This window comes from Pinus tabuliformis, chromosome 7 (assembly GCF_031772625.1).
Source record: "Pinus tabuliformis cultivar Carrire ecotype Pingquan chromosome 7, CPIR1, whole genome shotgun sequence".
Lineage (NCBI taxonomy): Eukaryota > Viridiplantae > Streptophyta > Pinopsida > Pinales > Pinaceae > Pinus > Pinus tabuliformis.
The window spans coordinates 1,735,166,200-1,735,238,288 of NC_142293.1; positions in this window are offsets into that span (position 1 = coordinate 1,735,166,200).

A 72,089-nucleotide genomic window follows, 5' to 3' on the forward strand; every position below is an offset into this window, starting at 1 on the left:
CAAATGCTCTTAACTTCTAGGTAGAAAGAAAATAAAAACAATCAATCTTAACCTCTCACACAGGAAAAGATATGAAATAAATAAATCTTAATCTATGAAAGCAATAAATCTAAAAAAAATCAATAAATCTCACACATTGTAGGTGGCCAATCCAAAAGCATGAGAGATGGCAAGTTAAGAGGCTCCAAATGCAAGCATAACCAAATCAAGGTGAACATCACTCATGAGCATGGTACCAAATCCAAAATCTATATTCAAAACATGAGCATTTCCCCAACTTTACGCATGCCTATCAAAGGAGAAGGATCTTCTATTTATACAAAAACATAAGAAGCTACCTCATTAATGGAGGTCCATTATTCTCTCCCTAGATCCCTAGAAAATCTCATAGAGTTACAACTCAAATAGGTAATGATGAGACACATATCCTCTTTGACCTTTATCCAAATCTTCTTCCATATCTTGAAGATAATTCGAATTTGAGCATTGGAGGCCACATAAGGGTGCCTTGGAAGCTTCCAAATGACCTACACATGTCATGAAACTCAAGCCACTTTTAAGTATTAGCAAGTATATGTCATTTTTCTAAGTTTTAACCATTTAATTCACTTATAATACTAGAAATCATTAACTTTTGGAAAACACAAATGGAACCCATATAATTATGAAAATGGAGGCTAATGAAAGATTATATGGCTATGGAGTTGTGACATGTGAGTGAAATGGTGGCAATAAAGGTGAAAGTGGATGATATTTTGAATACATTTTGGAGGCTCTACAAAGGTCTTGATTTCTGCTTCATCATAACAACATAGATTGATACATGTGAATAAACGCGTTGAAGTCGAACATGCACGAAATCGTCTAATTACGAGTCAATAATGGAGACCATTAACAGACGCAAGGACGACCATCGATAATGGTGATGGTCTCCAAGATGCACAATACAATATAGCGAGTGTGAATAATGTTTTTTTCGTTGAACACTCATAGAATCATTTAACTAGGAGCCAATAATGAAAACCCCTGACCAAACACAAGGTGATCTACCACTGATGTCTACAAGTACCAAGGCACTAAAGTGTTTCTGGGTCTTCTTCCTTGATAGAGTGTTGAAGTCGATACGAAGAGCCCTGTCAAAAGGTAGGCAATAAGGTGTCCTACATCAATCGACATGAAACAAGACAAGAATGATTATTTTTTGAGGAATATTTTGAGCATTAGGTGAAACTGAAAGAGGGCATGATAAAAGAATATGCTTAATGGTTTGATGGAGGAAATAAAAGATAAAGGTTTTCCCTTAAACAATAGAAGGCACGACAACAGTCTTAACCATGCAGCGCTAGACTCATGAACACCAAAGTGTGTTAGGATACAAAGATGCAAGAACATTGGGGTATATAGGCTAAACTCATAGGATGGTAAGGTTCATATTGAGAGGCCATCACAAGGAAGGTTTATTTGAGGGACTGCCATGTTCAAGGTAGCGACTGTTTCCAAAAAACTCTTTTCAAAATACTGAACACAAAGGGATTGTATTGTCCACTTTCCCCATATGATTAGTTTAGTGAGTCTAGAAAAATAAACTCATTGATCTTTTCATGTTTTAAGAGTCTAAAAATGATCGTAAAAGAGTGACTCTATGCCCTATCTGATTAGTTTAATGAGTCCAGACAGGAAAAATCATTGGGATTTTCATGTTTCAAGAGTTTGAAAAGATCGTAAAGAGCGACTCCATTCCTCATCTTTTTAGTTTAATGAGTCCAGATGGGACAACTCGGTGGTCTTTTCATATTTGGAGAGTTTGAAAATATCGTAAAGAACAACTCTAGGGTGGTCCCTTTATCATAGTTGTTAACCGGGTGCGACAAAGGTTTAATAGTATACTCAAAAAGGTTCCTTTTCCGTAAGTTAATCTACTGAGTCCGGATAAAGAGAAACTTATGATTAATAGATGTTTGCCTCATTTTGTTATGAGTATGAGGAGACTGAGTGAACTCGATATTCATCATGAAATTTTAATGAGTCATGCGACAACAAACTCAATAGACCTTCATCAAATTTTAACGAGTCAAATGAAGAAAACTGGAGGTATATTTTTTAGTTTAATGAGCGAGGAAAAAGTGGTAAAATAACTACTCATTCCTTCTTCATAGTTTTAACGAGCTCGAAGAAGGGAAAAACTTGGGCATTTTTAAATTTAAGAGCAAGAAAGAGTCCCAAAATGAAAAGCGCTCATGTCGTCATCGTAGGTTTTTAACGAGCCCGATGAAAAAAACTCGGGGTTTTTTCGATTTAATGAGTGATAAAAGTTCCTAAAAAGAATGCTCGGAGCTTCTTCATAAGTTTTCAATGAGCCTGAAGAAGGAACTCAGGGTTTTTTCGATTTAATGAGCGAGAAAAGTTCCTAAAAAGAATGCTTGGAGCTTCTTCATAAATTTTTAACGAGCCTGAAGAAGGAACTCGGGGTTTTTTTCGGTTTTATGAGCGAGAAAAAGTCCCCAAAAAGAATGCTCAGACTATCTTTTTCAGTTTAAAGAGCTAGAAAAAGAGAGAAAAAGAGTTGCTCAGATCTTCTCCATAAGATTTTAACGAGCCTTAAGAAGTAACTCGGGTTTTCTTTCATTTTAAGAGTGAGAAAAAGGTCCCAAAAAATATCATGTTCATATCTTATTTGTAGTAGTTTAACAAGCCCAAAGAAGGAGACTTGAGGTTTTTCGGATTAACGAGCAAGAAAAATACCATAAAAAGAATGCTCGACCTTCTTCATGGTAGTTTAACGAGCCTGAAGAAGGAGACTCGAGGATTTTTCAGATTAACGAGCAAGAAAAATACCATATAAATAATGCTTGATACTTCTTGATCTCATGCTTGACAATAGAAGGGTCTATGCCATGCATTTCCTCATAAGACCAAGGAAATACATCGTGGAATTCCTTAAAAAGGCAAGTGAAGCTTGCAATTTCCTCAAGAGTGCAATCATCTCCAACTTGGATGTTTTCCACAATGCCCGTCTTAACAAAAATATCGATGAGCAATGTCTTTGAAAGATTGCCCATGTTCCCTTCCGAATCGAAAGTTTGGATAGTTGTATAAGGTGAGGGAATGATTTCAGGTGCATCAAATGATAGGATTTGAAGAGGCATCGTGTCCGAATTAGATACTGAAACACGAAGGTGAGAGCCCTCCCAAGGTCGCTCTTCTAAACACATGATCTCTCTAATAGCTTCGTCTGAGGGTAGGACTTGATTGAGGAGATAGAAAGAAAGAGTAGTTATGGGAGGGGAGGTGGTACCGTTGGTCATGACTAAAGTGACTAGAGATTCGGATGCAGATTGAATGGCTTGGTAGGCCAATTTGGTTGGTGACAGTGGCATTTTTTCTTCGTAAGTGTCAATGTCTAAAGGGGTTGAGAGGATCCAAGGGTCGATTGGTTCGTGAGGAATGGATGAAACCATAGAGACCGTCTGTGGAACTGTGGGTGGCGAAAGAGGGAAACAACCCATTAGGGAAGAGCCCTTCAATAGACCAGTACTGATACTGACGTAAGACTTAGGTACACCACCCACTAAGGGTACAAAGCTGCTGGGTAACAGGGAATAATCAGGGTTGCAAAAGAACAACTAGTTCACTGTGACTATATTTCCATCAAATGGGAATAGGATGATGTGAAAGACAATAGACACAAAGGTAGTCATGGCGTAAGTCCAACTGTGACCCAACAATAGATTATAACTGAGATTTCTATCTACAACTTCGATGACCACCATTACTGTTATCCCACTCAAAGTGATGGGGTAGCTAGCTAGGTAACCTTTTAGGATGAAAGTGTGGCCGTTGAAAGCTTTAAGGGAATTCAATAGTGGGGATAGGATTAGAGAACCGAAAGCGAGCCAACATGAAGTTGACATGACACAGGTTGAAGCACCTTCGTCAATGACAATTCTATGTACTCTTCGCCCTTTCGAAAATATTTTCACCTGAAATGAAAGTTGGTGTGAAAGGGGAGGTTTACATTTGTCCATGTCGAAAATTGAAAGCATGGAATCCTGAGGGTCGACCACACCAATTGCCAATAGCAAAAATTTCCTTTGTGTTGGACAGGTTTGTAATACTTCGATCGCCGACATAGCTGATGTTGCTTGCACCAAATATTCTACAATATTGTAGTTATGGGAAGCACGTGCAGATGTATTATGTATTGTGCGACGAAGTTCCCTTTTTGGGGGTGAATCACAAGTTTAGCAACCAACCTTTTGATATGAATATCATTAGGCGGTGGTGGGTTTTGACTTGAGGAGGCTTCCTCTGCATTAGCGACTGCAGCTCCATAAGTTTTAGCTCTGGTTTGAAGATCTACCGTTTCAAAGGTGTAAATGGTATATGGTCCTTCACTAGTTGAAGGATGATGCGAACCACCCTTGCCCCCTTGCGGGGGTTGGGGTTGGTTTGCAATAAGGTGTTGTTGCTCCTGAGCAGGGAAAGGATTGTTTAGGACCGCAAGGGAACTACTAGTGTCCTTTTTAGCAATGAAATATGTGCATCGCTGGAGACGTAGACAATGATATGTCATGTGTGCTTCCACATAGATTTTGTAAGGGAATTTGGTGGGTTTGTCCTTTCCATCGTTAGAGGGCGCAACAACCTTCTGATTTGGGTTGTACTGCTTTGTTGACTGCTCTTTAAAAGGAGCGGTCTTTTTCTTATTCTTCTTGTTCTTGCCACTGGGTTTTTGTGTAGATTGCACAAAGTTTATCGTAGTGGTAGGAAGAGCAGTCGGTTTGGTAGAGGGGTCAACTTACAACTGGGGAATGTAACTGCTGCATTGTTTTACAATAGCCCCAGAGGTACCGCCGATAATACCATTAGCGTGCGCTAAGGGTTGCTAAATAGTGGGAGAATTAGAGTTGCGAGGGGCATTGGGAATGACGTCGTATAAAGTGCCAGACTACGAATATATCAAATCTAAGTGCTGGGTATGAAAAATGGATTGGTCTCCTGTGACCGCACCACTTAAGGCAACATATTTAGAGATTTGGGGGAGTAGAGACTTGCAGAACCAATCCGCTAATAGATAGTTTGGGAGGGGAGCTTTGACTAGTCTCCGCCTACGTCTCCATTCATGGATATGATCAGAGATGTGGGTGGTGGTGTCCTGATGTAATGAAGTGATGATGTAATGAAGTGAGGAGTTCCGTCCCAGTTTCATAATGGATGGGTAGCTGGAAGTGCTTTAAGAATTCCATCGCTAAAGCGCCAAAGGTATTGACTGACACACGTGGTAACTCGATGTACCACTTGGCTGCATTGCCAGTAAGGGTGCGGGGAAAGAGCCATAGCCATATACTATCATCCATCATGGAGTTAGAAACACACCATAAATGATAGGTGGTGATGTGCATACTTGGATCCTCCCCTTGTTTCCCTTCGAACTTTGGGATGTCTGTCATGATTTTACGCGAGATTGGCAGCCAAATTAAGTTGTGATAGATGGGGTCATTTGTGAGTTTGTACAAGTCAGGGATATCAAGCATTGCTAAGAAAGGCAAGGTGTTTGATGCCCCCAAATCGGACCAAGGCGATGACATATGACTTGAGGATCCTTCCGGTCCTCCCATCATGTTGTTCCCAATATTATACATAGGATGCATGGAATAGTAATTTCCTTGGGATATAGTCATGTACTGTGGGTTTCCATATGGATTGTTAGACTGGGGGTTGTAAGTGACCCCAGGATAAGGAATGCCCCCTTGACTCATTTGAGGTTGAGAGTGGGGTGCCCATATGGATTGATTGGGGCCTTGGTGAGGGATCTCGCTCGCCACGTAATTAACTATAGGTCCTTGAATGACATAAGGAGGGTTCATGTCAATCAATGACTGCCCCTGTTGTCTTGTAAACGGAGGGGGAACTGTAACGTTACCGGTCGGTATGTGCATATTGGGAATAGTGCCCCCAGGTATCTGAACCTAGGGGTTGGAACTAAACAATGGATGCCAACCATAGGGGCTGTTGACGAGACCCTTTCTAACCGTGCTATATTGAGCGTTATAAGGAGCACTATACGTAGCACTTATCGAAGGTCCAGGAGCTAACACAAAAGGGGAGGAACCTGGTATATATTGGGTTCCACTCGTGCTGGGTGTCATAATAGGGTTTGAACCTAGGACATGTGGGATAGCAGGGTTTTCCATCAGAGGTGTGGTACTGACTGTCGACTGGGGAGGTGGTAGTGGACCAAAAGTGTCCACAAAAGCCCATGGTCTGTTAGTCGTCGATGGGATGGGTGGTGCAGGTCCAACATAAGATATAGGAGGTACAAATACAACTGGAATCAAGAGTGGTCCCAATGGATTTGTGATCAGAGGATTGTATGGAGGAATAAAACCTTGAGTAAAGTAATCTTTAGGTAAGCTGGAATCATGGGATGTCTAAACTGATTCAGTGTTAGATCTCGGAGACGGATTTCCTGAAGACGGGTAATCCGGTTCACTGGGGCTCGACAGGTCCTCCACAATGAGTGGGGGAAGACCTAACAACCGTCTATATTGATGACAAGGGCTGGATGTAGCCACGATGGCCGATAAATTTTGTCAATAAATTTTACAGTGATATTAAAGTCTCGGGGATAATAATCTGGCACTTAAAAAATAAAAAAATACACTAAGGAAATCAATCAACAAGCAGAGGGAAATGACCCTGTCTGGTAACCACTAATCACTGGAGATGAAACCCAGTATCACAATAGATAAAAAAGAGAGTTGGCTAAATGTATAGTTACGACTACTCTTGAGCCTTGCTGAAACCTTAGATTAAGGGGCCAAGTACTCTCATGAAGATGACCACCCTCCCAAAAACCGAAGACAGAGTAGATTCGTTTGTGTCAGGTACCAGGGTAGCTCGACCTAGTCACCTTGTGTTTGTCCCTAAAAGTATGGCCACTAAGGATACCTCAAATCACAGACACTACCAGGGGGGACAGAGTCATAGACAGTACGCTGTCTCGGCAGGATACCTGAGTCCCCGACTTAGCTTCGATATCCCTGAAGGGATCCCCGATACACATAACACCCAAAGGAGATTTAAACAAAGGTGGGCTAACTTTGTTTATAGTTTGGTTTTCTCTCATATTTAGCTCCACTTTTACTGGAGTGGTCCCGGATAATATGAGTGCAGAAGGATTTCTCTCGTTAAAGACACTAGTTTCGGCGTATGATCTTGGGTAGTTAACTCACACTGCTTAACCCAAGATCATAGCCTAAAATAATGTGTATTTACTCTAAAAAGAGTTGCTGATTGATTTTATTGGGTAGATTTTAAATGTAATTCGTTAGACTCTTCGGTAGGGGTGTTGAAATATGAAGACTCTCACTCAAATCATGCAAAAAAAATGCTTGTAAATTTCACTTTCGATGAAGAAGTGTAGGCTTTAACCTCGTACAGAAATTACCTGCATATGAATTCTAAAACACAGAAAATAAACAATGCGAGAGCATAACACATAAAACACATATACACAAAGATTTTCCCTGGATCCCAAAACCGGGACTACCAGCTTGATTTTTCATTATGTTCCTTTCAATGTTACAATACATATTTATACATGCCGAAGCATCCAATACCATGGACCGAAAACCATCGCGTCCAAAACCATCTGCGAAAATCATGCACAATACCATAACAAAGAATAACACAACCCAAAATTCTCCCACTTGTTGTTTTCTTTGCATAGGGGGCCACAAGAGGGCTTTGTCATTTATCCAGCCTTGCCCATTATTTCTCTACACCAAGAGAACTTCTTAGAGCTCAAATATTTTTTCAATGCATCTGTAGTATTCTTCAAAGTGTCCACCTTTACCAGCAACACCTTTTTGTCTTCTATCATATCCCTCACAAAGTGATACTTAACATCAATGTGCTTTGTCTTTGAATGGTATGCAGGGTTCTTTGCCAAGAAAATTGCACTTTGGCTGTCACAATCTATCCTTATAGCTCCCTGTACTAACCCCATACTTGAACACAATCTCTACAACCAAACTGCTTCCTTTCTTGCATGAGTGGCTTCCATGTATTCTGCGTCTGTAGTTGATAGTGCCACTATAGACTATTTCTTACTCATCCAACTGACTGCACCTCAAAATATGTTAAACACATACCCACTTGTAGATCTTCTCTATTCCAGATCTACAGCCCAGTTCACATCAACAAAGCCATGGATATCCAAAACTTTGTTCAAACCTGGTCTTCCTTGGTAGCACAAACCATAATCACTAGTGCCACACAAATACCTGAAAACCCGCTTCACTATTATCCAATGCTCCTTCCCTGGTTTTGACATAAACCTGATCAATACTCCCACTGCATGTGCAATGCCTGGTCCAATTCATACCATCGCATACATCAGGCTACCGATTGCACTTGCATATAGAACACGAGACATATCATCTTCCTCTTCTTGTGTCTTGGGACACTGCTCAACAGATAACTTTACACCTACAGGAATAGGAACCTTCACCAGTTTACTATCCTGCATATTAAACCTCTGCAATATTGTCTCGACATACTTACTCTGGTTTAACCAAAGCTTCCTCTTTGCCTGATATCTTTTAATTTCCATGCCCAAAATATATTTTGCAGCACCAAGATCTTTCATGTCTAATTTGGAGGATAATTGGGTCTTCAAATCCTGGATAATTTCTTTGTCATTTCCAACTAGCAACATATCATCCACATACAAAACCAGATAAATAACACGGTCACCAATTAATTTAAAATACACACAATGATATGCTTTGCTTTTGCTGAAACCAATTCCCCATATAAATGTATCCAATTTCTGATACCACATCCTTGGTGACTGTTTTAACCCATACAGAGACTTATTTAACTTGCATACTAGTTCTTTCTTACCCTTCACCGCAAAGCCTTCAAGTTGCTTCATGTAGATTTCCTCTTCTAGATCCCTGTGAAGAAATCCTGTCTTCACATCCATATGTTCTACCTCAAAATCAAAAGTGGCAGCAACAGATAAAAGTAATCTAATAGAAGCTACCTTGGCAACAAGAGAAAAAATATCACCAAAATCAATTCCCAGCACCTAGGAATAACCTTTTGCTACCAATCGAGCTTTGTATTTCTCCACCTTTCCTTCTGCATTTGTCTTCTTCTTGAACACCCATTTGTTGCCAATGGGTTTCCTTCCAGCCGGCAACTCCACCAGATCTCAAGCCTCATTTTTGTGCAAAGATGCCATTTCATCAACCATGGCCCCTTTCCAGAGTTTTCCATCCTCTGAATCTACTACTTCCTTCACAGTTCTGGGATCATCATCAGTAATAGATAAGGCAAAATTTGAACAGAAAGCAGATAGACTATACCTTTCTGGTAGCCTTCTTTCTCAAACTAATCTTCTCACACCCGAAGTTTGTGGCTCTTCATCTTCTGATTCCTCCTTTGCTGTAGAGTCTGATTCTTCCCCCCTTTAGCTCAAACTCTATCTTCTCAGATTCCATTGGTTGGACTTCATGTTTGATAACATCTTTCACCTCTCTGAACACCACATATTGGTTGTACACAACCTTCCTTGTTACTGGGTTCCAAAGCTTATAACCCTTTAAACCATCCTTATACCCAATAAAGATGCACTTTTTAGATTTACTATCCAACTTGGTTCATTTCTCCTTTGGAACATGTACATATGCATCACATCCAAATACTCTCAGATGTGAAAGAGAGGGTTTCTTACTAGTCCATGCCTCTTGTGGAGTCTTATCCTCCAATGCTGATGAATGTGATCTATTGACCAGGTAACATGGTGTCTCCACCGCCTCTGCCTAGAATTCCTGTCTTAACCAGGCACCACTGAGCATGCTTCTTGCCCTTTCCATCAACATCTTGTTCATTCTTTATGCAACTCCATTTTTCTGAGGTGTATATGGAGTAGTCTTCTTCCGTGCTATACCACACTTCTTACAGAATTCTTCAAATTCCTTACTGCAAAACTCTCCACCGTTATCTGTCCTCAGCACCTTTATCTTCTTCTCTATCTGGTTTTCCACTAGAGCCTTAAATTCTTTAAACCTGTCAAAGACTTCAGATTTCTTCTTAAGGAAATATATCCATGTATTCCTTGAGAAGTCATATATAATGATACATAGTACACAGACTTACCCAGTGATAGAACCTTCATAGGTCCAAACACATCACTGTGCATAAGCTCTAATATCTGTTTCTCCCTCTTACCACCAGAGGGGAAACTCACCCGATTCTGCTTCCCATATACATAATTTTCATAGAAATCAAAATTCAGAGAGCTATTACTCATACCTTCTACCATACCTTTACCATGAAGTATTCGAAGGCCCTTCTCTCCAACATGTCCAAGCCTTTGATGCCACAACATGGTGTTCTCTCCAGAGACCACTAGATTTTCTTCTCCACTTTCAAGAACCACAAAACTATTGCACCCATCAACAACAGTGTTACCTTTTAGCTTGTATAGAGTTCCAATCCGAACTCCCTACATCAATACCAGTGCTCCTCGAACCATCTTGCAGGTATCCTTCTCAAACACTTTTTTTACACCTGCATCATCCAGCTTGCTTATAGAAATCAGATTTCTTGCCAATGCACGAATATGTAGAACACCCAGAAGTGCTCTAACCCTTTCACCTTGCAACTTCAACTTTACTTTTCCGCGAACAACGATTCTAGCCTTCCTATCATCCCCTAAGAAGACATCACCACCATCGTATTTCTCATACTCGTAGAACCACTCTCTATGGGGAGTGAAGTGAAAGGATGCACCTGAGTTAATCAACCATGCCTCATGATCTACTTGTGTACTTGAAGAATCCAATGTAGAAATTTTGAATAATATGACACTTATTCACAAAGATTATCCCGATTATACACTATTGCGGAATACATGCATAATACGTAACCTCCTCTACGTTGATCATCAATTTAGCAGAATTAAAAATAATGAAACATCAATCGCATGCGCACATTAACACAGTATGTAACCCAGGGAAAGCATACAGTTGAAAACCCCACACTATCTGTATATTATATTGATTGAGAACATGTAACAATACATAGTACAATACTCCTCACAAGTACTTAGTACTATCTCCACTTGTTCACACAAACTAGCTCAGATCTGATGCCTCAAATCTCCTCCACTGTTTGCCTGCCTCTACTGCGCAATCCTGCAAGAATAATAATGATGAATGGCTGAAGCAAACTCATATTTCCTTGGCTGAACCACGCAATCCTCATTGGCATTACTCAATCCCACTGGTTGTGCAAGATCTCATGCACAACTATAGTCACAACTGATAGCAATCTCAACCTCTAACACATGTCTCCATTGAACTGTCCATGCACTGAGTTAACTGATGTATTCTTCAGTTGCTTTATGAGTTAATAATTAGTGAATTAGTTTAACAATTAATTCACATCACTCATCACTAGTGTATTTGCAGTTAGACTAAATACAACTAGTTTAACCAAGTCAAACTGAACAAAACTCCATCAACTCCACAATCAACTCCACAGAAACTCAACCACATGAGTTCTAACTGAAGTCCTGCATGCAATAGCTCAACTGACCCACAAGAAAAGCATATTTCCTTCTGACAGCTGCATGTGCCACATCTGTAGCTCAAACTGAAGTGCTCCAAGAGTATAAGATAATGTTTATAGTCCAAATATTATTATGAGCTAATAATATTCGACTGTTCTATTTTTAGCCTGACAGTCTAAAAATAGAAACCACCCATATGTCTAAAAATAGAAGTCCATCTATTTTTACCAACATGACCAATCATCCACAAATAGCATCCTGCAACTCATAGACCATGATCCATATGTCTAAAAATAGACATAGTCTAAAAATAGACTTTGTGCCAAAAATAACCTGCGGGCCCACTTAGTGAAGGTGACTTCTTTCCACTAAGCTCCATCATCTTGTTGCATTCTCAACACTCCCTCTCAAAAAGATATGGATTATCAGCAACCCCTATCCTGGCTCTGTGGTATTCGAATTTGCTCCTGGTGAGTGCCTTCGTCAAGATATCAACATCTTGATCCTCCGTTGGAATGAATGAAAGTAACATGATTCTCCGCTGCACACAATCTCTGATATGATGGTACCTGATGTTAATGTGCTTAGATCTATAATGAAATACTAGATTAGCCAAGAGTTTAATGCAACTATGGTTATCACAATAAATCACAGTAGGCTCCAAGTAAGAACCGAACAACCCGACCAGGATCTTCCTCATCCATATAGCCTCGCATGCAGCCAAACTTGCTGCCATATACTCGGCCTCTGCTGAACTGAGTGCCATGGATATCTGCTTCCTGCTGTACCAAGAAACTGTTGCCGACCCGATACTGAAGATCCCTCCAGATGTGCTCTTTCTGTCGGTTGGGCTCCCTGCCTAATCTGCATCCGTGAAGCCACATAGCTTCACCTCATTCTCCTGTCTGTACCACAATCCATATCCCAATGTGCCTCTAAGATAATGCAATACATGCTTGCCTGCCTTCCAGAAGAGCTTGGTTGGCTTAACCATAGCTTGTGAAAGCTGGTTAATAGCATAGCATATATCGGGTCGTGTATTGACCAGAAACATAAGCGACCCCACCAACTGTCGATAAACAGTGGCATCCACTACTTCTGCTGAAGTAGCATCCTCCTTCCTCCAACCTCCAGGAAGAGGAGTATCAACAGGCTTGCAGCCATGCATGTTGAACTTCTCTAGTATCTCCCAAGCATACTTACCCTAAGAAACAAATAGTCCATCACTGCACTGCCAAATTTCCAATCCCAGGAAATAATGAAGGAGGCCCAAGTCCTTCATCTCAAACTCCTTAGTAAGATCATCCTTGCATGAAAGTATCAATAGCTCATCACCTGTTAGAATCAAATCATCTACATAAAGTACAATGATAAACAACTTACCCTCCACCACAATCTGGTATAGGTTAGGATCCGCCTCACTCTTGGAGAATCCAAGTCCAGTGAAATAACTGTCTATCCGTGTGTACCAAGCACGTGGTACTTGTTTCAACCCATACAACGCTCTCTTGAGCTTGCACACATGCGACTCGCTGCTGAATATCTCGAAACCTTCAGGTTGTTCTATGTACACCTCCTCCTCAATGACTCCGTTGAGGAACGCAGTCTTCACATCCATCTGATGAATGTGCCACCCCATCTGTGCTGAGAGAGCAAGAATCGTCTGTATGGAAGAATACCTTGCGACAGGTGCAAAGGTCTCCTCATAATCGATCCCCTCTATCTGTGAAAAGCCTTGGGCAAAAAATCTTCCCTTGTACTTCTCCACACTCCCGTCAGATGCCTGCTTAACTTTGTAGATCCATCTCGAACCCACCACTGATTTCCCTTCCGGTCTTGGGACAATCTCCCATGCACTGTTTTTGACAATCAAATCATACTCTTCCACCATGGCATCTACCCATGCGGGATCCTCCATAGCTTCCTCGAAAGAGGATGGCTCAGTCACAACACATTTTCTTACAAGAGCCATGTATCCAGTGTACTGATCGAGTGACTGTCTCTATCTACATTGAGCTGTAGGTGGTCCTACAACCTTCTCTGCATCTTGAGCCAGTCGCTCAGCTTCTGTCAAGCGCTTTCGCCCTCTGATGGTTGGCGCTGCATGAGTGGTCTCTTCCACTCCATGAATTTTGTCCTGTGGCTGATCCACGTCCTGAAGCTCATCCTTAGGAACTAATAGCTCCTCATCTGCATGCAAGTGTGGCTCCCTCTCAAGCAAACACTTCATGGCTTTCTCCTCCTGAAATTTTATATCCGATCGCACAACAGTCTTGCCACTGTCTGGAAAATACACACGATAGTTGTGGGGCGTATCAGTGTACCCCACAAATATCCCAACCTCTGCGGTTGGCTCCAGCTTCTTCTTTACATCCTTCGTCACATGCATGTAAATGTTAGAACCAAAAATCCTCAAATGAGAAATATCATGCCTCTTACTAGAATAAGCCTCCTCGGGTGTACTCATGCCAAGTATCCTGTGAGGACAACGGTTCTGCACATATACTGCTGTATTGCATGCTTCCGCCCACAAGTGAAGGGGTAGGCTCTGATCATGCAACATCGCTCATGCAGCACCCACGATCGTTCTATTCTTCCGCTCAACAATCCCGTTCTGCTGTGGGTTATGGGGAGCTATGAGCTCTCTTCGAATCCCTTCTACGCTGCAGAAACCCTTGAACTCGCCAGAGATGTATTCACCACCATTGTCGCTCCTAAGAGCCTTCACCTTCTTCCCTGACTCCTTCTCAACCAGTGCTTTGAACTCACAGAACTTTGAGTATGTCTCACTCTCCTTCTGCATGAAGAAGATCTAGCACTTTCGAGAGAAATCATCAACAAAGATCACATAATACTTGTGCTTTGCTGTCGAAGCTACTGAGAAAGGTCCACACACGTCTATGTGAATTCTCTCAAGGATCATCGTGGCGTGACTATCCTTCTCGTGAAAGGTGGCTTTCACAAACTTTCCCAAAGTACACCCCTTTCACTGATCTGACTACACAAGAGTGCCTTTAGGAAGCCCAATAGTGATCTGCTGCAGTATCTTCAAGGCTCCATGGTGAAGGTGACCCAATCTCCTGTGCCACAGCTCACCATCATCCCGGCTCACCAATCCTTCTGCCTTGCATGCCATTGCTGCGCAGCCATCTACATGCAACTGATAAAGGTTCCTGACTCGAACCCCTATCTTCCGGGTTTCTCCAGTTGTCTTACTGCGCAGGAAAGCCTTTCCTCGCTGAAAACAACATCATATCCCTTATCTTCTAACATCACCACAGAGATAAGATTATTCTTCAATCCTGGAACATGCATCACTTCCTTCAATACGAAGGGTTTATCAGACTCTCTCTCAAAGGAAATGGTACCAATACTGGTCGCACTGTATCTGCCATCATCGCCCATCTCGATGTGCACTCCAAGATCTTTCTCCTCCAGATCAGAAAACAAATCTCGATCTCCTGTCATGTGAAAAGATGCACCACTGTCCAAGAACCATACCGATCCCATCACACTTGATACCAAGCATGCGATCAACAAAAAATCAAGCTCAAACTGCGAGGCTAAGGCCTCTCCTGCTGTAGATCCAGCAGCTTGCTTATTTTTCTTCTTCTGCGGACAATTTGTGGCATAGTTTCCATGCTGGTGACAGTGAAAGCACTTCACCTTGGAAATGTCCTGCTTCTTGCCTTTTGCACCAGACTGAGAAGCTTTCTTGTTCTTCCCCTTCTTTGCTTTGGAAGCCATAGTGCAATTTTCTTCATCAGTTGCCTTTGATGAAGATCTGTCCCTGGTATTCTGCCTAATCTCCTCCTGCACAAGATCTGACCAAAGTCTCTCCCATCCTGGCAATTTCTCCCGACCATTGATAGAGTCCTGATAGGAATGCCAACTTTTGGAAGACCAAGGAGAGCCAAGTTCACCAAGTCCTCATCATCGACAGTCACCCCCACACTTCCTAGCTCATCCCTGCACTGAGTGAACTTTGTGAGATACTTGGGCATACTGTCTCCCTTATCACATTTAATGTTTATGAGTTTATCCTTGAGCGCCAGCTTCCTCTGATCGCTCTTGCTTTGGAATAGATCTGTCAATGCTTTCCACATCAAGTATAGAGAAGCCTTTCCATGCAGGCTAGACACAATGTGATCCTTCATGCCCTCCAACAGAATCCTTTGACACTTTACTGTCTTCTTTTGCCAAGCATCAACTTGCGCAGTATCAGTAGTGTTATAGACATTTTTGTGCCTTACAGCTATAAGCATGAAATGTCCATAATCTAAGGGATCCAAAGTCCCTAAACATGTTGTTCCTACCCCTAGAGGAACAAGGCTAACAAACCACAGCAACATTTTTGTGCCTTACAGATATAAGCATGAAATGTCCATAATCTAAGGGATCCAAAGTCCCTAAACATGTTGTTCCTACCCCTAGAGGAACAAGGCTAACAAACCACATCAATTCACAGAAGTTCTCCACCAGAAACTGCTCAAAAACAAGTCAATTCATGATCAATTCAGTGGCTCCACTAGCTGCTTGTGCTGAAATGCAAAGTCAACACTGGCTACCTGCACTGCAACGCAGGTAGAAGCACTACCAGGGTGCACTGAGCGAGAGTTGACAAATGGCAAGTTCATTCCAAGAGGTGTCAAGACCCAGGAAGCTTCCAGAATCTTCCTCAATGACACTTGCCTCAGTGAATTCGACTAGTGATGAGTAAGAGGTTCCCAATCTCCAAGTGGAAGCAAGAACCTCCAAGTGGAATCAAGAACTGACAGAGGGAGAGGACACTAGTCAGATCTCAAGCTGACTCATCCTCTCTCCAAACATCTATATATGGATCTCTCCTCCATGAGATCTGGGAGGCTGGAATTTTGTTATTGCAAAGAATTGCTGTTGGTTTGAGATTGGAATCATTGGGTGCTTAATGCTTTGAGGGAAGGTGAAGATAGGAATTTCATTTGCTGGGAAGGAGATACTGGATTGGAGCCCTCTGGGTTGTATCTCTTCCTGAACCTTGTTATTCATCAATAAAGCTATCTTGGTTTCTCCTATATACTGATGTACCTTTGATGTATGATTGCATTAGTATGTTTAGTTTATTTCTAATCCTGAACTAGTTATGAATATGAATCTATGTCTTTGTGTAGTGTTCTCTTCTTGTGATCTTGCAGAAACCTCTTGAAGCTGGGCGAGTGAGAAGGCAAGTAGCTGGGAACTCCCAAAGAGAAGAGAAACCGGATCGAGGGACAAACGGAAGACACCGGTTAGTCCATCTATCTCTCTTCATTCTTAATTCATAAAGGAAGAATACTAGAATAGCTGCTTCTGTTTGTTGCTAAGGCACTTGTCACACCTTAGGTGGATAGGATCATCCTGCATAGGCATTTTTCCCCACAACAAATTGGCGACTCCACTGGGGAGATCTGTTTAGTCATTTTATTTGTGTCTCTATCATTGTTTGTTTCATAGACTCAACAGCAACAATCGAACTGCATCTGCTATTCTCAGATGCAAAGTAGACAGCTGCTGCTTTGATCCAATCACTGGATTTGTCTATGATCTGAACAATGGACTCACAAATGATTTGATGATCCTTTGTGATAGATCTTAGCCCTTCCTCAAAGCATCCCTTTGATTGTACCTTGCTTGTTGCTTTGATTTGGCCTGAAACTGTAGATTAAATAGCAAACTGTGACCCAGAACCCAGTGAGAAACTCTCGTTTCTCCTTCAGCGCAGACCCTGTGAAGAGGTTTTGCATTTCAACGCAGGTCCCGTGAAGGCTACCTGCGCTGAATGTCAAAACCCCTGTGTTGAGGGTGCGCTAATCCAGTTAGGCCTTGAGCATCTGGGGTTCTCTGCTCTGTTTTGCCTTGTTTTGATCTCTGATTTTTGCAGCCTGCAACCAGCATAGGTACCTGTCTGATAACTCCTTTTCTCTGCTTAAATTCCGCCTCCTTTTGTACAAAAAGACTGTGAGTGTTTTTATGTGTTTGTGGCGTCATTTACAGTTTTCCTTTGCAAGAGTGAAATAGTCATCCTGTAGCCCTTGATTCAGATCTGTTGATTGTGATCTTAGGAGAGAGTTCATTGGCTGTTTACAGTTGATTATACATTCACTTTTGCTTTTGGTTTGAGTTTGTCTCTTTTAAGTGTCGAAACAAGTGTTCATTTCGAAAATCGTTAAGTGTTGTAATCTCTTCTACCCTTTCTGATTTCGGAAAAAGTAAACTTGTTTGTATTTGTCATTTAAAAGCAAATTCAATGTTGTACAAAAAGCTTTCTTTGTAGGCATCAATACTAAGAAAGCGGAAAACAAACACCTGCATTGTGCATTTGCATCTTGATAGTTTGCATGTTTGATTTAGGAAAAGTGCATTAGAGTGTGCTGATTGCTCTTTGAGAAAAGATGGTGTCTTTCTTTTCCCTTTGTAGTTAGGATTTTCATAAGTTGAAAAGATAAAAAGCTTGCTTATCATCTTTAGATTGCATTTAGGAATTGTGTCATACATCTCGTGGTGAACCTCAAAAGGCAAACTTCTAAAAAGATCAACCTAAAATAAATTGAATGAACTTAATAACGCTTTGCAACATAACGCACAACATAGAGGTCTAGGCTAGAGACGTGTTCCGGCGTCGTAAAGCTTGGTGACTGTCGATCTCGTTGATGGTGGGTGATTCCTCCTGAGGGACGATAGCGCCAGTACGGATTGTGCTCCCACGTACCGTCGCGTATATATTGGGAGACCCCTATAGGCATAAAACCTTTATCCTTAGGAAGCCGTGTCGGCCGCCCTACTGATCGCAATGCACTGAACACAGCATTCAGGAAGATCGACCGCCCGTACCTTAAAAAGTATTCTGCGGTTTTGCGAAAAGTTTGGCACACCCTCTACCTAGATCTCCAGAGCAGTTCCTTTTGGCCTTTTTCAGACTCTATAACGGAAAAAGTCCATCCGAGCATTTTTCACTTCGGGCTCGTTAAAACATCGAAGGAGACTAGAGTCATCTTTAGCTTTTTCTCGACTCTTTAAAATTGAAAAAGCAAGTTGTGTCTAAAGCGTCGTTAAAATTTATTTTAAACGGAACAATCACCCCTATTCCTACGTTGATCTTTAGGTTGAGAAAATGGAGCACACCAACCAAGGAATTCCCCTTGGTGGAAATCCTAGTCCCTTCTCCTCTTGGGGAGATGTTGGTGCGCCCCACATGGCCACATTGTCGCTTCCAGGACTGACAATTGGCCTGCCGGTCTGGCTCTTCTCGACCAATGTTGTTCAAAACACCACTATTCCTGAACAGTCGAATCAACAGTTAGACCAGACCAGAGTTACCCACCAACCTTCTACTTCATCTAATTCTTCCTCTCCTCCTTCCTCTTCGCTTGACGGAACTGGTAAAACAAAAAACCAAGTTCCTAAGGAGAAGAAGGAAAAGAAGAAGAAAGAGAAGAAGAAGGAGGAGCCAAAAGCGACTGGGGGCAAACAAGTGGCGTCTGACAAAAATCCACACACAGCACTGACTAGGCCTAAATCGCCATGTGTCATATGCAAGGGAGACCACTTCCACAGAGATTGTCCCTGCATCCCTCGGATACTAAGGGACTGGTCTCCCCGTTTGCACAATTCGGTGGCATCAACCTCTGATAGCCATGTTGACAGCTCACCGTCAACTAGTGAAAGTGAAGTCGCAGGACAGAGAGGGAAAGCTAGATTTCCCTGCAAACTGTGTGAAGGCGACCATGCCATCCACCGTTGTCCCTTCTTAGACGAGGCTAAAAGAGTTTTGGAAGATCGCCCGGTTTTACCAGTGCAACTTCCTCCTGGATATCAAAAACTCCTGCCAAGTCCTTCACTAGTTGAGAACCCGGCTGGCCCGCTCAGGTGGTCAGCCGAAGCACCTATCATTGAAGATGAACCGTCTGGATCCATACCTGACGAAAGTCAAAAGGTTGAGGCGGCAGTTGACCCGGTTTTGCCTTCAGAGGCTCTATCTTCGAATGATACCATCACAGAGGAGAATAAAGACGACACCGTCCAAATTCTCTTCATCAACACAGACTTCGACGAACAAGGGGGCAATTTGCCCATTCCTTTATCGCAGGAAGGAACTTCGTCAGAGTCATACCCGGCCGTCTATTCGGTCCCACCACCAAGCAACCTAGTTGTCTCGTTCGACTGGAACCAACTAGGCAGGCCCCGTTTGCCAGCGAGCATACCATTCAGAATTATCGTTCAAATATACAGAATGGTAATGGCTGGCACTATCATTGATGAGGGGGCATCTGTGAGTATCCTTTCCTCTATTGCTTGGAAAGCGCTTGGTTCACCAACGCTTTTGCCTGAAATGAGAAATCTAACAGGCTTTGATAAAGGAACCAGTCGACCTTTAGGGATCCTCCCCAATGTGCCCATAACATTGAAAGGGAAGACCGTTCAAATGAACGTGATGGTCGTTCAAGGACCCTTGGATAATAACCTACTCCTTGGACGAGACTATATATATTGCATGGGAGCCATCGTCTCCTCACTCTTTAGAGTAATGTGTTTTCCGCACGAAGGAAGAGTGGTCAAGCTCGTGGACCAGCTTTCATTTCCCGGATCACGCATCGCAAATAGTCATATACCACCCCTAAATGGTCTCTTCACGCAAGAAATGTCTCAACCCACGGTCCGTCCTCCTGATGAGCGCGAGTAATCCGGGAGGATATGACTGGAACCCAGGGGGCATGCGTCCTGGTTTGCTTCGGCAGGAAAAATTTGGGCATAGGGTAGGTTTCCGCGGGAGAATATGACTAGTCCGTACCCCGTCCGTGAGTGGAAGAGGGGTTGTTCTAGAATAATATTCTTTTGTCAAAGTTATGTGAGTTGGCGGGCATCGTCGCTCACCGTTGTCTATTTTGATAGACATCGCCGAGGAAGTGTTCTATTCGTGGCCGCGAATGGAGCAATCTTTGGGTTACCTGAAAGAGGTAGGCCTCTCCCGGTAAAACAAATGTTTTATTGGACTAAAGAAGGGGTAACCTTGAAATCGTACTTTATGCCTGGGGGCATGCAAACCTTTTGGAGTGCAAGCAAGGGGCGGCTATTTATTTTTTAAATTTTTAGGTCCTTCCCTTTAAACCTGTAGGTCTAACCCTTTAAACTCGTAGGATTAGTCGTTTCCGAACTTGCATAACGAAAGGATCCGGAGCAAAGCTTTGTAAGATCTAAGCTCCATAAAAAATAGCATCTTCAATGAGACATTCTTATCATATGACTGGATTTATCGAGTAGTTTTAGCACACAGTTCATGCTCGTTAAAAAATAAACGCAAGATCCGAGCAGTTTTAGCACATAGTTCATGCTCGTTAAAAAATAAACATAAGATCGAGCAATTGTTTCCACCCGCGTTTAAGCTCGTTAAAAAATGAACTATCCCGGTAAATAACCACAGTGAATGTAATATCATCAACCGTTAAAGCCTTGGTCGTGTTTGCCCGTCACCTCCACTTTTCCATTGGCCGATCGTTCACCTCCACATGATTGTTTACCCATTTTGAGGAACAGCTGCGAAGAGTGATTTCACTAGCCATCCTTGTGACACTACCGTGATTGGAAAATTCCAACCTGTACCTGGAATCAGCTGCTAACCTGTTTCATCACTCGTTCCTCAAAAGACGAGTCTTCTTTAAGCTCTTTTCATCTGACTCGTAAAATATGAAAAGATTGCCGAGTCCTTGGCCTTCCAGCTCATTAAAGGGACAGGAAGTGCTATCCCTCCTCTAGATTTTAATCTTTTTGGACCTGAGGGATTATTGCACAAAAAGATCGAGCGCTTGTTTTATTCGGCTCGTTAAAACTATCGAAAACTCATCCCTTCTGTATTGTTTTATACTTTTTCGGACCTAAGGGATTAGATGACGAAAAAGGACTTTTGGAGTTAACTTTATGTACCTTTTCAGACTCTCTAAAAATGAAAAGGACCGAGTTATCTTTGTCGTTAGACTCGTTAAAATCATTAAATAGCGACAAACTTGTCTTTAGACGAGAACGAGTTTCACTGTCACTAGGCTCGTTAAAACATAGCGATGGGCTTGCCCGAAGGGCAAGTTATAGAACACGCATATGTTATCCTCCTCAAGCTTGACAAAAATAAAGGGGTACTGGTCAGCAATGACTGGGGAAAAATTGGGAGAAACTCAAGAAAACTTTGATGGTAGCAAGTCGCTCTTGAACATGACACTTTTCCTCCGTACCACAATCGGGTTGGGTTGTTTCATTCACCGGTCACATCACCATGGTCTCACCATACCATCCATATTTGGGGTAATGCTACCGATCCATCACATAAGTGTCGCCATATGTTCAAGAGAAGTCGTTCAGAGAAGTCAACCGTGTCCCATCCACTGCCATACATTATCCTTCATCCTTTCATGACCGCCACCCTGAATCATATGTCACAGATCGTTTTCACCTCCATCAAAATCATTTGCTTCGTTCCGTGTCACTGATGTGGGATTCATTAAGGCCCTCCTTTGACGGATCGCTTCTTGTCGACATCAGCTCATTATCCAAGAAGTTGATCTAGGAACAACCCCTTCAGTACTTTGAAGCTTGCATGCCTCAATGGCAAGTTTCTCACTTCCGGCGACAGGTATACATCAATGACCTTCGACCGAAAGATTTTGCGTGGTGTTCGATGCCAAGTCCTTTATTCACACCACGTGAATTGTACTGCAGTACCTTGAGGGTCATTATCATTATCGGTGATTCCTCTCGCGCTTGTTAACGGTTTACCTCATTGACCGGTAATCAAGCGATGTCTTTCCATGTTCGACTTCAGAACATTTCTCACATGGATCGACTTGTACTTAGAGTGAAGATCGAACGAGTTTGAAGACCCCGGATCTAGTTTCATCCATCCGGGCTGCGATATATATTCAGGAAAGATGAATACATTGACATGTACATCATTACAACAGATAATCATCCTACCCAAAGGATGATAATTTCATCAAAATTATCAGTCTACTATCAGACGATTGTCTGTTCTATGTACAGAAAAATGAATTTATAAAGCTGAGCATGGGAATGCTCGCCTCAGCTAGATCATGAAAGCAGTATGAAAAATAATGTATTGTATTGTATCTTATTACAGGTCTCCTCCCAGCAATGAATGAACTTCGGATCCTCCTGATAAAGCATTTCACCCGATAAACGACCTCACACTTTAGGGGGCAACTGTTTTTGTGCCTTACAGCTATAAGCATGAAATGTCCATAATCTAAGGGATCCAAAGTCCCTAAACATGTTGTTCCTACCCCTAGAGGAACAAGGCTAACAAACCACAGCAATTCACATAAGTTCTCCACCAGAAACTGCTCAAAAACAAGTCAATTCAGGATCAATTCAGTGGCTCCACTAGCTGTCTGCGCTGAAATGCAAAGTCAACAATGGCTACCTGCACTGCAACGCAGGTAGAAGCACTACCAGGGTGCGCTGAGCGAGAGTTGACAAATGGCAAGTTCATTCCAAGAGGTGTCAAGACCCAGGAAGCTTCTAGAATCTTCCTCAATGACACTTGCCTCAGTGAATTCGACTAGTGATGAGTAAGAGTTTCCCAATCTCCAAGTGGAAGCAAGAACCTCCAAGTGGAATCAAGAACTGACAGAGGGAGAGGACACTAGTCAGATCTCAAGCTGACTCATCCTCTCTCCAAACATCTATATATGGATCTCTCCTCCATGAGATCTGGGAGGCTGGAATTTTGTTATTGCAAAGAATTGCTGTTGGTTTGAGATTGGAATCATTGGGTGCTTAATGCTTTGAGGGAAGGTGAAGATAGGAATTTCATTTGCTGGGAAGGAGATGCTGGATTGGAGCCCTCTGGGTTGTATCTCTTCCTGAACCTTGTTATTCATCAATAAAGCTATCTTGGTTTCTCCTATATACTGATGTATCTTTGATGTATGATTGCATTAGTATGTTTAGTTTATTTCTAATCCTGAACTAGTTATGAATATGAATCTATGTCTTTGTGTAGTGTTCTCTTCTTGTGATCTTGCAGAAACCTCTTGAAGCTGGGCGAGTGAGAAGGCAAGTAGCTGGGAACTCCCAAAGAGAAGAGAAATTGGATCGAGGGACAAACGGAAGACACCGGTTAGTCCATCCATCTCTCTTCATTCTTAATTCATAAAGGAAGAATACTAGAATAGCTGCTTCTGTTTGTTGCTAAGGCACTGTCACACCTTAGGTGGATAGGATTGTCCTGCATAGGCATTTTTCCCCACAACAAGTAGGCTTTGGGACCTCAGCCCCTATGAACTCCTTCAACCCATTATCATCTAACACTGCTTCCATCCTGTCCTTCCATGCAATATAGTTCGAGCTGCCCTCAAGAGCATACTCCAATCGCAATTTGTTGAAAGACATTGCAATGTTGACACCAAGAAAACACTGCTGCAAATTCGAATTCCACCAGCTCAAAACTCAACCGCCTTTGATCTAAAATTCGTGAGAACAAAGAATTTCTCGTATAGAGATTGACTGTATGGGCTTTTACTGGATATCTCACCTACCAAAGGAAGGATGAATCCAGAGGCTACCTGGCCCGATTACAGACTCTGCCTGAAGAAATAAAATTACACTTTCTGAATAATAGATCTGATGATCAACATCTCTGATACCATGTAGAAATTTTGAATAATATGACACTTATTCACAGATATTATCTCGATTATACACTATTGCAGAATACATGCATAATACATAACCTCCTCTACGTTGATCATCAATTTAGCAGAATTAAAAACAATGAAACATCAATCGCATGCGCACATTAACACAATATGTAACCCGGGGAAATCATATAGCTGAGAACCCCACACTATTTGTATATTATATTGATTGAGAACATGTAACAATACATAGTACAATACTCCTCACAAGTACTTAGTACTATCTCCACCTGTTACACACAAACTAGCTCAGATCTGATGCCTCAAATCTCCTCCACTGTTTGCTTGCCTCTAATGCACAATCCTGCAAGAATAATAATGATGAATGGCTGAAGAAAACTCTTATTTCCTTGGCTGAACCACACAATCCTCATTGGCATTACTCAATCCCACTGGTTGTGCAAGATCTCATGCACAATTATAGTCACAACTGATAGCAATCTCAACCTCTAACACTTGTGTCCACTGAACTGTCCATGCACTGAGTTCATTGATGTATTATTCAGTTTCTTTATGAGTTAATAATTAGTGAATTAGTTTAAAAATTAATTCACATCAATCATCACTAGTGTATTTGCAGTTAGACTAAATACAACTAGTTTAACCAAGTCAAATTGAACACAACTCCATCAACTCCACAATCAACTCCACCGAAACTCAACCACATGAGTTCTAACTGAAGTCCTGCATGCAATAGCTCAACTAACCCACAAGAAAAGCGTATTTCCTTCTGACAGATGCATGTGCCACATATGTAGCTCAAACTGAAGTGCTCCAAGAGGATAAGATAATGTTTATAGTCCAAATATTATTATGAGCTAATAATATTCGACTGTTCTATTTTTAGCCTGGCAGTCTAAAAATAGAAACTGCCCATACGTCTAAAAATAGAAGTCATCTATTTTTACGAATATGACCAATCATCCACAAATAGCATCTTGCAACTCATAGACCATGATCCATATGTCTAAAAATAGACATAGTCTAAAAATAGACTTTGCGCCAAAAATAGCCTGCGGGCACACTTAGTGAAGGCGACTTCTTTCCACTAAGCTCCATCATCTTGTTTCATTCTCAACAGCCAAGTACACATCCCCACCTTCATTTGAGGTGGTTTTTGCCTCTGCAGAAGGAGCATCATCAGATCATTTTCCGTTGTCAGGAGCTTTAGATTTACAATCCCTTTTGTAGTGCCTTTACTTTCCGCATTTCCAGCACACCACCTTTACAGGTTTTCCTGGAGATTTAGATCTCCCACTCGATGACTTATTTTTGTTTCTGTTCTAGGACCGTCCTCGCACGGACAAGGCATCACCATTCTAGCTCTCCATATTTTTCTGTCTCATCTCCTCCATCAGCAAGGATGAGACTATTTCATCAAACTGTAAGGCAGTTGCATTGCTACCTATTGCAATAACCAGACTATCCCATGAATCTGGTAGAGAACACAACAAACTAATGCACTTATATTCATCTGAAATTTTGATATCAATAGACGATAACTGACTTACCACAGTATTAAACGCATTTAGATGCTCTGTCACCGAGTATCCATCTTTCATCCTCAGGTTATAAAACTTGTTCTGTAGGAACAATTTATTCACCAGAGACTTAGATTGGTACAAAGTCCTAAACTTGTCCAACAAAGCCTTTGCTGTAGCTTCCCCTGATACATTCAGTAATACTGAATCTGAGACACACAATCATATTGTGCTCTTTTCCTTTTGATCCAACTTCTTCCATTATTCATCAGATACTCCCATTGGTTTAGTACCTGGATCTACCGCGATCCCCTAATCTTTTTCCACCAACAGGTCCTCCATCTTGAGTTTCCACAACTCAAAACTCTGACCATTAAATTTCTTGATCTCTATCTTTCCACTGCTCGCCATCTTCTTTCACCACCAGAATGGATCTCACAGATCTCCCATTGAACAGGGTTTACCACAGGCCCGAGCGAATCCCTCAACAAAAAATGCATCCCCTTGAAGCCAAAATATCTCTGATACCAAATGTAAGATTTAACCCCATACAGAAATTACTTGCATACGAATTCTAAAACACAAAAAATAAACAGTGTGAGAGCATAACACATAAAACACATATACACAAAGATTTCCCCTGGATCCCAAAACCGGGACTACTAGCTTGATTTTTCATTATGTTCCTTTCAATGTTACAATACATATTTATACATGCCTAAGCATCCAATACCATGGACCTTAAACCATCGCGTCCAAAACCATGGATCGAAAATCATCGCGTCCAAAACCATGTGCGAAAATCATTCACAAAACCATAGGTAGGTCTGCCCAACCTAATATAGGGTCCAAAAAAAAATTTCCTGGGTCGCTGCACTGGACCCCATAGAAGGGGGCTACCCAATCCCCCTCAAAACCCCCAGATAGGGGGGGCTTCCGCCCCCCTTGTGACCCCCCTGTTGCGCAATTGACACAACGAAGGGGGTGGAAAGAATAACACAACCCAACAAGAAGTTGCTTCTAGAAAGGGAGAGTCATTCATACATCAATATATATACCATACATCTTGTTTAGTAAAACACTAGCATAACTGACAGAACTACAATGCTCACTAACAACTTTTGAAACCAAATAATGCAGATCTAACCAACTAAGCAGAAAAACAATAAAAAATCTGTATTTTTTCTTTTATGAAAACAAAAACTTTAAGAAATAAAGCTATTTTCTCAAAAAAAAATTTTGTTCAGAACACAGATTAGTCAAATAAGCACATCTGCAGATCCTTGATCTGTCTACAAGCAGATTTCCCAACCCATGAGGTCACAGAGAAGTCTGTTTATCAAGAAATGGCTATTTAACGCTCTGTACTAGAGGATACAAAGAGTTACTTGTAGCATTAATGCAATGTTTGTGAGGCCACAATGCTTTATAAAGCACTTTTTACACTAGCATACAATGTTAGTGAGGAAAAACACTCAAAAAATAGGTTGTGGGGATCAGATTTATGGTTGAGTACTAAGAGAAGGATGCTGTATAGTCCTGAGTGGTCAGAAAGGGAATGAAGAAGTAAAAAGTCCAGGAAGAAAGAGATATCTAGGAACTTTCTAGGAAAAACCGGGAACTAAGTGTAGTCCGCAGTGGAGTCGCCAGTTCTGCTATAGGGTTTAATGCACTGGTGTTTGGTGATGTAGAAACCCTCAAGGATCTTCCAAGGATCCTTGGCGGAATGTAATATTAGCTACAACTGTCACAAAGATGCATGCATGTCTAGGTTTAACAAATGAATATCAAAGCAGGAAGAAGGAATTATTACCTCAAGTCTTAGTGTGGTGTTGCTGGAGAGTGCAATGTAGCTAGGTGAAAGACCCCTGAGTCAGCTCCAAATCAAAACCTACACATAGATAAGACAATTTTAATATCACAGCATAAAACCTTGATAAATAATGCATAAACATATAAATATATCTAATTTCATATATCTATGCCACTCATAATAATGACATTGCATAAACATATAAACAAGCTATACTACCAACATCACGGAGTGGACAACACAATTGCAATTCTATATTGATGTAGAAAAGAGTGATTACAACCATCGGTTATATCAACCTTCCCTTACCCCTCCAGCTCCTCTCTCTCTCTCTCCCTTCTTAACCTCTTCTAATGTCTTAGTCTGAGACTATGCTCGACAGTCAAATAGGCAATCTTTTCAAATGGTTTGACCCCTTCCAGAATGGCCCTAGCCTTGCATATATAGCATGTGAGAATAGCATTTCCAAGACCTTCATGAGTTCCATTAGGCAAAAGAAGTGATGTTTCCATGCGTTTGTGCTCTTTCCCATTTGTAGACTCCATTATGAATTAGTAATTCCTCTAAACAGGTTGAGTTATGATGTTTCCCTAGTTTGGTGAGCTGACATAGGAGATAACCTCAGGATATTTCTTGGTCAACTTGTTCCCTTGATCCATAGAAACTCATTTAAGTTCACTAACTCTCTTCCCGAGGTAACAAACAGAGTTACCCTAGGCACTAACACACCCTTAGCCTTCCTAGGAAGCTTTATAAAGCAGGTTGCTAGTGCCTAGACATCATTAGCTTGACAATTGGGCCTGTGAAATTGGTTAGTTCTTCAGTCATCATGTATTTCTCCTCTGAGTTGGCGAGGAGGTCATTTTCCTTTATAATAGTGACTGCTACAAGAAGAAATCAAATCATATACCAGTCTACATGAACCCTACAGTTCCAAATTTGAAAGCACTTGGAAGCACCAGAATGAAGAATTGACCATCATGAAGCATTGAGGGATCATCTCCTTGATCTTGGGCAACGATAAAACTTTTACAAAGATGCTACAAGGTCATTCTTCATCTCCAAAAATGGTAGCTTAATCCAGCATCAGTAGACTTGTAGTGAAAGGCCCCACTTCATGAAGAACATATCAAAAAAATACATACATTTTTTTTAATCCAAAGCATAGCCAAAGAATGGAGCAACTAGTATGGGAAATGGCACCTCGAACAGTCAATAGATCAACCATCATTTATAAAGCACCATGTAGATGTCAAAGCAGTCAGATACCATTAGATAGGAATAAGTATGAAACTCCTCAACTCTTCCTTTAAGTGCATGATAGTTCAAAAATGTTTAAAATGTATGAGTAACAAGTTTTTTGTAGACTTAAGGTGGCCAGTAGTCTCAAACACCCTTGAACAATTAAGTGACTTAAAATGCATCTCTCATGCAACGTGGTGTAAATGATGAAAAGGGAAGGTTGATAATTTCGAGTGGGCCAATGGGTCTTCAAGAAGTTACAGAGCTGTTAGTTATGGGCCGGCTCATACAACACGTTGAACCCACCACCAAACCAAAAATGGAATAAAGGATGATCCTACTCTTCATTTGTAACAAGAATTCATTTCCAAAAACTATAAGATATGTCCAATACATTGTCGAGAGTCAAGCTAGCCACTACCATAGGTCTCTTAGGTTGTGACAGATATGCTATAGGGTCGAATAGTAGACACTACGTGATCTAAGTTCAGTGCTACAAGATTGCGCATAACTGCTACAAGATTGTAACAAATTGCTATAGGATTGGCTTGAGGGGTGAAAAGGGTTAGATTTGGTGCAATTTTTCCTCCAAAAACCCAAAGGCCATGAAGAATTCTCCAAGGGAAGGGTAAGTAGTTCATTTACCTCACCTTTCATGCAATAAAATTGAAAAACTGGGTCAACTTCATACATCCGGTAAGAAGAAGAACACCATTCCTCTCATCTTTATCTTAAAACTCTATGTTGCCCAAAAATTGATAATTGACTAAAAATCCTTTGAAAGAAAATAAGACACAATAGAGAACATGGGAGGAGGCTTCAATAGAAGGGAACCCACAATCTTAAAAATAATCCACCAACGTCTCCTGTTAGAGACATCTTCACAAGTCACCAAAGGATGGGGTTATTTTAGAGAATTAAAGGATATGATGATGAAATAACCCATGAATTTCCAATGGCCCTTCAATCTAAGAGGGGAGATAGTGCCACCACCATTGTGAGAGGGATTATCATCCATTTCAATGTAGAAATAATTATCAAGGTGACCACATTGGCTTTAGGATTTAGGTCGAGCAAGGAGGATAGGAAAAAATCCATCACAGCTAAAAATAATTTCTTCGTCCTTGAAGAAAATCCAATTGAGGATAAAAATGTAGTTAGAAGGGAAAACCTACCTTACCCATGGGATTAAGTAGCCTACAACATCTTAAAATAAAAATCCTATGAGGGGAGTCTAAGTGTTGTATATTCCTATTAATTTAGGCTACTTTATGAGATGAGGTTCTAAACAGAATTTCCTATCCCAAGCAGGCTCAATATTCCCCACTTTCTTCTTCAGTTCATGGTAGAAATGAGCTAAAGGTTGAGAGAAGGGAAACACCAATACATTGCTCATCATGGGCTCATAAGGCTTATTGTCATGGATGCCTTGAGTCATCTCAAGAACCTTGTACCATGGACAAACTTTGTAGACATGGACAAGGAGGCCTTCATTGAGACTCAAGCCCAACCTATGCTAGAACATGAAGAGACCCCAAACATAGTACTATTGAATAAGAGGTTGAAGATGAGGAGGAGGAAGGAAAGGGAGAAGAAGTTGGAGAGGAGTAAGAATAGAAAAAACCATAGAAAAAGAAAGAAACTCTTGAGGAACCTCCTAAGCCCCAAAAGAGGATAAGGCAAGAACAACAAGTGAGCCTTTTATAAGGAAAAACTGGACATGAGGTGGATACCACGTTGGTATCCCTTATCACACTTATTAAAATCAGAAGGGGGCATCCCAAGAAAGTTCCCTTATACTTCAAAATAAAGAGTACTAGAATTAAACAGGGGAAGCCTCGACCTCCAATAACTACTCCAATCACCATTGAACGATAAACCAATCACCAAGAGGGAGAGTTAGAGAAGAGTAAGGGGAAAATTGAAGAGTTTACCTCCCTCATAATTTAAGGGAAGAAACCTAAAACCTCACCAAGACGGCCAAACACTAGGGCTATGCATGAGATGGAACTAAATGGATGAGTTGCTTAGAGCGTGTGCAACACCTTCAGTAGGGGTGTGATGAAGGGCCTCATTAATAGGTAAATAATAAGGCCTATATGACCTTCCTTAGACCTATATTTACCTCTTTCCTCACATTTAATGGCATCCTTTTTAATATTATGTGTTTATTAGGAAGACTAGTTGATGGTTATCATATCTCGTGGTGTAATGTGATTAATGTGTAGGACAATAGTACATTTGAGTTCATTTACTATGCAGATAAATGTTGGAGGAAATTTTAGAATATGTAGGACTTTTTTACCCTACATTTACTCACCTACAAGTTGAATTTCTCCCTAAAATCACTCACCCAAAGTTCGAATATCTGGTAGGATCTGATGCACTCAAGGATTACGAGGATCTCAAGGAGCTAGATCCACCCTTTTAGGAATTTTGGAGGGAATCAAACCTCTTTCCAAGGAGGCTTACCCCAAGTCACTTTTTTATATATAAGGAAGCCTAAGGGCTCAATAAGATTCAAAATTTTAGAGGAGAATAAAGACTATTAGGAACTAAGAACTTGTTGTTTCAATTGCCATTTCTGAGGTACTTGAGGTGTGTTTTTCATTAATTAAAATCCTTTTGTTAACCTACAACAAAGTTTGTTTTATAGGGTTAAGTCCCCTTGGGTTAGGGCCCAACCCAGAGGCTCTTATTTGTATATTTCTTCCATGCTTTTCCTTTCCTAGTAGTATTTTCCTTCTTTGTCTAGCAGACTTGTTTAGGAAAACCACTTGTTCATTTCTTCCAATCACTTCTCTTGTGGGATGCATGGTTGGAGATATAGTATTGGCAAGACAAAAAAATATATAGTTTATTTCTTTTGCAGTAGTTAGGTCTCTGATTTGCCTCCTTTTACATACTCTGTTTTCTGCACATTTAGTGATTGATCTAACAATCTTCTTTAAGCCTGAGAAGCATAATCTCTTATGGATGTAGGTATTGTTCATAATAGAAGTTAGATTGATTTTTAATGCAGTAGATAGATTTCAAATAAAAGTAAACTCATCCTTTCTTAGTTATTTCTACTTTCTGCAATTTGGTTATTAGTTCAACACTCTTTTCAAGCTGTAAAAGATATTTTGTTTGGTGTGTAGTTACTACTGTTTCTTTACGGGGTTAGCATTTTCATTCAAACTCCTCTCCCTACCATTAGCTCTTTTCTTTTTACCTCACAATTCGCCCAAAACACTGTTCACCGAGAGAACATTTTTTGGGTTAGTGAAGACCACCACGTGCATAGATTCTTATGCAAGATGGGCCCTTGAGGAGTCATAGGCTTGGAAAAGGTCTCATACAACCTTCATTTACCCTCCATTACCATTCCATACCTTCAGGTCACCTTTACGATCCTTATAATTCTCACAGATCCAATTTTGTAGCAAAACAGGGTAATCCCGTAGCATCCTGTAATAATTTTGTAGAAATCTTGTAACATCCTATAACACTATGTAAACTTGACCAGAATTTCCCCTGAAGCTTAATTTTTTCCTCCTAGCCTTGAAAAATGTTCCTTAAGATTTGAAACCATGATTGAGGGAGACCAAATACCACCTAGGAATTTCCTTTTTCCCACTACAATAAATTTATGCAATTAGGGTTAGTGGACAAATTTATGAATTTGGTAATATAGTGATGATTTTATTGATTAGCTCATGAGATATCTAATGAATTATGTCACTAAGTCTAATATCTTTGGAACAAAATGATTAAAGTTTGATTATATTATCTTCTCCTGATGAAAAGTAGATTAAGATTGCTTGCTTTTATTTATGCTTCTTAATCTAAGGTTTCTAATTCAGGCACTATTATTTCCATTCCATAGACTAGGTTTCCTTATTATGCAACATTTACATTTTGAAAATAGATTAATTTTTACATTTTCTGCAAGTAGTGTAGCCTTTACATTTTTTGAAAGTAGTGTAGCCTTTATATTCCTGCAAGTAGTGCAACCTTTATAGTTTTGTAGATAGTATTGACATTTATGTTTGAGCAAGTAGAATTTCCATTCCTTTGCAAATAGAGCAACATTTGCATTACTGCAAATAGATTAGAACTTTCCTTTCATGAAATTTCTTTCCTTTCGAATCTAGAATAAGTTGATAGAGTGTTCTTTGTATGACTTATTTTGGTCCATTGCTTGAAAGTGACACAAGTAGAACTTAGCCTACTATGCATATAAAATTGTCACCTCTTATGTTTGTACAAACCCTAGGTTGATAATTAAAGTTTTTAGCCTTGGGAATTGCAACACTTGTTGCAATACCGAGGCTCATAAAATATGGTGACTGGTCTTCCTCTTGTTTCTTGCAGAGATGGTGTTTTTGCCAATTGTGTTCTCAACAAACATCATCGGGATAATTTTGCCAAACTTGCCTCTTGGCACATCTCAACACCTTTGTAGTTTTTTCATAGTGATTGGTGTGGTCTACTTTCTTCTCCTTCTTTCTTTGGGTTGAAGTAGTTCTTAAATTCCATTAATGATTTCTCCAACTACATTGGGGTTTTATTCTTAAAACCTAAGAAAACGGTTTTTGAATTGTTCTTGGCCTACAATTCCCTTGTCGAAAAAGAATTTAGACATTAATTACAAAGGTTAACAACAAATATGTCAACAAAAAATTCACAACTTATTACACTACATATGTCATCCAAATGGAACATATTGTTCCATATACACCACAAAATAACAATGTTGTTAAAAGAAAGAATAGTACAAAAAGGAAATGGATAATTGTATTATTCAATGTAAAGGATTAAGTCGTGATTATTGGGTGGAAGTAATCAATTATGCAAATTACATAGTAAATCACACTCCCAAAAAGGTTTTAAAAAGGATAACACTAGAAAAAACATGGACTAACATTAAGTGTGATGTAAGCCACTTTCATGTATTTGGTAGTGTAGCATGGGCTCACATTCTTGGATATTTTGAAGATGTAAAAGGTTATAGAATTATTTAACCTCACTCCAATGAAATATTCATTAGAAGATATGTTAAATTTGATAAACATAACTTTCTCTATGAGCCTAATTTTGTGATTGTGCCATGTTTTCCATGTGAGCCATGTTGAGTGTTTGTACCTTTTGTTCCTATTCTAGTTTTTTCTTTAAATGATGACAATGACGATGAAAGCCCATCTTTTTCTACTCACCTTCCTCTAGATGAGTCCATTGAACATGAATATGCACTAGCATCAAAACTTCTCACATGGGTTTGTTCAACATGACTCAAGCAACTGGTAATCATACATATTAAAAAAATACTCGTTCACAAGTCCAACAAGCTTCCTCTCTTTTGGTTCAATTTTCAAAAACTAATGATCCAGAATCATTTGTAGAAGCTTCAGTCCATCTACATTGGGAAACAATAATGAATGAATAATATCATTCCTTGATGGTGATTGATAATAAGGAACTCGTACCTCTTCTAAAAGGAAGAAAAAATTTCAGCAGTAAATGGGTTTATAAAACTAAGTATGCGTTAGAAGGAAGTATTGAAATATGTGAGGCTTGATTAATTGCTAAAGGATTCTCTCAACTTGAAGGAATTGACTATAAGGAAACCTTTTCTCCCGTCACAAAATTGAATTCCATTTCCCGTATTCTATTCCTTGATGCTTCATATGGATGGGAGATCCATTAGATGGACAATAAATCCACCTTCTTGCATGGGGATCTACAAGAAGAAATCTACATGGAACAACCTCATGGTTGTGTTCAAAGTTACTCCATCATTGTTTACTGACTTAAGAAATATCTCTACGGTATTAAAAAAGCTCCTTAAGCTTAGTATGCAGAAATGAATAGCTTTCTTCTTGACATTGATTTCTCTATATTTCATTTTGACCCCAATGTATACACCAAGAAAGTAGGAAGCCATCTTATAATCCTTGTTCTTTATTTTTATGACCTTGTCCTCAATGGTAGTGACCCTAAACCTTAACTGATGTGAAATTAAACCTTAAGAATAAGTTTGGAATGACAAACTTAGGGTATTTGCATTATTTTCCTGACCTTCATGTGTTGGAAACCGAGGAAGGAATTTATCTTTCTTGTTCTAAATATGCATGAGGAAATTTTTGCCATTTTCACATGGAAGATTATAAAACATCTTCTTCTCCCTTTCAGTTGAGAGTTAAACTAATTTCCACTTTCACTACACCCAAAGTTGATGTTGCTTTGTACAATTGGTTAGTTGGTGTTAAATTTTCTACAAGATGAACAATAGAAACCAAATTTTATGATATGATAATTTATTTATTTATTATAATACTACCTAAGCACCCACGGGGGATTTGAACTGGTGACCTATCACGAGGAGTACCTTAACAATGCACCCATTCGCCGTCAATCCAAAGCCCCATGGGCATGATATGATAATTACTAACTAATGATACTTAACAATTTATCTTTATGTGATTGATATCATTGAACAATTATACACAGAAAATATCAATAGTAATGCAACGAAAATAATAAGATCATAAAGAGACAACCATGCACAATAAATATGACAATTTTTTCCTAGGAAACCCAAACTTGGGAGAAAAACCAACAAATTTTGTTCAAGGATAAATTATTCTTCAACAAGGTTTACAATTCCAAATTTTCTAGCAATTTGTGTCAAAAATACAAGTCCAAAATTCAATCAAATTTGTTCTCCATCTTCTCCCACATGTGGCCATTATAGAAGAGAGATGATGATGAGTGAATGATCAAACAAAGTATCTCATCATGTGTATATATATATATATATATATATATATATATACATACAAGTCAAATGGGTGAATTTTACCAAGGGACAAAACCTTTCTTGGTGGGGTTGACTTGAATTATTAATGAAAACATTTTGTTGGGGTTCTTTCGAATCAATTTTTTAATATTATTAGTCCTCAAACTTGTGGGTTATGGTCCACAAATTAGGTTAAATTTACCTATTTTGAAACAATTGGAACTCTCCCCTTCAAATCCTAAAGAGAAATTCTTTTACTCTAGCCTCTAGTCAAGTTCACACACAAGACGAATGCATAGGTCCTTGGTGGATTCAACTCATGACCAGACGTTGTTCCTCCCACAGGCTTGTAGGTCAATGACCACATATATGCACTCCTCCTTTGGCATATCGATGCCCTCCAATGCATCGATGGTCATCTCCAACTTTGCTGACACATTTTACAACACCACGAATCAACCCTCTAACTAAACTTGTGAATACCTTGGTTGAAATTTTGTCAGAGTAAGACTGTTGACTCCATACTGGTTTTGACTGGGTCCTGACACTGATGAATTATCCTAATGATTTTTGGTAAGTAACAGTACCTCAATACTATATACAAAAAATTCACTGATTCAAAAACACACAGGGATAATTTTATTGAAAAAAACACGAGTACATATTGTGGCTTCTTTGAGCCTAATATGCATACTCTTCATCTAATTGTTGCCTTCAAATGCTAGTAGGCTTTACAATTTATAGGAAATAATATATCGTCATGGATCACTTTAGATCCATGATCTTCTCCACAGATCTCTCAACGATATCCTTGAGATCCCTCATGGATCCGATTCTCAAGATTTTAATCCTTTACAAAATAGATATCACTTGGCATGTTTGACAGTGTCACCTTCAACGTTTTTTCCTTCTAGAAACTTGTTTTCAATGATTTAGTAGAGGTGGGTCAATGCTCCAACATCCAACTCCAAAGGTACAAAAATTTATGACCTCTTGGTCAGACGCTTTTCGGTCTTCTCATAATAGATTTAACTCATGAGTTACAATAAAACCTCCACAATAAGAAGTCTCTCCTTGCTACACTATACCTCACCACAATTTTTCCTCAGTTTCAGATCTTGTCATTTTCTTGGTTCTCTCTTATGGAACCTTACGAGCATTCCTTGCTTTAGGTTGCTACAAATATTATCACCTTCACCGTCTTATTTTTTCACCTCCACAATCACAAAGAAAAATAATTTTCTTACCATATCTCAACATAATTGTACCTTTGATGTGTATTTTCTCCTCCACATTACACATACAAATCTTCTACTCTCTGATACCACTTGATGAAAATAATTTTTTGGGGTTCCTTCAAATCAAATTTTTAATATTCTCGATCCATGGACTTGTGGGTTGTGGTCCCAATGTGTAGGCCTCGATGACTTCAATCCGTGACCAAGAATTATTCATCCCACAAGCATGTAAGTTAACAACCACACATATTCACTCCTCTGTTGGCGTATCGACGACCTCCAACTTGTAGATTTTCCTGTAGATTCACAACACATGTAATGTACTAAAAAACAAGACAAGAATCTACTCTACACTTTAAACAACGGAAGCCAATGATCGATGAAAACAATAATCGACAAGAGGAAGATAATCAAAGACACCTAACATAATTGTTTCTCTAGGGAAATCCATTGCTCAAAACCCCGACTATCTATTGCATTAATCATAAATCTAGGTGATAATACAAAGCTTTTTCTCACAAGAACAATTCCGCACAAGTGTGATCAACTCTGTGCTTCACAAGCCTACATTGGCCAACACTTAGCCAATTTATGTTGCCTGTTGAGCCCCTATTTTCTTGTGCAATTTCTATGAGGAATAACCCATATTTAATTAGTAATTCCTTCTTCCACAATTGCGCAATCCAAATCTAGGTCCTCTTTTGATTGCATGCATGATCTGTACAATTCAGATCATTATACAACTGTTAGTACACTTTCCTTGCACTCTAGTCTTAACTGGGTCTTTCTTTGAATTGATATGCATGAGTTTCTCATGAGGGAGCCTTCAGTTAGCTGGAGTATCACCGAGGATGCACCAGTGCACCAACTCACTACTAGACCTCTACTAGTTTCACAAACAATTAGAACTAGTTTAATTGTCTATAACTCAGTCAAACTGAGTTATCTAATTACAACTGAAATAAACTCATTCTGGACCCCTAAAATTTATGGAGAACATATACATGAATACAAAAAGACTTCCAACTCGAAATTCCTAAGTTAATTAAGTTAATTAAACTTAATTAATTATTTACAAGTTTCTATGAGAATAGAATTAAATTTTAATTCACACTTTAATTCAAGGAGAAATTAAACTGGAATTCCTTGTTTCCATTTCTCAACACAACTCACCTGCGATCGTTTCCAACTTTGCTAACACATTTGATAATACCTTAGCTCAAACCTCGAACTAAACATGTGAATACATCGGTTGGCATTCTACGAGAGTAAGAATGCTAACTCCATACTAGTTTGGATTAGGTGTCGATGCTAACGAAATATCCTAATGATTGTTGAGAAGTAATGTTGCATCAATATTACATATAGACAAGACATAGATTAAAAACACACAGGGATAATTTTATTAATAAAAAAACATGATTACATATCATGGCCTCTTTGGGCCTAACGTGACCATTCTTCATCTAATGGATTCCTTCAAATTCATTTAGGATTTACATTTTATAGGAAATAATGCATTGTTGTGGATCACTTCAGATCCACAAGCTTGTCCACAAAGCTCTCAAAAATATTCCTAAGATTCGTCATGGATTTGATTCTCAAGATTTAATCCTTGACAAAGTAGATATCACCTTGCCTCTCTGATAGTTGCACCTTCCACATATTTTCCTTCTAGAAAATTGCTTTTGATGATTTCTCGAAGATGGGTCAATGCTTCTGCATCACTTCTTCAACATACATGATGCCCAAAATAATTTTTATTTTATTTAATTTCCATAATTCTTCTAGGATGACTTAAGAGACCTCTTGGCATGCGAGAATAACGCCTGATGCTACAAAAAAAAGCAACACTCCCTCTTAGAGAGGGATGTATTCTCCTTGGCCGCAACAGATTTCACCTTAGCTGAAATTTCTCCTCCATAAGAAAATTTCATGAGCTTGCTATCGTGACATCTGTCAGCTTAATGATTTCATTGTAATTGAACGTGTATAAATTTAATTTTGATTTAGTATGAGAGAAAAATACATTTAATTATCAACAACTTAGTTGACAATAATTGTTTGTAAAGTTACTATTTGTAAAGTTGTAATTATAATTTTTTTTTTAAATAAAGACAAAACTAGGAAATCTATGGTTGGAGTACAAATGGTTGAAGGAGGAAAACTGATGCAATTTATTTTGGAAATATTGTTATCCGTTATCAATTCCTAGGCATATAATCAGGGTGATTAGATTTAATTATGAAGTTATGATATTGGACAATTAAATGTTTCCTAGAAGACATGAAGTTGTCTTTAGAAGTGGGAAACAAGAGTTCATTAATGAGAAGTTAAGTACCTGCCATCTGTTGGTTGAGGTGGAGGAATTTAATAACCACCCAAAGAGTGGTAGATGGATAATATATCTGTAATTTTTTGGCTTTTGTCTCATAATTTATGGGAGCAAAATTGGAGAGACTGAAGAGAAGAAAACAGTAAGATACAAGAAAGGAATTGTAGGACTAGTTGCTCAGGGGGGACCAACAATGGCTGTGTCAAGGTTGGGAGGAGCCAAGTATTCGACTCTTAGTTTTCCATGAAATTTCATCAATCCAATGTTTCTAACTTTACTATTTTATTATTAATACTTAGAATGAAAAAACAAATATTTATTTTGTTATGGTTTGGTTTAATATTCTTTAGACTAGGACGAAGAATGAAAAGAAGATTATGTTATACTGTTAGGGGTAAATCTGAAATATTTTGCTATGCTTTATTCCTGTGTGTGGATATTATCAAAGAAAAGTAAATTGGAAATTAGAAGGATGGTATTGTTCTAAAAGGAAGAGAAATTACAGTTCAAATTTAGAAAATTAGTGTTGATATTAACAACAAAAGAGTAAACTGTATACAAAAAAAGATGGCATGTTGTATAAGAAAAAGTAACCTATAAATATGAAACATATTCAGAATGAAACTGTACAAAAGGAAATTGTAGAGAGAAGTGAATACTATTATGTAATAGTATGTAGATAAATTGTGAAACACATGAGAATTTACTCCTTTAACAATTTGAATAAGATTGATAGCCATTTTAATCTATTCATGTACATAAAGAAATAAATAAATATTTATATTTATATGCATATAATTATATATAAGAAATTTTATTTGTGACCAGTGCTATAGAAGTGAAATTTTGGTCAAGTGTTGCAATAGTAAATACTTAAGAGAAAAGCAAGAATGACTAAAAGTCGAAATTACATGAATGTGAATACATATATAGTCATAAAAAATGAGAGAGGAATCTCTTGATGTCAAGCTATATTAAGTAAAATTGGAAATACATAGGCAATAAACAATAAAGGACACACACACACACACACACATACATATATATTGAAAATTGGAGTTGGTAAATAAATAAAGCATTCACTATTGTGAGGCCTCAATTCTCTTAAAAAGATCACTCTCTAACAAAAATTATAGTGGTAGAGTCCATTCATAGCGCGCGCACACACACACATAATGTAAAACTATTCATAATAGGTACTGCTAAACAATATGTGGTCATGAAATTGTCAAAATTTCCTATTAATAAACATAAACTCCTTCAATTTGGGGAGATGTAATTTCCATGAAAGGAACATAATAAATAAGGAAAAGATAGAATCAACAACTATTATCTTCATACATATAACCTCACCTTTTCCCAATGAGAAACTAGAGGGTTTGAAGGGTAAGAAAGTATTTATTCTAACATTAAAACTTAAAACCCAAAACATACTTCTATTTCTAGCAACGTTGTTGTATTAACATGCTCTGGATCTATTCAAATGACATATACCGGCCACGAAAATATCGAACAATGTTAATGTCACAGTTCTGTATAATCTGAATTTTTTTTTAATAAAATTATGAATTCGAGCTTCAATCAATAGTGGAGTAAGAACTCAAGCTTATAAAGCTACCAAGTTCCTATGGGAACCTCCTTTGCATAAGAAGGAGGAAAACGCTGGTTAAATAGATACAACGAAGAAATAAACAATTCTATGAGGGAAATTGTGCAATTGAAACCATGGAAGACAACACTTTTAATATGGCACTTAGACATCAAGGCCAAAAGTTCTGCATCTACTTAGAAAGGAAAATTTAGAAAAGGAAAACTAATAAGGACAATTACAGTAGAACAATTGTGACACATTTTGGCTAGATGAAAAATAAGGCATACTTGAGTAAATAAAATATCAATAGCATCATGGTTAAAATTTTTGACATGCTAACAATATAAAGAATTACTTTCTTATAGTAGAAAACCCTAGGGTTAGAAGTAGAAGAAAGATTCTTCTTGCAACCCTAGTGGCTGCAGGAAAATATTTTAGAATTAGGTCACTAGCCAAATATGAATAAAGATAAAGTTATCACAATGTTAAACATAGAGAACCCTTTTTATAGCTAGAATTCTTAGGGTTTGAAATGGGAGAGAAACCATTTGTTTCTTGTATTTCTAGTAATGACAAGAAGGTGTTGAAATATGATGAAAACTAATTAAGAACCACAATAATTTTACATTTTAGCGTTTTGAAAACAAGAAAGGTATATAAGAAAAGTATTTTGGTAGAAATCATATAAGAGAAATTTTTGGCCAATGTGTTTCAAAGTGCGTCGGACAAAAATTTCTCTTATGTGATTTCTACCGAAAGACTTTTATTAATTCATTATGGATCATAGAAGCCTGAATTCAGAAAAAGAAAGAGAATAACTCACAATTTCCATGAGGACTAAGTGAATACGAGGATTCACTACTTCGAAACTCTAGAAATACCGTTGCAATACTGAAAACAATACAAACATTAGCGATGACTATGTATTTATAATAATTCAACTGTGAACTTCATATAAAATTTGGAGCATACAACTATTAAAAGAACTAATTGTTACCTTTGAGAAAGAGGTTGACACATTTCAAGTGGGATGACTTCCAATCAACAAATGATCGAGTCAATTACAAGTATATGATAGATGGAAGTGGCATACCTATAGAAGGTAACTAGAATACACCTGGAGGTATGAAAATGATGGAAGAAGTGTTTTCTGTTGAAATCAAAATTAGAGCCCTAGTTGCAGAGCGACATAAACAAGAAGGGAAAGTGAGAAAATGAAACAACACAAAAATGACCAAACGATATCATTAACCCAGTGATAAAACCCTAATTTCATTATGACCATTGATTTATTTTGTAAATGTTTTGGGTCATCGGTTAAGGTCAAACTAGGACTATATCCGTGACAAGTGGGATGGCTTTCCTGCTTAAGTATAGAACACTCGAGAAGGATGTCGAAAGCAATTCTAGTTTATATTGATACTTGATTAATACCACATCGAAAGAAAAAATTTGAACCCAATACATTTTATATTTGTATTGAAATTAAATACTTCAAAGTCAATAAATTGGTTTGTACTGTATAGGAGGACAAACCATTAAAATACTACAAATATCAAAATGGTTAATGAGTAGAAAATAGGTCACATATAGTGCTCATAACAATACTGTTTGTTTGTATATATTGATAAATGAACTAAGGTCCTAACTCTTATAATGGTTGTAAGAAAACCTTACAATAAACCAAGAAAAAACATTGTATCACATATATAATCCAAAAAACATAGTAAACACATAGATAGTGTTAGGTCCATATAATACTAGTGATCCCCCCATTACTATTGTCATTGTATCCCTTATTTTTGTTGTTGTGCCCCTAGTGTCCCCATATTTTTATTATTGTCCCCCATAGAAGCCCACTATTGTTATTTTTGTGCTGTTATATTATTATTGTTAGGTCAGCTTTGGTTATATTGTGATCCCTTAGACTCCTATAGGTAGAAAGGAGGTTTTGTCATTTGTATCATCCAAGAATTGTTCATTTATGTAATGTAAAGGAGTTTGTCCCCTTGAAGAGGCTAGTTTCTAAGTCGTTGATCTGTCTTTTCTATCTTTTTGTGAGTTGGTTTCATAACATTTGGTATCACAGCTTTGGATTCTAGGGTTTTGCTACTCCAAACAGGTCATTGTGGAATTTTAGCTATAACTTGTTCGCTACGAAGCTTCAAAAGCTAAAAAAAAAACCCATTTGAGAAGAAATCGGTCTGAACCTCAGGTCCAAACTTTAGATCTTTTCCCACTATATTTTAGGATCTATGATCTAAGGACATTAGGGTTTTTGCAAGTTCTAGACTTTCATCTCAAACAGGTCATTATGGAAGTTTCACTATAATTTGTTTTATACAAAGGTTAAGAGTCTGAAATTAAAAACCATTTGAGTTGAAATCTTGTTGAAGATTGGGTCCAAATTTTAGAGCTTGTATCACTATAGTTTCGGAGATATAATCTGAGGAAGTTAGGGTTTGTGCAGACTCCGAAATTACATTCTAAATAGGTGACCTTGGGAAAATCACCATAACCTTCTCTCTAAACATCAAATTGAAATTTCGTAAGAAGCTACAGAAAGAGGACGGACTGTACTTTTTTGTGTATCATTTTTAGGTCCGAAGGTTGAAACAGTAACATGGGGAACTTCGTACAATTTCGCTCTACTGAACAAGTATATAAGAAGGTCATCTTGGGAGGTGGGGCATAACCCTTTCTTGGAGAATCCAATTTCGATCAGACTGGTGGAATTAGAAAGAGGGCATAGAGGGATACTGCAGGTCACAATTTTAGACCTTGGAGTTCCGGAATTATAGAGTTACAATCGTTCAATATCGAGCTCCTACAAAGTGAAAAAAGGTGTGTAGTTTTTTTTAAATTTTTGCATAAGTTTGGTTTGAAAAATTAGTTTGAAAGAATTCAAAGGGCACAATGAAGCATTATTATCAGTAATTGATGCCCTAAAGAAAGAAAATGGAAACACCAAGTAAGCAATATGAAAGCTCTAGCATGACTCATGAAGAAGAGGAAGAAATGAAACATGATATATCAAAATTACGAGAACAAGTGCAACAAATTTCACTCACACAAAAGGTGACAGAAGCTAAGATGGATGGTTTAAAGAAAGATGTAGAAGCTAATATGTATGGCATGGAAGCTAAGATGGATGGTTTTAAGAAAGGCGTAGAAGCTAATATGGATGGTTTAAAGAAAGGTGTAGAAGCTAATATGAATGACGTGGAAGCTAAGCTGGATGGTGTGGAAGCTAAGATGGATGGTGTGGAAGCTAAGATGGATGATTTAAAGAAAGGCGTGGAAGCTAAGATGGAAGATTTGACAGAATTTCTACAAGAAATTCTTACTAATGATGAAAGGGTAGTAAAGGAAAGTCATGATGAGAACAAAATAAATGCTAATCATGATTTCATAGACTCTAACGTTGGATCGAAAAATCACCATGTTCCAAAGATCGATATGAGGAAGTTTGATGGCAAGGATCCCGCAACATGGATACTACAGACGGAGAAATTTTTTGATCTCCATAATGTCCAAAACACACAAAAGGTACGCATTACAACTTTATATTTGGAACCAAATCAATTTATATGGTATCGATGGCTTTTCTCTCATAAACAAATTGTCACTTGGGCTACTTTTATGGATGAAATGATAACACATTATGAGGATACAAAAAGAAACACTTTGTTTAGCTAATTGATAAATCTCAAACAAAAGGGTTCAATGATGGAGCACATTGAGGACTTCCAAAAATTGAATATAAGGGTAAAATATATTCTAGAGGAGCATAGGATTGATGTGTTCATAGGGACTTTAAAGGATAACATCCAACATGAGGTTCGCCTTTGGGAACCTGATTCCTTGGAGAAGGCATTCAGGTTGGCAAGAAACATTGAAAGCAAAATTATGGCAACAAGGAAGCCTACCACTCACAATCATAAAGATGGAAGTGTTGTTTCCCCTAGCCATCCACAACCTACAAGGTTGACACCACAACAATTGGAAGAAAAAAGAGCAAAAGGGCTTTGTTATAGTTGTGATAGAAAATACAGTAAAGGTCATAAGTGTGTTGAGAAGAAATTATTTTACATAGATCGTGAAGAGGAGGAAGAAAAGGAACAAGAAACATCAAAAGAAGAGGATATACACTAGGAACAAACCCTAGAGAAAGAAGAAATGAATCTGACCATATCTTGTAATTCATTAGCTTGAATTACCATTCCTCAAACTATCAAGATAGAAGGGTATATCAAGAAGAGAAAGGTAATAGTGTTGATTGATTCAGAAGTACCCATAATTTTATTCATTGTAAGATAGCCAAGGAATTGAATTGATTCCTATGTCCAGCACTAGAGTGTCAAGTGATGGTTGCAAGTGGAGGAACCATAACTTGCTTAGAAAAGTTCCATAATATCAAGCTCTTCATGGGAGAATATGTATTGAATAGCCCAATGCTTTCCATTCCAATGGGTGGTGCTGATGTTGTACTAGGAGTCCAATGGCTACAATCCTTGGGTACAATAGCTTTTAATTTTCAAGAACTTTTCATGAACTTCTCTTCAGAAGGAAAGGAAGTTGAATTAAGGGATATCACAGGGAAACTGGGATGGATAATCAACTCTAACAGAATGATAAAGCTTCTAAAGAAATAACAACGAGGCATAATTTCACAATTATGTTTACTAGAGGTTCCCACATTGAAATCATCTATTTCTCCACATCTCCAAAAAGTCTTGGACAATCATTATAAGGTATTTGAGACTCCCAAAGGCCTCCCACCTATTCGTGATCATGATCATGCTATTCATTTGATTCCAGGAAGTGTTCCTCCAAAAATCAGGCCTTACAGATATCCCTATGCCCAAAAGAGTGAAATTGAACGTATGGTTGCATAAATGCTAGAGGCTAGTATAATTCAACCTAGTCAAAATTATTTCTCTGCTCCAGTAGTATTGGTTCACAAGAAGGATGGATCATGGTGAATGCGTCCAGATTATAGGGAGCTCAACAAGCTCTCTATTAAAGATAAATTTCCCATTCCTATTATTGATGAATTATTGGATGAATTGCATGGATCAATTTACTTCACCAAGTTGGATCTTCATTCAAGATATCATCAAATCAAAATGAAGACTGAAGACATTCCAAAAACAAAATTTAGAACTCATGAGGGTCATTATGAATTTTTGGTCATGCATTTTGGCCTTACCTTCTACATTTCAAGGTTTGATGAATTCCATTTTCAAACCCTTCCTTAGAATATTTGTGTTAGTATTTTTTGATGATATACTAATCTACAACAAGTCTTGGAAGGATCATGTTCAACATGTTGATAGGGTGCTCAAACTATTGGAGGAGAAACAATTATATGAAAAAATCTCCAAATGTTTCTTTGGAGTACAAGAGGTGGAATATCTAGGTCATATTGTATATCATGAAGGTGTTAAGGTAGACCCTAGCAAAATTAAAACCATTAGGGAATGGAAAATCACCACATCCATAAAGCATCTTTGAGGATTTCTTGGGTTGACAGGGTATTATCGCAAGTTTGTTAAGAATTATGGGAGAATAGTAGCACCTCTAACAACATTATTTAAGAAAGATGCATTTTCATGGACTCCAGAAGCAATGAAGGCCTTTGAACATCTTAAAGAGGCAATATGCTAAGCACTGGTCTTAGCTACACCAGACTTCACAAAAACCTTTATTGTGGAAGGTGATGCCTCAGGAAATGGAATTGGTATTGTTTTAATGCAAGAAGAAAGACCCATTTCTTTCGAAAGTCATCCAATAAAAGGAAAGCATTTACACAAGGCTATTTATGAGAAGGAAATGTTGCTAATACTACATGCACTTAATAAATGGTGACCCTACCTAATGGGAAGACACTTGAAGGTAAAAATAGATCATGATAGTCTTAGATACTTTTTAGAACAAAAATTATCTTTAGAAGAGCAGCAAAAATGGGTTACAAAGATGTTGGGTTATGACTTTGAAATCATGTACAAAAAAGGAAGCAAAATGTTGTGGCATATGCACTCTCAAGAAAGGATGAGGATGTGGCAGCATTTCTTTGCGCCATTTCTATTATCCAACCAAATTGGATAATCGAAGGAATGGATGAATGGAAGAATGAAGAAGAAGTGTAGGCATTCATTCAAAAGATACAACAAGATCCCAGTACATCTGATACATTTAGCTAGAAAAATGATTCGTTATGGTACAAATATCGGTTATACCTATGTAATAATTCCCAAATCAAACAAAATATTCTTAGGGAATTGTACAACTCTCCCTTAGGAGGGCATTTTGGATTTCTAAAAACTTACCATAGGGTTAAGAAGGATTTTTTTTGGGATGGCCTTAAATTAGATATTCAAAAGTTTGTGGTGGAATGTTTGGTTTGCCAATAAAATAAAGTTGAAACAATTAAGACCCCAAGTCTATTACAACATTTATCCATTCCAAGTCAACGTTGGGAGGAGGTTTCAATGGATTTTATCACTAGCTTACCCAAGTCCGAAGGAAAGAGTGTTATCATGGTGGTAGTTGACAAACTTACCAAGTATGCACACTTTTGTGTATTATCTCATCCATTTAAAGCAAGTACAATTTCTACTGCATTTATGGAAACAATTCAAAAGCTACATGGAAACCCAAAGATTATTGTAAGCCCCATTTTCACTGGAAATTTTTGTACATAATTATTTTCTTGTCTTGGTACTCAGTTAGCTCATAGCTCATCTTATCATCCTCAATCTAATGGGAAAACTGAGATAGTAAACAAATGTTTGGAAGGATATCTTTGTTTCTTTGTATCTGATAAATAGACACAATGGGTCAAATGGTTGCCTTTGGCTGAATGGTGGTACAACTCTTCCTTCCATACTGCAACAAAAATAACCCCATTTATAGCACTTTATGGACATCATCCACCATCCATCACATCATATTTAAGAGAAAATTCTAAGGTTCAAGCAGTGGAAGATCACATCGAGCATAAACAACAAGTTCTCCAACTCTTAAAGGATAACCTCACCCGGGCACAGAATAGACTAAAAGAGTAGGCAGATCAACATCGTAGCAAAATAATTTTTGATGTAGGTGATTGGGTATTCCTACAGCTACAACCATATAAAAAAATGTCCCTCAAGCAAGCTAAGAAGGATAATAAATCATCACCAAAGTATTATGGTCCGTACAAGGTGTTGCAAAAGATAGGTACTATGGCATACGAATTGGAGCTTCCTGCAACATCCCGAGTGCACCCAGGTTTCCATGTGTCATGCTTAAAGAAGATTATAGGTGACAAGCTCTTAGTTCAAACAATATTTCCAAATTTTGATGAGGAAGGAAAAATCATATTGGAACCTGAAGTAGTCAAAGAAACAATAATTGGACAACGACAAAATTGATCAATTTCAGAGTATCTCATCAAGTGAAGGAACTTACTTATTGAAGATTCCACGTGGGAGGGTGATAATTTTATACAGAAGCACCCGTAACTACTCACGCGTTGAGGAAAACACTTTTTTGAAGGAGAGGGGCATGTTAAGTCCCTATAATACTAGTGATTTCCCCATTACTATTGTCATTGTATCCCTTATTGTTATTGTTGTGCCCCTATATTCCCCATATTGTTATTATTTTGCCCCATAGAAGCCCACTATTGTTATTTTTGTGCCCTTATATTATTATTGTTAGGTCGGCTTTGGTTATATTGTGACCCCTTAGACTCCTATATATAGAAAGGAGGTTTTGTCATTTGTATCATCCAAGAATTGTTCATTTGTGTAATGTAAAGGAGGTTGCCCCCTCGAAGAGGCTGGTTTCTAAGTCGTTGATATATATTTTCTATCTTTTTGTGAGCTGGTTTCATAACAGATAGTTATATGTTAGATGCTTGAAAAAGGAATATAGTCCCTTGTTAAGATAATGTAGAAGTTTAGATAAGTATCATGGAAGAAATAATAATTAGGCATTATAGCTTGAATTTATATGTGTATTTATATGATGAATTTAAACATGCGACCAAAGCATTGATAAACCTTTGGGAAACAAATTTATATAAAGAGTCATGGTTGGCATGTGAATAAAGAAGGTTTTATTTTTAGTATAGATTCTAGAATTGTTTTCAATACAAACTTTTAAAACACTAGTATAAAAGATGGTAAGATGATGATCTATATAATAATTGTATTTACCCAATACAGAGAGTTATGGAATTCCACCATATTATAAACATTGCTAGGATTATATATTGATCCTTCGATTGATAGTTATTAGAAGTGGAGATTTTGTAAGCACACTATCTTTAAAAAAGAAATTAGTTGTATTAAGAACGGTCTTTATACCTATGTTGATGTATGTCTATAGATAAATCCATGCCGAAGTGAGAAATGTGAGTATACATCAAATTTTATCTCTGTCCAAAATCCTTTATGGCTCCTTAGGAAAATGTATCAATCTTCTTTGGTCAAAGTCATTTACGACCCAACCAAGTCCTTCTAGCAGCCAAGTCCTTCTGAAATTTCAAGATAGAATCTATCCTTGTACCATTCACCCTCAACAAAAATCCTTTATGGATTCTTAGGTGAATTACATCTATCTCCTATGGCCAAACTTCTTTATGACATAGCCAAGTCATTCTTTGCTCTTAGGATATTTATCCAATCTTGTAATTTCCATAGGTTATTCACCTTTGGTCAAAGTCCTTTATGAATTAGCCAAGTATTTGTGGCTTCTCAGGTGAGTGTGTCCATCTCCCCTAGTCAAAACCTTTTATGACCCAACCAAATTCCTTTATTCCTTCAGGAGATGGTATACTTGATCCTATAAAGGCATCAACACTCCTTCTTGACAAGGGAGACATTCTGCATCACACCAATATTTTCTTCGAAGTATACAAGCTTTACTCTAGATAGAGGCTTGGTGTGAATGTTAACAATATGCTCATCTATGGATGTTTTCTAGAGCTCCATTGATCCTCTCTGTACCATGTATCAGATGAAGTGACCTGATCAAATAGTCCTGCAAGAAGATTCTAAAGCGACATTGCTTCATGTTTTGCAACATTGGTCGCGATACACTCTACTTATGTTATATTGAGTGTGATAGAAATATGCTTCCTACTAAACCAAAGATATCATATCTGATCCAAAGATGAAGCAACACCCTTGAGGTTCTCTTTTTGTCCTTTGTACTCCTTGCTTAATTCGAATCTTTATATTCTTGTTGCCTTACTTCATCACTTGAGACATATATGTTATAGACATTTTTGTGCCTTACAGCTTTGAGCATGAAATATCCATAATCCAAGGGATCCAAAGTCCCTAAAGATGTTGTTACAACTCCTAAAAGAACAAGGTCAACCAATGACAACTTCTCCCAGAAGTTCTCCACCAAAAACCACTCAGAACTAGTCAAATCAGGATCAATTCAGAAGCTCCACTAGCTGCCTGCGTTGCAAAGCACCCAAATACACTGGCTAGGTGCGTTGCAACGCACTTGAATGCACTACCCAGGTGCGTTGAGTGGGAAATGACAAGTGGCAGAGTCATTCAACGAGGTCGAAAGACCATGGAAGCTTCCAGAATCTTCTCCAATGACACTTGCCTCACTGAATTCGACCAAGTGATGAGTAAGAGGCTCTCAGTCTCCAAGTGGAAGCAAGAACTGACATAGAGAAGCCACAAGTCAAAACATAAGCTGACTCATCCTCTCTGCTTACATCTATATATGGATCCCTCATCCCAGAGGTCCGGAGGCTGGAATTTTGTACTTTGCAGAGAATTGTTGTTGGTTTGAGATTGAGATTAGCACATTGGGTGATTTATGCTTTGTTGGAGGAGAGGAAGGGATTCCTTTGCTGGGAGGTAGATGCTGGATCGGGACTCACTTGGTTGTATCTCCTCTTGGACTTTATTATCATATCAATAAACTATTTGAGTTTCTCCTACATGCTGTGTATCAATGATGTTTTGTTATATTTTCATGTTTAGCTTAATTTGATCCTGAGCTTTTATGAATGTATATCTATATCTTCGTGTAGTTTCTCTCTCTTGTGATCTTGCAGGAATTCAGTGAAGCTGGGCCGATAAGGGAGCAGGGAGCTGGGAGCTATTGAAGAGAGGAATGATTGGATCAACAAACTAGCGAAAGACACAGGTTAGTTACATCCTTCCTCCCCATTTACATTTCATAAAGAAGAATACTCAAGTAGTTTTCCTTGTTTGTTGCTAAGGCACTATCACACCTTAGAGTGGGATAGGGGTGTTCTGAATAGATACTTTTCCCAACAACAATATATCAAACCATATCCAACACTACCATGTAGGTACCTAAACACATGCTTTGTTGTAACCCAATGTACATGGCTCGACTTAACCATAAACTGGCTTAGGGTGCTCACTATAGAAAAAATATCCCGCGTGGTGTTAAATAGGTGCATCAAGGAACTAATCAACTTATTTTACATCATGAGACCCGCCAAATATAAATCTCTAATCCCAATAAATATTTTATCTGGCTAGAATCCTTCATTTCAAGCTTTGAGGCCAACTCTCTCTGACACTGAAGTAAGTCTTCCTGTGGTAGTCCTGGTTGCTCCCTCTGCGAAAGAAGCAAATCATCTTGTCACTTCTGCTCCCTTTGTCACATAAGTAAGTCCTTCGACTATTGTTTCTCCCTTTAGCATATAAGAAAGTCCTTCTACTATTGCAAGTCCCTATGTCACGTAAGCAAGTCCTTCTACTATTTGACATGGTCTCCTCAAAGAATACATACTACTCCTAGCGACCTTTTGTCTCTAAGCATCTTGATAATCTCAACCCATGAAATTCTCTTGGAAGGTTTCCCCTTCCACTTTGTATGATTGCCTTCTCCCTCGAAATTGGAATCTCTTTAGGTATTTTGGCACAGTCTTGGATGTCCTAGAAATCTATAAAATCCTCCATCTCAAACATCAATTACTCTCGTTGAGTCTATGCTCGAGCTCTTATGGCATACAAGAGCTTGACTATCGAGATTGGAGCAAAAAATATCCTTGTACTCCCTCTTAATAGGAGAACCCTTTTGCCACAAACTTTTGTCCATTCTTCCTGATGCTGCCATCTATTGCTAGAATCATTTCCTCGGTAACCTTTATGATTTACCTAAAAACCTCATTCAGGAGGCCATGGACGAAATAATTATAACCAAGAAAAAAATACAAGACAAGAGGCTCAACAAGGAAAAATAACAATAATCAAGGGAGAAGGATATGAAGTACTTATCTCTTCATTAAAGAAGAAATTGTTGAGTGTTGTAGGAAATTTTCAACTCCTTCTTGACCCTTTCCTCCTTAATGAAGTCCATATGCAATCTCACCAGGCTTAGATTCCTTTGCTTCTTCATTACGTAGATTTAGTCATAAAAATCCATTCGTTGAGCTATTTAGCACACCAGAGGGTTAATAATAAGATAATATCAACACCAAGTCCTTCTTGTACAACTAATTTAGGGAAATTTATCCCTTGGTAGATGAATCAGAGAGGTGTATATATCCATTAACTTCAAATCAACACATCACAAGACATGCTTGAAAATATGTCATCATCCATACTGTAGACTGTTGCAGGTCATTCCATAAGGACAATTGATGTATCACCAATCTTTAGATCATTCCACAAACTGCAATTAGGCCATTGATCACACTCAGGTAGCAGGTTTTCCTTTGCCTCCAATGCTCATACAAAGATCAAGTCTATTTGATCACTATCAACTTGCTGCTCACTAGTGGACACTTCTTTTAGTCCACTATACTTATCAATATTAATCACCTTGTTGTTATCTCTTTTATTCACTTAATAGACTTCATTATTAAACTTGATCAACCATTTACCTATCCTATGTTCTTCTCACTATGGAACCTTGCGACCAACCCTAATTAGGATGCGACTGCGCTACTTAGCAACAGAAAAGGCTTGGTCCTATCTTACATTGGCTGTGGGTCACTTACTATAGATGTTCCTACAATTTTTATGCCCTTGGCCTAACCTATTTAGCTCTTCCTATCCTTAAATGGCCTCCTTCTTGAATTTGATAGGCCCACGGTTTGTGGCCCTCAACCTTCTTCCTCCAACCCTGGACCTAACTAGAGCATGACTTACTCGCTTGGACAAACTCTTGAGTCTTCTATTCCGAAATAGATCTCGTTATTGGCTTCTTAACTTGGACTCTTCTAGCTTGTTGCATACAACTCCTTCTAGGGGTCTCTTCATCCATAAAGGAAGTCCCTCTCACTTGTCTTTAGTGGCTGATATTTCAACAAAGTTGTGACACCATGTTGAATTTTTTACAACAAGAACAATAGAAACCAATTTTTTTGATCTAATAATTACTACCTAATGATATTTAACAATTTATCTTTATGCCACTAATATCATTGAGAAATTGATCTAGGTGGCTCTAGAAAAGATAAAAACTAAAATTCCTTGGATTGCAATCAAACCAATATCATATCGAATATCTTGTTGCAAGCTTTCCAACTGCACAAACGACACCTCAATCTGAGTTCATATGTAAAAGTTATGGCTAATCAAAGTTTTAGTTAAACTAGGAAAAAGTCAAAGTCAAAGTCAACATTATGCCACGTTGAAAGTTGTACAGATGACACATGGCAGTAAATTTAGCAAGCCTAGTGGGACCCATAGAGATAATGTGGTTGATCAGTTAGCAACCGAGGTGGACCCACAAGCAGGTGATGTGGCAACAACACAAGTCGACACATGGCAAGTAGGTGGAATATGATGTGGAAAAATGAGAGCCTGCCACATGGCACAATCACATGGTGCCACATGGCACCTCAAATTAAGCCCAAGTGGCCTTGGCATGGTGCAACCTCCATTTTTTCTTATTCTGATGGTTTTGGAGTCGTTACAACATGGGCATACGATTTCCATGCATTATATGGTTTTAAAACTATATTAAAACCAAATTTGGGGTTTAAAACCATATTAAAGCAAATTTGAGAGTGTATGGGTTTTGAACCCAAAACCTGTCCAACAAAAAGTAACTTAATTTTACTATGACAACCTTTATGCCAACCACACACTTTGTTTAATGCACCCTCACACTTTGTTATAAAATGTCACTCAAATGGTTCAAAGGGAACCATGGAGAATACATGAGAGATGAGGGCACAGATAGGCCAATGCAAACATGAATCTCAAGAATATTCTACGAATATTGTTAGAGCATATGTTAGGGAATATTTCAAAGAATATTCTCTATAAGTAATCTTTTAGGAATCTTTAAGATTCCCCAGGGGTAGAATTTTGAAGGTGTCAGAAATATGTCGAGTTTATACTCATTTGAACCAATTTTTCATAAGGAATGCAATGGAATAATCAATTTATTCATTTTAGTGGAAAAGGTTTAGTCAATCCATAGAAGAGCATCTTTGAAGAATCTTTGAGATTCCAGGGGAGACCATATTTGACCGAGTGAGAAAGGGTTCGAGTTTACAGTCACATTTCAAAGTTTTTCACAAGGAACATGATGGTGCAAGTAATTCCTTCATCCGAGTAGCTAATTTTTAGGCCATCCCTAGACTTGGAGGTATAAGATGCATTGATGCCATGTATTCCTTTTATTTTTATTGAGATGTTGATTTGATGTTGAGATCCTTGTTTTCCACTTTGTTGGAGGATCCTTGTATACCACTTCATGTGAGAGTTTTGTTATTTTGTCACATTGAAGGAGATATTTTATGAGTGATATTTATTGTAGAATAACATCTCATGAAGATACATGCCACTCTAGTTAAGGGATTTATTCTTTGTATTGAAAAATAACACATCATGTATTCATCAAAATCTTGCAGTAATTAATGAAGCAGCCTCTCCACTCTTGACACCGGGTGTAGAGACATAGTCCACACTGGATGAAATTCGTTATCGATTTGGGTGTGTTATTTGATTTTATGGTTGTCTTTATGTTTCCTCTCCTTTAAAGTATGTACATGTGGTTTTTCATACTCTTTCACATGCAATGATGCTAACAACACATAAGTAAAAGATATTGATTAATTCTGCTAGCTGAGAGAATCCTGATCAACAAATATACAAATAAAATCTCAACAATAATGCAGTGAAATCAATAATATAATAAAGAGATAACCATGCACAATATAGACAACAAATTTTCCCTTGGAAACCCAAACTCGGGAGAAAGCCCAACAACTTTTCATCTAGGAGAAATTATTCTTCAATAAGGTTCACAATTCCAAATTAGCTAGAAATCTGTGCCAAAAATGTGAGTCCAAACTTCAGTCAAATTTGTCCTCTATTTGATCCCACACATGGCTATTATATAAGAGAGATTATGATGAGTGACTGATAAAATTAAGTGTCACATAATATATATATGACAAGTCAAATGGGTGAATTTTACTAAGGGACACACCCTTTCAAGGTGGTGGCGACTTGACTTCTTGAGCCTACATGATGCCCAAAATAAAATATATTTTATCTTAATTTCTATAATTCTTCTAGGTCAAATTAGGATGCCTCTTGGCATGTGGGAAAATCTCCCGATGGTACAAAAAATCAATAGTTGGTAACCTCTTATATATTACTTATACCCATCCTAATATTTCCTTTGTTGATAGTCTTGTTTCCTGGTATATGCAAACACCCCATGAATGTCATTAGAAAGAAAAAAAAGAATACTTAGATATGTCTTTGGTGTAGTTAATTTTGGGATACATTATAGTTTATGGGGGGCTCCTTTGTTGGTTAGTTCCACTGATTTAGAAAACAATGGTGACCTTGATGATCTAACAATATACTGTAGGTCATATTTTCAGTATTAGTTTTGGACTTCTCAGTCAGGCTAGTAAGAAACGACACACAATTTCTATTTCTTTAGTAGAAGTGTATTACTGAGCAATGGTTAATTCAAGTTAATAAGTCTTATAAATTCGACAAATCCTTTTATAATTTGAATTATAGCAACAAAATTCAACAACCCTATAGTGCGACAATCAAAGTTCCATCAATATTTCCAAAGATCAAATTGAACATCAACACGACAAATGCATTGAGATAAAAAAATCACTTAATTAGAAATATCATTCATGATTGAGTTATTGAAGTGCTAATTTTCCTTACAAATGATCAAGTTGCAGAATTTTTCACGAAGTCTCTTATAGAAGCGAAGCTTCCTAAACTTTTATTTAGGAAGTCATCATTAAGGGGGGGCATACTCTAATTCCTCCTTCTCCTATTATATCACCTTTATAAATCCTCCAATCCTATTTCAAGTTGTTCTTAAGGGGAGATGTTAGAATATTTAGACACTTAGGATTTAGCTAAGTTCAACTTGGTCTAATGTGCCATATTAGGTAAAATTGTGTTTCTTTAGTGTTGTAGCATTTTTTGGTTTTGATAAGATAGAGTATTTGAAAAACTGTTAAGTTAGGATATGGAAATAACAATATTGAATAAAAAATGTTTTTGAAAATATCTTGATGATGATGTCCATATCAAAGAAAATGTTAGGTTAGATGTCCTAAAAAATCAGGACAAAAAGAAAATGTTATGTTAGAAAGAAAAATAAAACAAATAAACTCTGAAAGTGAGCAAGTCTAAATGCCACTTCTATTTTTTCTGCATAATAATGGTTATGTACATCTTGTCATAAATGCCACAACCCATGACAGTCAAATAGTTTAATCTTGACTGCTTCATGCTTTAAATTTGATGTTTTAATTAGAGAATAAAGATCTGGCCGAACTGTTTAATCTTGGAAAATCAGTAGTTGGGTAGAGAATAATAAGGTGCTCATCAGTTTAATCTGAGCCCTTGGATGTTATAAGGTTAGAATCAGATAGTTTGTTTTTTTTGTTTTTTTAATAAATAGAAAGAAAAAGGGTTTGCTAGCTTAAATGCACCCATTAAGTGAAGAAAAAATGATAGGATAAGCAAAGGGTAAGTAGAAGAAAGGTTACAGAAGTATGATAATTCATTGGAAAAAATGTACATTTATCATGTTTTACCATATGTTTCTATGTCCATGGGCAATTACGCAAAGCAAATGAAGGTCTACAAGATCAATTAATTAACTTCCATCATCCCCATTCATCCCTATATTTACTAATTTCCCCTTCCCACCTTCATACAGTTCATATTCATTCATTTTCCATAAAAAACCACTTTTCCTAAGGTTAAAATCCTTTTTGCCTAGGAAAAGTGAAAACCCTATGTTAAATCCTCTTTTACCCAAAAAAACCCACAAAAAGATGTTTAGCCTAGGTATTGACATATATATATGAAAAGCAAATAACTCATGAAAAACATTATACTTAGTGTATTTCCCCTTTCCGCTCATATTTCATATTAATGCTAACTTAACATATTAAACCCCTAAAAGTCCTTTCCCATATATATTAAATCCCTTTATTAAAATATCTCGAAACCATAAGTTTTATTATAAAAACTATGTATTCCATAAAATATCGCATATCGGCAGATCGAAAACCTTTCAATGTGCTGCACTATCCTCCGCATTAAGATATGCGATGTGTGATGGACCCAGACCTGATGCAGTATATATCATAATTAATTACCCATTTCGCATCTGCCTCCATCGCAAGTCCCGGCTAAAGCATTACCCTCCACCATTGTGATCTTCGATATGCGATGGGAACCCAGACCCGATGTAGTATTATCCATGATTTATTTCCACGTCGCGTCCAGCCTTGATCGCATTCCTTTGCGATGGGCCTTTCCTTCGCTAAAATGAAATTGCGATATGCGATGAACTCGGACCCGATATCATTTATTCGCCCGAATTCATACTTTTTCAAGTCCACCATACCGTGTTTTGCAAAGAATTTCTTTGTTAAAGGTTTTTATGATTTAAACGAAGAATTGACCTAAACCTCCATTTAACCGCTAATCTCAGTTTTAACCCATAAATAAAGCCATACCGCCATAATTAATTGTTGGGCACCTCTGCGCTGCTCTTTCACTTCACCACCGTCCGATCACGTGCATTCAAATCCAATGACCCTCAGCAATTTCAGGTTGGCTCTCTGTCCGAGCATTACCCACCCGAAAAGTAGTATTCCATTGACTTTCCCTTGCTACGTGTCATGCTCAGATTGTATTGGGTGACCCCTCCCAAAACCGCTCACACCTCATAAGCGGTGCGATGAAAACGAAAACCACCTCCCGCATAATGACAAAATGACCACTGTTCACTTGGCGCCATATTTCAAAAAGAAAGTTGTTTTTCCATTTAAACGCAAAAATCACCATTTTGGCTTTGTTTCACTCGTTTACACAATGAAGCCTCCATAAACCTCTGTGACCAATAAATCCATTGTTTTACCTTCTAATACGCTCTGGAATCCTTCCAATATCCTTTCGAGCTCAATAAATCCATTGATGTCCTTCTCTGTCACTTATTGTTTCTTAATAATTTCTGTGTTTGCAAGTAAAAACTCATGTTCCAAGCTTACAAAGAAAAAAGCCTGAATACAGTTTGAAGACAAATACGAAGATCTTATTGTTGAGAAACACAGTAAAAAACCTGAAATGCATAGTAAAGGTGAAAAGAAACATAGTAAAGGTTACTCAGCAGGTTCAAAGGGTATTCACAGAGTTTAAAGAGTATCAGATGAAAGATCAAATGGAGGAATTAACCAGCGTAAAGGATACAAACAATCAAGCAGCTTAAAGGGCAAAATATCAAACAAAAAGGCCAACACAACTTGAATAAAAGGGACAGAAAGAAGCAGTTGAATAGCTGCCCCTATCTTCTTGCATGAAGCTCTTTCCTTTCCTAGAATAAATCTTAATCAGTTTTAGGATATTTTCTTAGTTTCATTATTGTATAAATAACTCTCTTCTCAAGTTATTATAGGTTCAAGGTTCAATGTTCAATGTTCAAGGATTAGGGTTCATGACTTGTTAAGTCGTGACTGTTCATTCTACTTTGAACCTGATTGCACCTTTCAAGGAATATTTTCTAGACACTTGATGTACTCAGTCTTTCTAGAACCTTAATACAATGTAGAGGATTTTGAATTTGGTTTTACACAGTTTGTGTTATCTTGTATGTTTTTCTAGTTATCAATGATTATGTTTTTCTTCATATGCTTATGACTTATAGAGATATCTAGGTAGGGATAATTGTGTCACAATTTATTCCTATAAGCTCTTGAAGTGATCATCTATTAAGAGAATGAATTAATGAACTGTCTGTTTAGCTAATCCCCTCTAATCAATAAATCATCAGTATCTTTTGTAAGCTTAAGTATACTACCTTGAATATTTGGAATGTAGTTTAGAAGGTTTTCATACTTATGATTGTTCTGTTTTACAGTCTGGAAACTGTGATAATCATATTATTTTCTGTCTTCTTCTCACCACTATTTGATCTATATCACTGTGTAAAGCTTTATAGCAGCCCTTTGCTGAGATATTAATATTATCCAAAGGATTAAGTATTTCAATTCTACATCTGTCTTCATTCATTGGTCTTCCAAAACTAAAACCAAAAACCCTAAAACAATTATTTTAGATGCTCTGGCATTGGTAGCTGACCTACTACTATCTCAGAGGTACAACATTAGATTGGCGCTGTTGCGGGGATTCGAACTTCTTTTAAGTTTTCCTTGGGACAACGATATTCACTCATTATTTTTGTTTAAGGTGATTAAAGGGTTTAGAAAGGTTAAAATAATTCACCTAGACGACTCCACACTCCCAAGCTGGCACCTTTTAAACATACTAGATCTCGTTTAGAAGCTGACATAGTTAGTCCTCTATCAGATCCTGAAAGGCTTCTGAGAAAAGCCAGTTCTAAAAGGGGACACCAACCATCTTCTTCTTCCTCTTTAGTCCTACAGTCTGAAGAATTAGAATCATTTGACCCTTATAGTAATATCCCATCTAATCCTGATTACTCCCATTTATCACCTAGGGTTGCTGAACTTCTAGATAAAGGAGTTGATTTTAAGTCAGCCTACCTTATTCATTCATTAGAATCTCATCCAATACCCACACTACCACTAGGATCACCTAAAACTGAATTTGATTTGGGTGTTAATCTACTAGAATATAAACCCACAGATTTCATATCCCCTACCACCTATCATTTTCCTTCCATTTTTGGCTGACCTGAAGCTTCTTCTTCTGAACAACCTGAGGAGACCTTCTATATATATTCCAACTCTCTCTTTGAAACAAAATAAGGTATTCCTTTATAGGTCCCAAAGTTAGTTCTTAAGCCTCCTCTGAAGTCTTTCAAGAGATCTCCTCCTCATTCACCTCCAACTAGTTCATCAACCCTTGAATCATCATCTTCTTCATCCTCTACATCCACACAAACACCTCATACTCCACCTGGAAAACCTCATACACCTCAAGCACCCCATACACCACTTGTTTTCATGGCTTTCCAACCTATTGTACATGCTAGAAATGTTGCTTTAATCTTACCTAATAACCTTGATGCATTCCCAATTGGATACTTAAAATACCTTCCCAAGTACAATGGAGAAACTAGTCCCTCAGTTGAGGACCATCTTCAAGCTTTCCTAGACTTTGCATAAAACATGAATATTGAACAATAAAATGTTTATATGAGATTGTTTGTACTGTCACTTGAAGGAAATGTGAGGATTTGGTTTAGGCAGTTACTAACAACTTCAATTAGAAATTGGGAAGAGATTACAACCATATTTAAAAATCAATGGGGTGTGAAAAAGGATCCTCTTTACTTCCTCACAGAATTTGAAGAGCTTAAAAGGAGCTTCGGTGAACCAGTATCAGATTTTATCAAAAGATTCAACAAACTATATCACAAAATGCATGCTGATTGTAAGCCCCCTGTAGCAGCAACTAAGTCTAGATTTTCTAAAGCTTCTGATGATGACTTTGTTGTTATGCTACGAGAGAGATATTCAATAACTCTTGAAGATATGCAAACAAATGCTATAGAAGTAGAAGCAAATAGGGAAACCTCAACTTCTTTATAACTTAAGGAAGAAAAGGCCCAAAGAAAACTCAAATTTGTTCAAGAAGCCTCTAGTTCCTCTAAGACTAAATTAGAATACTCAAAGATAGATGAAATAACATCTCTTCTTAGAAACCTATCAAATAGGATTTCAAAGATTGAGACCCAACCTGGGATAATACAACAAACAGTTACTAGACCCCAAAACCAAAATCAAGGTCAGTATAAAAAAAATCCACCACTACAAATTCTTTAGAGACCTAGCAATGATCAACAGGTTCCTGCTCCTCTATTGATAGGTGACCAACAACCTAATGATAAAACTATGACAATTACTGAAGATATTAATAATATGGATTCTTCTTCCAATAAAACAGTCATCATTCCTCTCTCACAACAGAATCAGGTTCAAGAAGATCAGGAAGCTTCACAGGTCTCTACATTTCATGCTTTCTCTGAATTTTTAATTGCAGAGTTAAACAAGAGGTATGATATTAAGCCTAGGCTTGGTACTGGGAGACCTCCAAAGGAAACTCCAATAATTGAACCACGTACCAAAACTACTGAAGCTCAAACAACTCTTATTCAACCCTTAGATCAGTCAATTGATACTACCCAAACTGGTAAAAACATTTTGACTACATTTAGAAAAAGAATTAGAGAGGGTTAATATCCCAATTCCATTGTCAGCACTTTCTAAAAACCCTGGTTATAAAAGCCAAGTCACAAAATGGATACAAAATACCTTGGTTGATGCTGAAGGTGATGTCATAAGTCTGCAGTGTGAAAAACCAGCAGTAATTTTTGGCCCTAGTTCAGACATGATAGATGAGATAGTGCCTCCTTTCTATGTAACTCTTAAAACAAATGATTCCATGTTGTATAAATGCATTCTTGATTCAGGAGCATCACACAACCTTATGCCAAAATCTATCATGGACCATTTGAAGCTTGACATAACTAGATCCTACCATGACTTGTACACCTTTGATTCTAAAAGGGTGCCCTACTTGGGATTGATCAAGGATCTAGTGGTTACCCTTGCCCAAATTCCAGTGAAAAGTGTAGTACTTGATATTATTGTCACCGATATCCCTCCCAAGTTTGGAATGCTCCTTTCTAGGTATTATTGTGCCAAATTAGGGGGAACTCTACAGATGGATATGTCATATGCGACTATTCCTATTTATGGAGGAGAGCAATTGAGATTATATAGAGAGGTAAGATTTGTACATACTGTTTGTAAGACTGACCAGCCAAGGGACCATCCAATTTATGCAATACATCAAGACTTTGTTTGTTTTCAACTTACTTCAAACCAACATAAAACTCAAGTCAAAATTGAAGAGGTAGTTGAAAGTCCTGGACCAAACCAAACAGATATTTGGAAACTATTCTTTAATGGCTCTTGCACGAAAGATGGGGCAGGAGCTGGAGTAGTTTTAATTTCACCCTAAAAAGAAAATATAACCCAATCATGTAAATTAGACTTCGAAGTTGCAAATAATGTGGATGAATATGAAGCTTTCCTTTTAGGATTGCTATTAGCCAAAATCTTGAAAGTTCAAAACTTAAGTGTTTTTACTGATTCAGAACTTATTGTTGCCAAACCAAGAACCCTAGACTTAGGTCCTACCGAAATGAAGTATGGGATTCAGTTGAAAACTTTTTTGATGCTTTTAATTTGACTCATATTCCTAGAGATTAGAATATTCATGCAGATGCCTTGGCTGTCTCTACCATCTCTTTTAAAAATCTTGATCATACTAATGTACTCTATCAGATACAAGTCAAATATAGGCCATCTATCCTAGATAATCTGAAACATTGGCAAATATTCGAAGATGATGAACATTTGAAATCATTTCTACAGGTAATAGATGATTTTTCATTTCTACAAATTGATGAAGATAGAACTGAAATAAATGAAAATGCAGATGGAAATGATACTTTAGATTTTAAAACCCAAATTGCTAATCATGACATTATTCAATTATCTAATAATTTTATTCCAAAAGGACTCATTCCTTTAGAAAAATTGTTTGATCAAAATGATGTCTTCCGAAACCCTCAGTCCATTTCTTCAGAAGATGACATAGAAGAGATTAACATTGGAACTGATGAAGATATCAAAAACATCAAAATATGTGCATCTCTAGACCCTGAGATCAAAGCTCAATATCTTAAGTTACTGCAAAATTATAAGGATGTTTTTTCTTGGACTTATGCTGATCTAAAGACCTATGATACTTCATTAATACAACATAAGATTCCTTTGAAGCCAGAAGCAAAACCTTATCAACAGAAACTTAGAAGGATAAATCCAGCCCTTCTACCAACTGTAGAAAGGGAGATTAAGAAAATGCTAGATGCTCAGATCATCCTCCCTCTTAGATATTCTAATTGGGTTGAAAATCTAGTTCCTGTTAGAAAGAAAAATGGAGAAATAAGACTCTGTGTGGATTTTAGAAATTTGAACAAGGAATCATTAAAATATAATTATCCTTTGCCCAAAATGGATCAGTTACTTCAAATGGTTTTAGGAGCACAAAGACTTTCTATGCTTGATGGTTTTTTAGGTTACAATCAGGTGAATGTTGATATAGTAGAGAGAGAGAAGACAACCTTTACTACACCCTAGGGTACATTCATGTATGCTAGGATGCCATTTGGCTTAACCAATGTTGTAGAAACATTTTAGAGAGCTATGGACATAGATTTTATGGGTCAGGTAAATAAATTTATGGTTATTTATCTTGATGACATAACTGTTTTTTCTAAATCTGATCAGAAACATCTAAAGCACTTGATGAAGGTTTTTGACAGGTGTAGAAAATTTGGAATATCATTGAACCCTAAGAAGTCCTTGTTTGCTGTCAAAGAAGGAAAACTATTGGGCCATATAATTTCAAAGGAGGGAGTAGTAATTGACCCCAAACGAGTATCTGCCATTGAAACATTGACCTTACCTAGAAACAAGAAGGAGATTCAAGCTTTTCTAGGCAAGATTAATTTTCTAAGGAGATTTATTCCAAATTATGCAGAGATTGTAAAAGATATAACTGACATGCTTCGAAAGGACCATGAAGTCAAATGGACTGCCTCTTCTAGGCATGCATTTGAACAAATAAAAAGGGCTATCTCTGAAGCTCCCACCTTAGCTAGCCCTGATTATACTAAGCCATTTAGTATTTTCTCTTTTGCCTCTGAAACAACCCTTGCTACCATTCTATTACAAAAAAATGAAGATTCCCATGACCAACCCATAGCCTTTTTCAGCAAGGTTATGAGAGATGTTGAGCTTAAGTATGACATCATTGAGAAGCAAGCCTATGCCCTCATTCAAGCCCTAAAATCATTTAGGATGTATGTCTTACATTCACCTATTATTGCTTATGTCCCTAATAGTGTTGTGAAAATTGTCCTAACCCAACTAGACATTGATGGGAAAAGAGGTAGATGGATCACTAAAATTATAGAGTTTGATCTAACTATCAAGACTACCAAGCTATTAAAAGGTCAAGGATTAGCCAAGCTTCTAGCTGAATCCAACTGCAAAGTACTTGGAATCAATTCTATTTTAGAAATACAAGGGAAGAATACCCAAGAACCTTCTGTCCTTGTAGAAGGGGAGAATCTACAAGAACCTTCCCTTCATCCTAAAGGGGATAATCCACAAGAACCTTCCCTTCATCCTAAAGGGGAGAATCCATAAGAACCTCTACCTTCAAAGCAGATCAGTAAAATTTTTGTTGTCAAATTGGTATCAAGATATTGTAACTTTCTTGATCCATTTTGATTGTCCAGCATCGTTCTTCAACACCCAGTGTAAAACACTTAAGTTAAAATCAGTTAAGTACTGCATTATAAATGCAAATTTATACTTAAAAGATCCACTGAATATTTTTTTATTATGTTTAACAAAATTAGAAACTGAAGGAATCATTGATCAGTTTCATACAGGATTTTGTGGGGGACATTATGCTTGGAGAGAAACAACATACAAGATTTTGAGGGGAGGATTTTATTGGACCACATTGTTCTTACAAGTAGGGGCAAAGGTCAGAGGTTGTGTTCCTTATCAAATGTTTGCTGGTAAACAAAAATTAGCAGCTCTTCCACTCGTTCCATCAATAGTTTCATCACCTTTTTCTCATTGGGGATTATATTTTGTTGGAGAGATTCACCCCACTTCAAGTAATCAGCTTAGATGGATCCTCACTGCAACAGACTACTTTACTAAATGGGTGGAAGTAATTCCAGTCATAAATGCTACTGATTCAGTAGTAATTAAGTTTATTGAGGAGAATATCTTATCTAGATTTGGTTGCCCAACTCAAATTGTCACTGACAATGCAACAACTTTTTCTAGTGTTAAAATGATTAACTTTTTCTAGAAATATTAGATTCTGTTACATCATTCAACTCCATACTACCCTCGAGGTAATGGCCTTACAGAGTCATCAAACAAAAGTCTGGTAAAGGTAATAAAAAAGACTCTAGTTGATCATAAGAAGAGCTGGGATTCACATTTGATTTATGTAGTATGGGAAAATAGAATTACTCAAAAGAGATTAACTGGAAAATCTCCATTTCAATTATTCTATGGGAAAGATGCAATCTTCCCTACCAATTTGGCCTTCCTTGTTTTAAAATTCCTGCAGGATTCAACAGATGAACCTGATGATTTTTCAAGAAGAATAAATCAGATTATTGAACTTAATGAAAATAGAGATGAAGTTCAACACAAATTGAAGAAATATTAGACTAAGATGAAGGCCTTGTTTGACAGAAGAGCCAGGGAAAGGGACTTTAAGGAAGGTGATCTAGTTCTAACATGGGATGCCAAGAGAGAAGAGAAAGGAAAGCATGGAAAATCTGACAATATATGGTTTGGACCTTTAGCAATTTCTGAAGTGAAGGGTAACAACACTTTTGTGCTGTAGAATCTTGATGGGCTATATTCCACTTATCTTGTAAATGGAAGGTTTCTCAAACATTACATTCAATACTAAGAAGTTGAAATAGTTTTCATTGTAAATACTCTGGTTTTCTTTTACCTTTCAAGATGTCAATGTGATTTTCTTTATAGCAAGGACTCCATAGCCTGAGGAGAAGGCACATGGATCTGCAGGTTCTCTGCATTCTACAGGAGAAAGCAGTCCCCAGATGGAGCCAATGTTGTAGCATTTTTTGGTTTTGATAAGATAGAATATTTGAAAAAATGTTAAGTTAGGATATGGACATAACAATATTGAATAAAAAATATTTTTGAAAATATCTTGATGATGATGTCCATATCAAAGAAAATGTTAGGTTAGATGTCCTAAAAAATCAAGACAAAAAGAAAATGTTAGGTTAGAAAGAAAAGAAAACAAATAAACTCTGAAAGTGAGCAAGTCTAAATGCCACTACTATTTTTTTTGCAAAATAATGGTTGTGTGCAGCTTGTCATAAATGCCACAACCCATGACAGTTAAATAGTTTAATCTTGACTGCTTCATGCTTTAAATTTGATGTTATAATTAGAGAATAAAGATATGGCCAAACTGTTTAATCTTGGCAGATCAGTAGTTAGGTAGAGAATAATAAGGCGGTCATCAGTTTAATCTGAGCCCTTGGATGTTATAAGGTTAGAATTAGATAGGTTTTTTTTTTAAATAAGCAGAAAGGAAAAGGGTTTGCTAGCTTAAATGCACCCATTAAGTGAAGAAAAAAGGATAGGATAAGCAAAGGGTAAGTAGAAGAAAGGTTGCAAAAGTATGATAATTCATTGGACAAAATGTACATTTATCATGTTTTACCATATGTTTCTATGTCCATGAGGCCATTACACAAAGCAAATGAAGGTCTACAAGATCAATTAATTAACTTTCACCATCCCCATTCATCCCTATATTTACTAATTTCCCCTTCCCACCTTCATACAGTTCATATTAATTCATTTTCCATGAAAAAACACTTTCCTAAGGTTAAAATTCTTTTTGCCTAGGAAAAGTGAAAACCCTATGTTAAATCCCCTTTTACCCAAAAAACCCACAAAAAGATGTTTAGCCTAAGTATTGATGTATATATATGAAAAGAAAATAACTCATGAAAAGCATTATACTTAGTGTATTTCCCCTTTTTGCTCATATTTCATATTAACGCTAACTTAACGTATTAAACCCCTAAAAGTCCTTTCCCGTATATATTAACTCCCTTTATTAAAATATCTTGAAACCATAAGTTTTATTATAAAAACTATGTATTCGATAAAATATCACATATCAGTGGATCGCAAGCCTTTCAACGTGCTGCACTATCCTCCGCATTGCGATATGCGATGCGTGATGGGCCCAGACCTGATGCAGTATATATCATAATTCATTACCCATTTCGCATCTGCCTCCATCGCAAGTCTCGGCTAAAGCATTACCCTCCACCATTGCGATCTTCGATATAAGATGGGAACCTGGACCCAACACAGTATTATCCATGATTTATTTCCACGTCGCGTCCGGCCCTTATCGCATTCCTTTGCGATGGGCCTTTCCTTCACTAAACTACGATTGCAATATGCGATGAACCCAGACCTAATATCATTTTATCTGTTCGAATTCATACTTTTTCAAGTCTGCCATACCGTGTTTTGCAAACCTCCATTTAACTGCTAATCTCAGTTTTAACCCATAAATAAAGCCATACCGCCATAATTAATCATTGGGCCCCTCTGCGCTGCTCTTTTGCTTCACCATTGTCTGATCACGTGCATTCAAATCCAACAACCCTTAGCAATTTCAGGTTGGCTCTCTGTTTGAGCATTACCCACCCGAAAAGTGGTATCCCATTGTCCTTCCCTTGCTACATGTCATGCTCAGATTGTATCGGGTGACCCTTCCCAAAACTGCTTTCGCCTCATAAGCGGTACGATGAAAACCAAAACCACCTCCTGCATAATGACAAAATGACCACTGTTCACTTTGCACCATATTTCAAAAAGAAAGCTGTTTTCTCATTTAAACACAAAAATCACCATTTTGGCTTTGTTTTGCTCGTTTACACAATGAAGCCTCCATAAACCTCTATGACCAATAAATCCATTGTTTTACCTTCCGATACACTTTGGACTCCTTCCAATATCCTTTCGAGTTCAATAAAGCCATTAATGTCCTTCTCTGTCACTTATGTTTTCTTAACAATTTCTGTGTTTTGTAGGTAAAAACTCTTGTTCCAAGATTACAAAGAAAAAAAGCTTGCGTACAGTTTGAAGACAAATACAAAGATCTTACTATTGAAAAACACAGTAAAAAACCTGAAATGCACAGTAAAGGTGAAAAGGAACCCAATAAAGGTTTCTCAACAAGGTCAAAGGGTATTCACAGAGTTTAAAGAGTATCAGATGAAAGATCAAATGAAGGAATTAACCAGCGTAAAGGATACAAACAATCAAGCAGCTTAAAGGGAAAAATATCAAACAACAAATCCAACACAACCTGAATAAAAGGGACAGCAAGAAGCAGTTCAATAGCTGCCCCTATCTTCTTGCATGAAGATCTTTCCTTTCCTAGAATAAATCTTAATCAGTTTTAGGATATTTTCTTAGTTTCATTATTGTATAAATAACTCTCTTCTCGAGTTATTATAGGTTCAAGGTTCAATGTTCAATGTTCAAGGCTTAGGGTTCATTACTTGTTAAGTTGTGACTGTTCATTCTACTTTGAACCTGGTTGCACCTTTGAAGGAAGCTTTTCTAGACACTTGATGTACTCAGTCTTTCTGGAACCTTAATACAAAGTAGATGATTCTGAATTTGGTTTTACACAGTTTGTGTTATCCTGTAAGTTTTTACAGTTATCAATCATTATGTTTTTCTTCATATGCTTATGACTTATAGAGATATCTAGGTAGGAATAATTGTGTCTCAATTTATTCTTATAAGCTCCTGAAGTGATCATCTATTAAGAAAATGGATTAATGATCTGTCTGTTTAGCTAATCCCCTCTAATCAATAAATCATCAGTATCTTTTGTAAGCTTAAGTATACTGTCTTGAATATTTGGAACGTAGTTTAGAAGGTTTTCATACTTATGATTGTTTTGTTTTACAATCTGGAAACTGTGATAATCATATTATTTTATGTCTTCTTCTCACCACTCTTTGATCTATATCACTGTGTAAAGCTTTATAACAGCCATTTGCTGAGATATTACTATTATCCAAAGGATTAAGTATTTCAATTCTACATCTGTCTTCATTAATTGGTCTTCCAAAACTAAAACCAAAAACCCCAAAACAATTATTTTAGATGCTCTGGCATTGGTAGCTTACCTACTACTATCTCAAAGGTACAACATTTAGTATGCATTAATTACATTGTAATATGATGATTATGATGTGTTATAGACATAGAGTTATTTGATTTCTCATATTATCCTTGATGCTAATGACTATTGATCCATGGATTACCACCTAATTGGTCCATAATATCTATTTAAATAGCATGGAGGCTCATGGTTGATGATCGGTTGTGATAAAATCTCTCATGTAAAAGAAAAATCTTCCACATTAATAATATTGCCTCAAGTCACCATATTGGTTGGTTTCATGGATTGTTTCCCTCTTAGAGGGTTTTAACCATGTAAAAATATTGGTGTTATGATCTTTGATCTAGTTGTGTGAGTGGTTACTGAAGGTGTTCATTTTGTATGGGATACCTTATTTTTTTGAACAATTTCTTATGGTTTACAATCTCACCTTAATTTAAGTGGAAAAAATAGTAAAATCCTCGTAATAGAAATGTCACTCAAATATGGTTGAACCTATAATTTAATATATGCTTATGTCCCATATACTAAAATTTGTGTCAAAGACATTGATAAATTTATGAGTCGATATGCAGTGTCCTTTACTTCGCTCTCCTTGAAATCTAACTACATTGGAAAGAGAAGTGAAGGCTATTGTATTTTATGTATATCCAACTTCGAAAAGTAAAAACTATGGATTTTATTGAGTTAAGTGAGATATTTAAACAAACAAACAACACCAAATGAATACCGATTGACTAGTTGATTTATGTTGAACAAGTAGTCCCAACTAGGTTGAAATGCGTTGACCAAGCATAAAATGGAAAGAAATGCAAATTGTTTAGCAACTTTGGGGCCACCTCGGGTGATCAAAGTTCACCGAATTAGCTTCATTTTAAGGTAGATTGGTTATGCACTCAAGTGAATATTTAGATGGTCTATGGATTTATTTAAACTATCTATAAAATTGAGAAGTGCATTCTTGTGTTGTACAATGTCAAAATGACGTTTCTAGAGACCATTGAATTATCTTGGGTCTATTTTATACTTCTGCAATATACCTATGATTTCTATCATGGTATTAGAGCTTTAAGTTTTGAATACTAGGTTGGTTCTTCTACAAGGAAACTGGAGGGTGTCATGTCATAGGAAAAATGTGGATTTTATATGTCCTCTTTAGAAGTCAAATGTTTGAAGGAGTCAATTTTTTTTTACTTGTAGGTTTTTAAAAAGTGATATGGGTTCAAATCAAGAGCCTATGGCATTTTTTTGGGCACAACTATGGAATTTGGGCACAAGACATACAAACACCTCAATGAAAAGGAAATCGTTATGGTAGTTCATAAAGGTTGTTGCTCCTAATCCTAAAGTTGAACATGATAAGTTCATGGTTACTGGGAAGAATGATGACATTCTTGGTAATAGAAAAACTACATCCCAAGGGAGATATAACATCATACTAGTGGAATTAACTACCTAAATGGAGTATGGAAAATGTTGAAGAATTTGTTCAAAATGGTTAATGAGGGTCAGGCTATGTAACTCGAGAAAGCGTAAATTTGTATGGAACTTCTCTCTTTCAACATGATTGAGAATTATCTATATTGTATAAAGGAGATGTAGTTGAAGTTGCATGAATGTGGAAAGGACTTCCTAAAGAAGGAAGGAAAACTTGTCACACTAAATATATGTAATCTGAAAATACCATATGATGTTTATATTCCACATTTTGGATGAATTATAATTCAAGAAAAAAATATGATAATGGTTATACTATCAAATACTTTATTATTTCTTTATTAGGGCACATAAAATTTTGTTTTTAAGAAACTTGTTCATCTCATTAAGGGAAAGGGGTGAGAGAATTACAAAGAAAAAAGTCAAGTTAGCAATATGGATAGAAGCTGCAATATAGATTGTGATAAGATCATGAAGATTGAATTTATAAACAAAAACATGGATATGATGGTGGGAACTAACCAACAAGTTCAAGAATAAGAATATGTGCTAATATTATGGAAAATCAAGACAGATTGAGAAGACCTATTGTAAGAATCCTAACTAATGATCTTTAGGAATTGGTTCAAAGTCTTGAAGGGGATCAAAATTCTTAGAAAACTTGTGGAAGAAAAGGATGATGTAGCACTCATAGAATACATCATTGAGACATGTAATCCTAATACATTGTTCCATGTGGATATTGATGTCTAACCACCTCTTCCATTTACTTAATAATCCTTTATGTTCTTTGTACTTTTTCTATGATTTTTCAGGTCCCAAATTTCTAGGGCCATTTTGAGGCTCTATATGATATTTTTTGGCCATTTAGAGAGCTATGAAATGCCATGTCATACCCTAGCTCCATCCAAAATTTTTAATACTTAGTTATTTCCAACGATATAATGTAGACCCAAAATGGTTATTGTATGCAAAAGTTGCACCCTCAAGAAGTCGATTACCAACTAACCACCTTAGGGCCCACAAACCTTTTGGTGCTTCATCCTCTAGAGTTTGGGTTTTGTAACTCTAGGGTTCTTTATTTATGTTAAAATTCCATTCTTTCAATGTCTTGTAAAACATTTTTAGAAATGAGCATAGCCTCCATCTCTCTCTCTTTAGAGACAAGCTACCACCTTTTCAACCAATTTGCGTTCCATAATATTCTACTATTTCAATTATCAATATAAGTTGGATTTTCATTCAATTATTATGCATCTAATATATTTCTCACTCTCTCTTTGTGTTCCATTTCCTTTCTAACCTTTCATTTTTTTCCTTATACAACCCGAATTAGACATGTGTAGAAGCACATGACAAGCTTGAATAGGGAAATTCTAATAACGAAGAACATAACTCGATGTAAATAAGGCTTGGGAATTAGTTCCCTGTCCATAAGACAAAAACGTGGTAAAATGAAAATGGATATATAAGATCATGTTTAAATTGAATGGTCACTTGTTGAGAAACATAAGGCTTTATGGTAGTGAATTATTTTTCTCACTAGTGG